Source organism: Oncorhynchus tshawytscha, linkage group LG07 (genome assembly GCF_018296145.1).
Source record: "Oncorhynchus tshawytscha isolate Ot180627B linkage group LG07, Otsh_v2.0, whole genome shotgun sequence".
Taxonomy (NCBI): domain Eukaryota; kingdom Metazoa; phylum Chordata; class Actinopteri; order Salmoniformes; family Salmonidae; genus Oncorhynchus; species Oncorhynchus tshawytscha.
This window is the reverse complement of record NC_056435.1, coordinates 9,942,094-10,013,492: the sequence shown is the minus strand read 5'-3', so window position 1 is coordinate 10,013,492 and position 71,399 is coordinate 9,942,094. Positions and strand designations below refer to the sequence as shown.

The 71,399-nt window shown below is 42.4% G+C and overlaps 4 protein-coding genes across 7 annotated transcripts; 3 read left to right on the top strand and 1 right to left on the bottom strand.

Moving 5' to 3' along the window:
• Positions 1-12,079: 12,079 nt before the first annotated feature.
• Positions 12,080-38,451, top strand: LOC112253787 (double-stranded RNA-specific editase 1-like). Its single transcript, XM_042324080.1, has 10 exons — positions 12,080-12,367; positions 25,526-25,600; positions 27,614-28,587; positions 29,697-29,811; positions 30,146-30,314; positions 30,482-30,636; positions 30,735-30,903; positions 31,775-31,956; positions 34,982-35,160; positions 36,583-38,451. Exons 1-10 carry the CDS (start codon positions 12,259-12,261, stop codon positions 36,757-36,759), a joined length of 2,304 nt encoding a protein of 767 aa, XP_042180014.1. The 5' UTR covers positions 12,080-12,258; the 3' UTR covers positions 36,760-38,451.
• Positions 38,452-48,019: 9,568 nt separating this feature from the next.
• Positions 48,020-56,085, top strand: cep70 (centrosomal protein 70). 3 transcript variants are annotated; one of them, XM_024425776.2, is made up of 16 exons: positions 48,027-48,120; positions 48,331-48,350; positions 48,836-48,935; positions 49,428-49,551; positions 52,319-52,499; positions 52,764-52,939; positions 53,074-53,133; positions 53,258-53,360; positions 53,506-53,672; positions 53,811-53,901; positions 54,007-54,177; positions 54,416-54,565; positions 54,726-54,894; positions 55,545-55,659; positions 55,767-55,846; positions 55,937-56,085. In XM_024425776.2, the coding sequence occupies exons 2-16, from the start codon at positions 48,342-48,344 to the stop codon at positions 55,996-55,998; spliced, it is 1,758 nt and encodes a 585-aa protein (XP_024281544.1). In that variant the 5' UTR covers positions 48,027-48,120; positions 48,331-48,341; the 3' UTR covers positions 55,999-56,085. The 3 variants fall into 3 exon arrangements, with proteins under 3 accessions (XP_024281545.1, XP_024281544.1, XP_024281543.1); XM_024425777.2 differs by lacking the exon at positions 48,331-48,350 and having other exon boundaries at positions 48,020-48,120; XM_024425775.2 differs by lacking the exons at positions 48,027-48,120; positions 48,331-48,350 and adding an exon at positions 48,375-48,697.
• Positions 56,086-56,415: 330 nt separating this feature from the next.
• On the bottom strand, positions 56,416-65,305 carry LOC112253889 (septin-10). Of its 2 annotated transcripts, XM_024425961.2 has the most exons (11): positions 65,150-65,297; positions 64,604-64,654; positions 63,483-63,597; positions 63,058-63,253; positions 62,596-62,782; positions 61,692-61,853; positions 59,131-59,227; positions 58,847-59,015; positions 58,556-58,688; positions 58,134-58,318; positions 56,416-57,587 (listed from the first exon to the last, which is right to left on the bottom strand). In XM_024425961.2, the coding sequence occupies exons 1-11, from the start codon at positions 65,174-65,176 to the stop codon at positions 57,572-57,574; spliced, it is 1,338 nt and encodes a 445-aa protein (XP_024281729.1). In that variant the 5' UTR covers positions 65,177-65,297; the 3' UTR covers positions 56,416-57,571. The 2 variants fall into 2 exon arrangements, with proteins under 2 accessions (XP_024281729.1, XP_024281730.1); XM_024425962.2 differs by lacking the exon at positions 64,604-64,654 and having other exon boundaries at positions 65,150-65,305.
• A 1,325-nt stretch (positions 65,306-66,630) lies between these two features.
• On the top strand, positions 66,631-70,125 carry LOC112253888 (ankyrin repeat domain-containing protein SOWAHC-like). The gene has a single exon (XM_024425959.2). It carries the CDS (start codon positions 67,057-67,059, stop codon positions 68,788-68,790), a length of 1,734 nt encoding a protein of 577 aa, XP_024281727.1. The 5' UTR covers positions 66,631-67,056; the 3' UTR covers positions 68,791-70,125.
• Positions 70,126-71,399: the final 1,274 nt, after the last annotated feature.

Here is a 71,399-nt window from a genome sequence, read left to right as displayed (position 1 = left end):
TAGACATACAAAAGCTAGAGTACCCACCCTAGTCACACCCTGACCTAACCGAAATATATAGAAAAACAAAGATATCTAAGGTCAGGGCGTGAAAGCGAAAAGTGCAAATCAATCCCAGAACAACAGCAAAGGACCTTTGTGAAGATGCTGGAGGAAACAGGTACAAAAGTATCTATATCCACAGTAAAACAAGTCCTATATCGACATAACCTGAAAGGTCGCTCAGCAAGGAAGAAGCCACTGTTCCAAAACAGCCATAAAAAAAGCCAGACAACGGTTTGCAACTGCACATGGGGACAAAGGTCATACTTTTTGGAGAAATGTCCTCTGGTCTGATTAAACAAAAATAGAAATGTTTGGCCATAATGACCATCGTTATGTTTGGAGGAAAAAGGGGGAGGCTTGCAAGCCAAAGAACACCATCCCAACCGTGAAGCACGGGGGTGACAGCATCATGTTGTGGGGGTGCTTTGCTGCAGGAGGGACTGGTGCACTTCACAAAATAGATGGCATCATGAGGGGGGACAATTATGTGGATATATTGAAGCAACATCTCAAGACATCAGTCAGGAAGTTGAAGCTTGGTTGCAAATGGATCTTCCAAATGGACAATGACCCCCAAGCATACTTCCAAAGTTGTGGCAAAATGGCTTAAGGACAACAAAGGCAAGGTATTGGAGTGGCCATCACAAAGCCCTGGCCTCAATCCTATAGAAAATGTGTGGGCAGAACATAAAAAGCGTGTGAGATCAAGGAGGCCTATAAACCTGACTCAGTTACACCAGCTCTGTCAGGATGATCCTATCTGACCTAAGACAGGGCTTTTTTACTAGGATTAAATGTCAGGAATTGTGAAAAACTGAGTTTAAATGTATTTTAAACAGGTGTATGTCAACTTCCGACTTCAACTGTATATAGCCATGTATCTCCATCAGTATGCAATCATCATTTAAAAGGGATGTTACCAGCGGTGAATAGATGAATAGTGATTTTACTCTTTTAATCAGTATCATAAACCAGATTGATAAAGGTGCAATCTGTGATTGAGGCATACATTTTTGGACTATTCTATTCTTCACTATATTTTTGAAGAATAGATTTTTGAAGAATATAACAAATTCCTCATGAGCCTAGTTCAATTGTCTTACCCAATCAGAACCCAAAATAAAAGCTTGTTTTACTCCTTTGTTTGTAAACAATGTAGTTGAAATACAAACACTGTATTTTAAAAAACATATATTTTACCTTTATTTAACTAGGCAAGTCCGTTAAGAACAAATTCTTATTTACAATGACGGCCTACACCAGCCAAACACGGACAACGCTGGGCCAATTGTGCTCCGCCCTATCGGACTCCCAATCACGGCCGGTTGTGATGCAGCCTGGATTCGAACCAGGGTGTCTGTAGTGACACCTCTACCTCTGAGATGCAGTGCAGACCACTGCGCCAGTGTATAGCCTTAAAACATGGTTTAAACTATCATTTTGATCACAGATGGGCAGTCCCTGCATCCAAAGCTCAAATTTTTACCAGTCCCATCCCTCAGAGGTTTTGGGTGACCGCTTAACTGCAGATTGCCCCTTAAAGAGATTCTAGTATACTTTTTAGCCAGTATTTCTGAAAGTAGCACTCACAATCCAAAAATGGTCCCCGGAAGTTGCGTACTACATCATATATTTACAGATATGTTCACCACATCATTGCTCTCTCTCTCTCTGCTGTGTCCATTGAGCCCTGCAACCTCATTGGATAATGCTGGGCAGACCTCTTGCCAGCTGTCACTTAAATGTGATGGGCTGAATGAAGCTCATTGGCTAGAACTCAAATTGCTAGGGGGCTGGCCAACATGGGGGAAATGTAGGGAAAATGGCACGGCACAGCTTCAAGAAAACAGTCGCTTTCAAACTAGGGATTTTGTGGCTAATGTAGGTACGACAGTAATTCTGCTCATAGATTATGCATGTATAAACTACACATTGAAATATTCAGCCCAAAGCGAGAGGTTTAAAGGATGCTTTCTTAGTCGCTAAAGTACCGGAGCATTTCTTTAATGTTTCAACTCTGCTTGTAACTTAACATAACATTACATAGGCTACAGTCTCACACAAGTTTCACACACCAATATTTAACAGTGAAAAGATTGCTCATTACAATAATGTCAATGTAACGAAATAGAAATGGCCTTAGACGCTAAATCCCACGTGTTTGAAAGAGCCACCCCAGACCCCTCAACATCAGGACTGTTTTTCGAAAGCAAAGCACTCTGACAGTGAGTCAACATCACTGGTCGCATGCTCCATGCTCCGTCTCACTATTGCACGGCAGGAATTTGTTTTGATTCCCATACATGAGTTGTGTTGATGTGATGATGGGCTTGCCCTGCTCATTCAAGAGGCATACAACTGGAAGAGTTTGGACAAGTGCCCTGGAGCGGGAGAGAGCCGTACAGAACAAGGGGTCGGAATAGACGAGGAAGTGAACTCCCCTCAGGAAGAAGGGGGAAGATCCATAGGTTCTTCGTCTCACAATACACACAATACAATATGTAAGTGCGTTGTTCACAGCAACCTTCTACCTACCAAAATGTTATTCCTCCTCTCATTCACTCTCATTCTGTGGTCTGGTTGTGGACAATGATGGCTCTATCATCCCTTAACGAGGTCCACGCTCAGAAAGAGACTGTGTGTTCTCTCTCCGGCCTCTAGGTCATCAGACTGCTCGTTATGGCACATACCTGTCTCCATCGTCACGCGCACCTGCACGTCATCAGACTCACCTGGACTCTATCACTTCCCTGATTGCCTTCCCTATATATGTCACTCGCTCAGGTTCCTTCCCCAGGCGCCATTGTTTCTGTGTCATGTCTGTGCGTTGTTTGTGGTTATTTATTAAAACACGCACTCTCTGAACTTGCTTTCTGACTCTCACCACACTCGTTACACTGTGTGCTCCTCTCAAACATTAGACTGTGGGAATGTTTGTTTTCTCTGCATGGTTCAGTGAGGAGATATCCAGTCTTTCTTTTTTTTTTAAGAAAGACTGGAATATTTGCATGTGGCTCCCACAAAATGTGCTTTTATTATTATTTTTGTCATATTTCCGTGGCAATTAGATGCACTATGGACTCTGTAAATTGTACCAATACTCTGTCTTAACACACTGAGTTTTCAAACCATTGTCACACAGTCTCTCTCTCTGCATAGGGAAATTACCCTAAACATCAGGCACCATAAAACATCAAATAGAATCACTGGTGTACCAAATTACCCTCAGCACATGTGGTTCTGCCTGAGTAACCTGCCCCATAGCCCTCTGGGAGTTGTCCCAAATGGCACCCTATTCCCTTTGTAGTGCACTACTTTTGACCAGAGCCACTGGCGCAGCCCCTTTTTATCCTCAAAAAAAGTCCTTCATAAACCTTTTTCAGTTCCATATGCGCCAGGAGGCTAAGTATTTGTTTCTTGGGCGTCAAGAATGTGACTGATCAAAGTGCCTCAGGCCTTGAAATAGAAATCATCGATTGAAAGTAAGGGGATATGGGTGAACAAATTCTGTGGTAAAGGCTCCGACGGTGCCAGTGGATTGAGTGGAGTTTATTCAGGGGTTCAAAAGCACATATCAGACCGAGTTTTAGTTTAGAAAGCGATCTCTCCGCAGAAGTGACAGAATGGTAAAAACAGCTAGATTGCCGTAGCAACATCAGGGAAACTGGGAAGAAGGGAGTGGTGATTCAAATACAGCAGTTCTGTAACGTCTTTAATTGAGCCTCGCGCCTTCCCCTTATTTTCCGGCCTCAACACGTTACGGAAAGAGATGACTCATCCCAGAGCTTCCTATATAGTTAATCAGGATACGGGACAGGAAATGAATTGGCAGATGCAGACAGATCGTCTTTAGTGGATACCAGTTCTTAAGGGCTCAAGCAAATCAAAACATATTGGTTGCTGATTAGTATGCTGTTGTATCTAAAAAAAGATACAATCTGCAATGTTTGAATTTCTAACTTTAATTACTGAACAAGTAATTTCATTAAATCATGGCAGCTTTGCGACACCATGTATAGCTTCGCGAAATGTTAGGCTTAACATGAGAAAAAGAATCACCAAATTGGCCTGCCAATAAATATTGATCCAATAGTTAAAGTACGCACTCACTGCTGTATGCACTCACTGCTGTATGCATTCACTACAGTATGCACTCACTGCTGTATGCACTCACTGCTGTATGCACTCACTGCTGTACGCACTCACTGCTGTACGCACTCACTACTGTATGCACTCACTGCTGTATGCACTCACTGCTGTATGCACTCACTGCTGTATGCACTCACTGCTGTACGCACTCACTACAGTATGCACTCACTGCTGTATGCACTCACTACAGTATGCACTCACTGCTGTATGCACTCACTACTGTATGCACTCACTGCTGTATGCACTCACTGCTGTATGCACTCACTACTGTATGCACTCACTGCTGTATGCACTCACTGCTGTATGCACTCACTGCTGTATGCACTCACTGCTGTATGCACTCACTACTGTATGCACTCACTGCTGTATGCACTCACTACAGTATGCACTCACTGCTGTACGCACTCACTACAGTATGCACTCACTGCTGTATGCACTCACTGCTGTACGCACTCACTGCTGTACGCACTCACTGCTGTACGCACTCACTGCTGTACGCACTCACTGCTGTACGCACTCACTGCTGTACGCACTCACTGCTGTACGCACTCACTGCTGTAAGTCTCTCTGGATAAGAGCGTCTGCTAATTGACAAAAATGTAAATGTAAAATGCCTAAAGCAAGACTATAGGCTACATGCCCTGGTACCACAGAAAGACCATCATCGATGCAAGTCTGGCGCATTCCACAAGTCTGGCGCATTCCACAAGTCTGACGCATTCCACATTTTTTTATTTATGGAGGTTGTGGGGGTCTAACCTTGCGCGGGGAGGAGGGGTCAAGAAAACTGTGTTACACCAAAACTAGTGCACTAGGTAGGGAGTAGAATGGGTGCCGTTTGGGACGTAACCCCAGAGCCTCGGAGCGGGTTGGATGTTGAATGGGCTGATTACTCCCCTCTCCCCTGTCCCTAGTCCCTAGCATTATGAGAGAAATGATGCAGCTGACACCAGTAACGGATTAAGCTGTCAAAGTATTGATGAGACCTGCATGCAGATAGGAGGGTGAAGCAGGGGAAAGAGCAGGGCAGTTTGCTATAGAGGGCCTTTTCTTTATCACCACTTTGCTATCTGTGCAATGCATGAGACCGCTTCCCATGGCTTTATCATGAAGAAATATTTTGAGGAATGACCTGGAATGATCTACGATGAATCGAGGCAAACAGGAGATTCAGAGCTGTTTTAAGTAAAGCAGTTAGCACATTTTGATGTTGACAAAGGCCAGGAGAACACGAGAGTGCGTACTGCTTGAACATCTGAACCATGGCACAAACCGTTGTGCTGTAAGTGAAGCTGCCGTTTTGGAATGGGGCGTGCAGTCGGTCTATGTAGGAACGGAGGGCCGCGCTAGCGTTATTCTGGAGCTGTGAATGCCTGCAGCTGTCTGTAGAGGAAGTTGTGACGTGTCGAAGGAAGTGAGTCTCTGTGATGTCCAGCAGGCAGCATCTGTGCCCTTGAATTAAATTCAGCTGTTTTGAATAAGATGCACACACACTTAGAACACCCGTGAGGGTACCATGTCACCATAACAATACCCATGGAATGTTCAATTGTTCTTGTTGGCCGGCCCAGGCTCCCTGCACCTACAATTGTTACTTTGACTTTGAGTTCTGTGGGCTGCCAGAGTAGGCTGTAACTCTGTTGATATTGGATAAGGGGAGAGTGTAATTCTGTCCAGTACTTAGTTAATTTCTGGCCTGTAGTTTCAGGTTGGGTTTAGAGGCAGCTCCAATGTCAAGTCAGACCGACCCCGTGGCACACTGACAAACCAAGCAGTGAGCGGAGTCCATACGCTCACCCTCCTGGTGTGTCCACTTCGGATCGTCATCACAGCCCTTCATGTGAACTCTGTCTGTTACAGTGCATTCTCAACAGGATAGAGCACTTACTGAATTAGCCTACTGTGGTGTGGGGCTATTCAGTGCTGTGTTGTCAGAGGTTGGGCTCTAATAGAAAGCGCTCGCTTACAAAAAATGTGAGCAGTTCAAGAGTTCCATCTAGTGGTTGTTTGATGCTACTACATGATCTGTTGATGTGTCCACTGTTACCACAGCCGGAGGACTGCAAAGGCTTGGCAGTTTGAACTGTACAGGAGGTTTACATACTGTTTTAATTGCTTTTTCAGATCACTGGATCCACCAAGTACACCCAGAGCGCTCAGCAGGTATAAACCAGGTGGGTGACCCGTTTTGTCATTTGATTCCATGTTCAGGCCCAGGGCCGGCCTGCTCTTGAGGCAGGATTAGGCGGATGCCTATGGCAGGATAGTCTGAGTTAAACTGACCAGGATGCACCTCCATCAACACATAATTCTGCCCCCAAAACAATGACAAATTCTCTCAACCAGTGTCACTTGGGCTTTTTAGGTGAGCGCTGATGCCGCCCTGTGATAAGCAGTGTCCGCTTTGTCAAAGTCAAGGACGCAACATATTTATCTTGTCCATTCCCAGCGTGCCTCTCCAGAGTGCTGTCGGGGAGATGCATCGCTGCTCCTAACAACGTTCTATCAACAACAACAAAAAATGGAACATAAATCATGTGGAAAATAAAGCAAAGAGTATGTGGCCTTTCCTGTAGCCAACAGGCTGGAGATGAAATGGACGACAATGTGATGAGACGGAAACGACTACATCGTGTAGGTTTCTCAGATCAAATCGCCTAACCTAAATGGCGCCCAGTCAAATACAAAATGCGTGGACATGTTGACCAACAGTATATCCTAAAAACAGGACAGGTCAAAGTGAAATGGACAATATGGAATGGACAAGCAGGCTACTCACAACCGCTGTCCAGGAGTTTGGACCCCATGGGCTTAATTGTCATGATCAGTGGTTTCAAGTTTTGTATCCGTACCTTTTTTACAAGCTGATCACAGTGAAATGTTGAAAATCCTGCTACATTTCCCGCTGTGTAAACACATTGCCAATAGGTTCATGTAGCTTTAATAGCCAAATTGATCAGGTCACAGGAATCAGGACTAATAAAGCCAAGGCAACGGCCTGTTTTACAAACGGTGGGCCTACCACATGGATGGGCATTCAGAAAATGCCACTGTGGCCAACATGGTAGACTACACGCCGTCTTTTAGATGTCTTTTTTTGGTGTTTTACAAAAGGTTAGGCCTCCCACATAGATGGGCATTCCTAAAATTCCATTTCAGGCGACACTGTAGGCTATACCTCAGTAAGCACGGACTGACACTGATGTCTTTTTTTGGTCCTGTCCGGATGTCTTTTTTTGGTGCAGTCCAGACCGGCCTTGATTTGCACGTCCAAGGACGTTGGTTTTTGGTCCAGTCCGGATCAAATCTGAACCCAATCAATCTATTTTTGGTTCAGATTTTGTCCGGTCTGGACCAGCCTTGATTTGGCTCAAACACATGTATATAAATTACGTCTTTTCAACTTCATTCAGAACTGAAAATTAACCTGATTTCAATGCCCGGAAAATACGTATTTTCACCTTTAATTCAGAACCTAAAGTGAACCTGACTTCCAACCTCTAGAAAAATACATATTTTAGACGTCTTTTCAAAGTAATCATTTTGCTTCCTAGGACTATTCTAGTAGGGGCTGCAGTTTTTTTTGCCATGCTAGGGTGGCAAAACGGCCAGGACCGGCCGTGCTCAGGCCACATATCTGTTGTCATTTTCTCTATGGATTAACACAATAGCCATAAAAAAAAAAAAAAAAATATGTTCTTTGCCTAGTTAAGTAAAAAATGTTGCCGAGGATGGCCATCTTATTACGTGTTTGTTAACCCTTTAGACTTATGGGAATTGGATGGGAATGGATGGGAATACATTGACATGTTTCTTACAGAAGAAATATGAAATGCATAAGCATAAGCATGCACGCAATAGAAAGGGAACCGTTTGGGAGATTACGGGGAAATGATTAGAGCAAAGTTGAGGACCCACATGAGACCGAGTCCGAACGTTACACTGTCGATTTGATGTGCGTTTTACATTTGCTGTACTTTTTTCCGCATTTGTTGATAACAAAGTCCGAAAATACTCTGGATACATTCAGTAACACGATGAGAATATCCCTGGAAAATGTGGGGTAGGTGCAACATAAGACAAATAAATGACAAGGGTTTGAGTGAGAGGACTAAGGGTTTTAGTTAGAGGTGGCCACACGCTTCTCCAAAGTGTGCCCGTGTAATTTCAATGCACTTTTATGACTCAAAGAATAGTCTTTGTGTGCTTTTTTGAGGTCTCCTAGCTGTGCCGTGGAGGAACTAGAGCAAGCACACTTGTACAGTAGATGTTTTGTTAGGAACACAACCCTGCACCCCCCCCCCATCACACATTTACTGTTGTTGTTTACGCAATCGAGAAAACGGCCCATTACAAATCGCAATCTGGGTCAGTTGGGCATCATTTGTGTAACGGTTTTCCTCCTCTTCTGAGGAGGAGTAGGAAGGATCGGACCAATATGCGGCGTGGTAAGTGTTCGTCATTTTATTAAACTGAACACTACAATACAAAGTAAACAAAAAGAACAACCGAAACAGTCCCGTCTGGAAACTAATACAAAGACAGAAAACAACTACCCACCAACCATAGTGAGAAAACAGGCTGCCTAAGTATGGTTCTTAATCAGAGACAATGATAAACAGCTGCCTCTGATTGGGAACCACACCAGGCCAAACACAGAAATACAAAAACATAGAACAACACAGAATGCCCAGCCCAACTCACGCCCTGACCAAAAATAGGGACATAAAAAAGGAACTCAGATCAGGACGTGACAATTTGAAAGCTTGTTCCATTGCCAACATGACTAGCTAAGTTATAAAATATAATCTTACGGTGTTAGGCTTTCACAAAGAAATTCAGAGAAACAAATTGTATTTTTGGTGAGCATAGAAAGGAGTCATTCAGGTGTGTGTTCTTCACGATAGACAGACACAGGGTCATTCTGTTCAGGAGAACCCAGGCTATGACACCATGTCATCTGGTAAACTGTACATCAATCATACTGATCATGAACGTTGACACTGTATATAACATGAGTTTTATGATATGGAAATGGGAATTGCACATTTGGACGGGTATTTGGCTCGCATGTATGGCATCAAAGCAGTATTTATTATAATCCTCAACATCTCATCTTTTAAATGACATTGTGTCCTCTTAACCCTCCGGCTGTGTTCCGGTCGAATTGGACCGATTTTACAAGTTTTCTCCCTGAAAAATGTAGTTAATTGAATCTGATTGTCATATGGTTCCATGACGTTGTCCACACAGGGCATCTGAACACACAAAACACATTTTGATTTCATAACATTTTGGGCGTTTTATTTGAACTTTTGTACATCTGTGGTGTTCCCGGTCAAAAATGACCGGTCATTACAAATGAATGGGTGAGACTACAATTAGTGTATACAATTTAGTTCAGGCACATGCCCACTCATCAGATGGACACACTTTCTCTCCCAGACCCCTACATGCATGTGTGCATGTGTGTTTGAGCACACACACACACACCTCACTCCCCTTCTTGGCTTCCATGGCAACCCCCACAGAACCTTTACCTAATAGAATCTTTCCCCCAGGGGAACCACACCTGTTGGCATTCTCACAAACAATCGCAACATGTTTCAATAATATATATATAACTTTTCTCGCAGCTCTGTTATATAAAAGCTTTTTTGAGGCCTTGTTCACAATTGATTCTGTGGCAGCACAATGACTAGATGATATGCTTCTACACCTGCATTGCTTGCTGTTTGGGGTTTTAGGCTGGGTTTCTGTACAGCACTTTGAGATATCAGCTGATGTACGAAGGGCTATATAAATACATTTGATTTGATTTGATTTGATATACTGTATGTGAGGTTCTTGATCATATCTTTGATCATGATCCTGATGAGGAGGAGAGAGTCCATGTTAAACTTTGACACAAAGTATTCTGTGATAAATAGCACAATGTGTTTCATCTGAGTATTTGTTAAAGTCAAAATAATCCATACAATATGCTTTTTTAAAACTCAAAAACGAGTTGTATGAGCTCAGGTCAATGAGGCCTACAGGCCATAAATAGCAAATAGAAGTTCAAAACTTGTAATGTTCACAAGAACCTAAGTTGATAAAAAGATCTAACACAACATTAGGAGATAATATATGTATTATTATGGATTTATAATCAGCTATAATGGGCCGGTCATTTTGGACCGACCCCTTTAATTAACATGAAACGAACACAACAGGAGTGTTAATATACAGCATTTCCCTCAGTCAGACAACAAAACATTAGCAAAAGTTGCCCAATTAGCGGACGGGATGGGGGCAACTTCTTGTTGCGTGCAGTGCTCAAGTTCAGAACGCCTGTCGGTCAAAACCCATACAGCGCTGTGATGCGTAGAGCCTGAGCTCTGACGTCATTTATAGCATGTTACTTTACAACCACTGTGTTCCAATTTAGGCGCTTATTAGTGCCCAAATCTGCCATTTTCAAGCCGTATACAGGTAACTTACGTGAGTTGCATCTGAAGTTGGATGTGTTCATGGTCACTTCAATGTAAAACAAGGCCCTTTCTGATTCGAAACTGCGTGCAACTTTTCATGACGCGGCCAAGAAATGGGTCTTTTGTGATGTTGTTCAGATGGGCTTGGTTCATTTGAGGTGATAAACCACTCCAAGACATGCCACAGGGGGGCAGTGTAGGCCAGAGAACCTGTATCTCATCTGGCGTTGTTATTGCATACTATTAGTATGAAGATGCGAAGAATTTATTTATTTATTTGCAGGCCGTCAAATAAAAGGCACTCCTTCGATATAAAGTTATTTTTGTCGAAAATTAAAACGTGTCAGTTTGCCACTTTCATGAGGTTAGAGTAATAACATGTTCAACTACTTAAGACATTGGCTATAATCTAGGTTGTGCCTTTAGATTTCGAGAAAAGGAACAGCTAAGGTAGAATCTTTTGACTTCTGAATGAGAACTTCCTGGTCTATTTGGTCTGTTTCGCAAGCGTTCCCGGAAGTCTTGCGATGTTGTGCCTCTAAGTTTAGAAACTCTGTGATACTATCTGTCACGTTTTGGTTCCAAAATATCTGGGTTGCGTTCACTGTTCACTGGGGGGAGACAGAGGTCCAGTAGTAAGGTATACCGTCTGGTATGTGTTTTCACGAGACCCACGATGCACTACTTGTATGTGTTTTCTTACTGTATGTATAATTAATATGCAATTACAGCTAATCTCCTCCTCTTTATGAGGGTGAGGCGTTTCATAATAACCCTGGCCAGATTTAGCTGATGCCTGAATGATGGTAGACATGGACACTAAGTGGTGTGGCGCTTCTACAATACGGAGTGCTTAAGTCCCCCAGCCAGGAAGCCACTGGTGCATGTCAGGACAATAATTACCCCCAGGATTAGAGAGGTCTGGATGGGGGACTGGTGGAATGGAGTCTTGGGCTGCTGACACAGGGAAACGTACACTGAGAGCCAGCTATGTGTCCATAGAGTGTGCCTGTGGAAATTAAGTTTCCACCTGCCCTGAATACCTGAATGTGACATGGGGGTAACTGTGTCACCGTGACAGCAATGGGACAATATAGGTCCTTTGAATCAGTATGAATCGATGTTTCTATTTCTTAGATGGCATTTGTTGGCCATCTGAAGGTGAGCGTCATTGGATGGGGCCAGGTGTGTGTGTGTGTGTGTGTGTGTGTGTGTGTGTGTGTGTGTGTGTGTGTGTGTGTGTGTGTGTGTGTGTGTGTGTGTGTGTATGTGACTGTGACATGTGTCTCCTCAGATCACGAGGGTCCGTAAGGAGAGGGCGAGATTGGCTACCACTGGAGTGACGTTTGTTCGTTTTATGTCATTCATATAAAAGTACCGGCTGGCAAAGCTCATGACATCTGAGGGTGTGAACGACAGACAGGCGGAGGGAGGGTCTGCGCCTGGTGCCTGTACAGTACTTAGCAGAGTGAGAGAGGGAGGGGAAGTGCAGTGCCTCCTAGACTCTCCAGGCTAAAGAGAGCCTAGGGGCAACAGGGCAGCCTAGGGGGCAAAAGGACTGCCTCGGGGCAACAAGGCAGCCCTGTTAGGCATGGCTCTGTTTCTGGATGGCTCCCAGGCCATGGGGGCCGCGGGGGCCTATTACTGCTTGATCCGGAGGAGGTTCAAGAGGAGACGCAAGAAACGCTCCGAGCGCAAAGGTACTCCGCTCCAGGATGGCTCGGAGGGTTAGGCTTTGTGTGTGTGTGTGGAGGGGAGTGCTCTTGTGGGCTTGTGTGTGTATCTGTAGGTCTGTGTTTTTTTTGTCACTGTACTTAACATTGATGGATTGGTTGATTGACTAATGCAAGGATTGCTCTGGTGTGCTTGTGTATTTGGTTACAGAGTTGTGACCAAAATACTGCGTATGTTGTCTCTGAGAATGATGCAGGCAGTTTTCAGATATTGGATATATGTCATTGAGTTTGGGATAACAATATGAGAATTCATGCATAGAAATGCACACTGCTGTGTGCTTCAAAAGCATGTTCAAAGTTTTTTGAGGCAAACCTGTATTTGTAGTAGAATCGTGTTACTTTATTTTCCACCGAACATGTGTTTGTGATGTTGTACGTGTTTGAAGGATCAAGAACTGTGTTAATATCACATGTAATCTTCCACGAGTTTTCACCCTTTAAACAGAGCTATAGTTATCATACATTTAACTCTGAAGCGTACTGTCAGTGCCACTCAGACTTCACACACACTATATACCGTACGCATGATGTGTTCTGTCATTTTCTATGACAGGATACAGGCTCAGTTCCGCGCCCGTTGCTTTGGGTGATGGCAATAGGCAGATATATTAACTTTCAAATTAACTTTCTGCAACGATGGGGGAACCGGTAGTCTATTGCAAGGCGAGCAGATAGGAGTTTCAATTCTGAGAGGTGTCCATGCGAAAAGCATAAACCCTCCTTCCACTCCTGGGCTTTAATCTCTGGAGCGTGGATACAGCATGGTGATAGGCTGTTTGGTCTCTTTGCATACTGTAACGTGTCCCCGTCATACACAGTCTTTGAGATCCAAAGTTCTACTAGAGAAAGGGGAATCTGAAAGGAGATTAGGAATGTGATGGTTAAGTTAAAAAAAAAAAGATCTGATATGTTGATTTATTTAAAAAATAACAAAAAAAATCTAATAATATACCTGAAGTGGATGGAATATGTACACTTGTTTCTTCAGTTTTTCCCCCCTATATAGAGTCTGGAAGGTATAGAGAGAAATAGCAATTGCGTCTCTCCGACATGCATCATTGGTCAAAGCCTATGGGCAAATGAATGTTTGTTTTTTTGAGGATTTAAGGTCTATGGTAAACACAGGCTGAGATCGCATATGTTTTGTTCTATGAGATAATCTTCATCAGCGAAAGTCACTTTTTGTGAATCTTTAAGCATTTATGTTTTTTTTTAAAGCAGGCGAAGAACACAAAGGCTTCATAATTTATAAAGGCCACGTTAACTGACTGATATTATCTCATAGAACAAAACATATAAGATCTCCTAAGCCTGTGTTAACCCTCAGACCTTGTTTTTGGCGTTTATCCCGAAACCCCACTCTTTCTCCATTCATTTTCCCCATAGGAATGGCTGAACGAACCTGAGGTAACTCATTTCTGTTTTTTTTAGGAAAGGGAGAGAGGTATACCTTACCTAGTCAGTTGTACAACTGAATGCCTTCAACTGAAATGTGTCTTCCTCATCTCTGAATCAGAGAGGTGCGGGGGGGGGGCTTCCTTAATCGACATCCACGTCTTCGGCGCCCGGGGAACAGTGGGTCAACTGCCTTGCTCAGGGCTGCATGCTGGCGAGCGCTGTAGACAATGTCTAACTTTATAAGAAACAAGATGAATCTAGTTTTCCCCAGTCTTCCAATGATTTCTTGAAGTGCTTGGGTCGGAATCCTCAGAACGACGTAATCTGTTGATGCATTATGAGGAAGGACGCCAGTAGGGATTATTACATTGTTGCAATAATAGTCTGTCAAGAGGTAAACAATGAGCTGCCACCTTGGCATATTAATCATATGGATTAATTAAAGGGAAGTTCAGCAGAACCTTTTAATTATTAGACACGTTTAATATTCTGGCATAAAACAGCCTCCCGTGACTGAATGAGTAAATCAAATCTATTGTAGTGGAACATTTAGTAAGTATATTTGGGACTGGAGATATTGTAGTCTCTCCGAGCATTATCTGTAATGTGCTGTGCTGCCTGCTGAAGTCATTTTTGTAATATTCTCGCTCCGTTGGGTTTAGACATGATTGTCAATGGCTGCTAATATTTCAATGGCTAAATAACTCTGAAGTTTACTCAGTCCCAACCCTCACATAATATTTGAATGCGGATTCCCTGCCTTCGGGAAACACTCAGAAGTCAACACAGCAATTACTTGTCTCAATCTGTCCTGAGTATAAAATACATGAATTTAGCTGTAATCCAAGGTAAATAGTTCAAAAGTATTGCAAATATTTTTTCCCACTGTTTACACCCTACACACTGGGAAGTTATACGTACCATAATTTCCGCTATACCTTCATGCTAACTGGTGTGCTGCGAGGTGAGGTGAAGTGTGAGTTTAATCTACTGGGGGAGGAAAGTGAACTCCAGACAAGGTAAACGGATGGATTTGCACTGTGAGGCGTACACGGCTGCTCTGCGAGACGTACCCGGCGGCCCGATGACGCTGAGGGATGTGTCTGTCTAGCCTGCCTGAGCCGTACGCCATGACTCTCTGTCAGACCTAACAGTATCCTCTTCTCTGATAGGAGGTGGGTTGATAGTGATACTTGATAAGTGGCTCTGCTGTATCCAGATATTTCTGGTCTCCAGTGAGCCCTAAGAGAGCTGCGTTCCGTTCTAGGTTGTTCTAGGTATATGATTTAATGAACATATGTTGTATTTTGGCTTTGGTACCACCGCCACTATAATCAGTGGTGTAGCGGTGCCTGGAGGAAGTGGTTATAGCCCAATGTTGAACACAAAACAAAAAAATCTATCGGCCCACCCAGCGAAGGAAAGTGTGAAAAATTGTGTGAGAAACGGTGACATACACTAAATGACCTAAATGGATAAATCCCATATTGGTCTCTAACAGTAAGGCCAACCCAAGCTGTACCGTGCAAATAGGCTAATAGTAGGTCTACTATTGAAATAGATAAACGAGGCTGTTAAGTCAGAAATTGCACAGGTTTCACACTTTTTAAATAGAAAAACAACACAATCGGATGTTCAAAGTCCACACCAATGCTTAAACCACATCAGGAGGACCTTTGAGGTCTATGAAATGTTTTTTTTTTTTTGGTGCAGTTACCCTTTAATTGAAGTGTGCAGGCACCTAGCACTGTTTGGTTAGCGAAAACACTGTTGCACATGAGATAGAGTTTGCAAAAACAATTGGCCACTGCATTAATGCAAATAATCATGATATCATTCTGCCAGGTAGGCATAGTCTACTTTGCAGTTGACATTTAATTGAGCAGGATTTTAGGAAACCATTTTCATCTACCAGAAGACGGTTAGCGTCACTGTTTTTCCTGTTCCTTAATTGTTTGAAACCTGGACGTTTTACTTCATGTTATTTTATAAAGACGTCTTACCTTACGTGAAAGTAGCCTATAGCCAAAATCCCACCGTCGAAATGTGGAAGCAATTATTTTTTATAAAGACTTCCTCATTTGCATTCTCCTGTTCTATTCGTTTTCTTTACACTTCCTTTCATTGTCTAGCAGGCATTAACCTAGACATATTAGCGACCCATGATCGTTGTTGCATCTTTAGATCTACCTTCTATCTACATTTCTAATTGATATTTCCATCTCTGTCCATGAAACCACTTGCGTGTGCATTTTAGAATGTGTTTTCTGCAAATTGCGTTTAGGAACATTTCTGCGTAAGCCTACTGCCGTGTGCACATTGCTGCGCTGAAAATGTGAAGAAATAATAGTTTGTCAACATTTTAAGCTAAACCTTCTGATCTGCTAAACCTTCTGATCTGCTCCATCAGCCTTGTTAATTGATACGGCGTATACCTCCGCTACACTACTATGACACGCATCATGGGGATTAAGAAGTGAGCATACACAATGCCCACTGAAAAACAAATGTGTATACCTGCGTTTACCCTCCACTACACCGCTAACTATAATGTTACATCAAGCTGACCCTCTCAAACAGGGGCCACCTCTGCCTCCCCATCCCCCTCCTCACCCCTCTCCTGGCTAGTCGACTGTCTGTCAACGTTACCTCAAGACCTGGTTAAATCAGGAGCCGTGAGGTATGAAATTCAACATCTTCCCCTTCCCCTCTCTCTCCATTCCCTCCCTTCTCTCCCAGAGATAGAGGAGCACCTGGCCCGGCCTTGACGGCAGCGGCAGCGGGGGAAGACAGCGATAGTCATCTGTTGTGAGCTACGGGGGTAGTGGTGCGGAGAGAATGGCTGGGGATGGGAAGAGAGAGGCAGAGCTAGGAACCTGGAATCTCTCATCTGTCGTATACCTACCTGCTGAGCACCTAAAAAAATGGTGTGCCTCCTCAATGTACGGTGTGGGAGAGAGTACAAAATCACCTGCCAGAGTCTATGAAGGTAGCTGACTACATGTGACACAGTTGGACCGTTACATGAAGGGCATTTGCAAAGTAGCAATTTTCAGCACTGGAGGCCAGGGACCAAAGGGCAACCTGTGATGACGTTAAATGGATTTGATCCGACTGGCTGTCAGCCAGCTGGATAGGAAGGAAGAGGGGCTGCTTGGGTGGGTGGGTTCAGGACTCGGGGCGGCTAGAAGAATTTAACAGGAATATTGGCTTCCAGTCTAACGTGGTACTCCCAGAAAGATCAAATAATATACACTTGTGATAATGATTGTGTGTTCTGCCTTTATCCTCATCATACCTGCAGACCAGAGGCTGGGAGAGATAAGCCTTATACCTGGTTTACCCTTGAGCATGACAGTGACAGGCCCCTCTGCACTGCCTAGCCCCGCAGAGGGAACTCTGAGAGGTGATAGAATAGTGTATGTTTGTGCCTGCGTGAGTTAGAGAGAGAGAGATGACCGAATACTGTGTATGAATGCCAGGCTGTCATCAGCGTAGATCTGGAGACTTCGCTTCCGTTGGAGAAGACCCACAGGGGGGCTGACCCCTGACCCTAGCCCGTTTAAGTGACACTGATTAGTGTGTGGAATATGTACAGCGTCCCTGTCGCCCACTGCGCCATCATAAAGATTGCATTGGTTCCTTTGGGGAAAATGGTAAAGGGACTGCAGCCACATAATGTCCTTGAAGACCAGGGGAGATTTTATTAGCTGTGCAGCAATGGCAGCTCTGACCTATATTACCCAGGGCTAGCATTTACAATAAAATGGACTCGACTCACCCTTACTAAGAACGTTGGGGGGGAAAAATCTAAAATGCATTCCAGGTGACTACCTCATGAAGCTGGTTGAGAGAATGCCAAGAGTGTGCAAAGCTGTTATGAAGGCAAAGGTTGGCTACTTTGAAGACTCTTGAATAACATTTTTTTGGTTACTACATGATTCCATATGTGTTATTTCATAGTTTTGACATCTTCACTATTATTCTACCATGTAGAAAATAGTCAAAATAAAGAAAAACCCTTGAATGAGTTGGTGTGTCCTAACTTTTGTCTGGTACTGTATATCAGACAGATTGATATATACTGTAATGCTTTTTGATTTATTGCAATTCAGTAACAGCCCATTTCAAGGTTTTGATAGGTGTACTTTCTTCATTTGAGATTTTCATGTGATTTCGCCCTAAATGTCACATTTCCATCGACTACTGCAACAGTTCAGTGATTTTTTCCATTGGGACTTTCAGGCTAATAGCCACACCATTTGTAACTGACAAACTGAAAAAGGTCAACCAATAAGGTTTGGTTGAATTTGCTTGGTAAAATTTCTTCAAATGGCCTTGGTGTTCAAGGCAGTATTATGTTCCAATATGATTTACCCGGTTGCATTTTAAGGTCAATAAATTGTGGGATTTTAATGTCATTGTTAAATCTTCATTTAGCTCCCTCAGTTTGTACACTATTACTGATGAAGAAAATAAAAGGAAAAGCTATGAACTAGCTTACTGCTCAGTTCCCTCTCGATCTGGTAGTTTATTGTGATTCGTTTTATAACCAATGAGGTACTATGTACAGTAGGTACTCTGATGATTTGGGTGGAGGTTTGGTCTTCTTGTTTGAGACATCTTATGTTTGGATTGTCTCTAACAACCAGTTAGGAAGGCAAATAAGAAGTAGTGAGGTACAGACAGCTCCCGAGTGACGCAGCATTCCAAGGCACTGCATCTCAGTGCTAGAGGCGTCACTACAGACCCTGGTTCAATTCCAGGCTGCACGATTGGCCCAGTGTCGTTAGGGTTTGGCCGAGGTAGGCCGTCATTGTAAATAAGAATTTGTTCATAACTGTCTTGCCTAGTTAAATAAAGGTTAAAAAAAAAAGAAAAACAGAGTGCTCCCTCTGTCTGTTCCTTTCAGCTCTCACTTGCCTCTGTCTCCCTTCCACCATCTCATCTCATCACCTCTCCACGGCACATTGATAAGTCACGCCTGTGGCTTAACGGGGCCTGGACGAGGGTCCTGTCCAGCGTGCCTAAAAAATGATATTTCACGGCGAGAAAATGGAGGGTGTGAGAGAAATATACGCCGCCTCTGCTGCTTCCAATGTTCAAGGAGGCTTTTTGTGCTGGAAGGCACCAACACCTTATTTCTCCCAAGTCCGCCCAAACCCAGTGGATCGATCCATCTGCGTTAGGCTACTGAGGGGTGGCTCTGATAGTTGGTTTCAGAATACCCCTCCAGCTATAGAGCTATTCCACTTCAAGAACCAGAACTTTCCCCAACTTCCGTTGATCAATGTCTCCTCATGGATTGTCTGGTTAGTGCTGAAACCTCTGGCTGGTGTCTCCCGTCATCATCATGAGTTCAGCATTGTTTTCCTCTCTGATGGGATTTGAATCGGTGGTTTATTGAGGGTATTACCAGCTCTTGACAAGGGTTGGTGATGGTCGACTGCTGATTGAGAGCACGGTACCAGGTGGTGAAATACATATTGTGGTGAACTTCACCGTAAATGCACATCATAACATTACATTTCATATTTCCACATTTTCTCTCCCCAAAAATTCTAATGGTTATTTTTGATCACCAGAAAGTGTGGAATGGGTTTATCCTATCATATCAGGGGACAACACCTCAGATTTGATGGGAAATCATTTTTATATTTCCATAATAGTAATATTCTGATTTTCTCTTATTTTCATAGGTGTCATCAGCAAAGCAATGACAGAAGGTATGTAGGGTGCTCATGTTGTCTAGTTTTATGCTACTTTAATCAGCTTTTAATACAGTCCTGCCATTTCACAGCATGCGCGTGTGCTCACGTGCAAGCCTGCTTGTGTGTACTGTACAGTATACTATGAGTACATGACAAGATTTGCAAGATATGTTCCGCCTGTGTAACTGTGTGCGGTGGTGTGTGAATGAATCTATGTATGTCTGAGACAGGAGTGCGCGTTCTTTGAAGGCGAACGACATCGGGAGACATTGTTAACTAGTTGTTGGTCTCTGGGGTCCAGGTTGTGTGAGATACTGTCTGTTTCTCCATAGGATGTGAATGACAGGCTTCAGACAGATCTATGTGTCAGACATACAGCTCCAGACTCTCCTGGATTTCCTATTAAACACATGTCTACACCACACAGGCAGCATACGCTGCTATAGATACGGTACTGCAGAACCACATATTTTTGATGGTGGACCAGCAATGTAAATATGGCTGTGGCAATCCTTTATGGCTTTCACACGTTGGTCCTTAGGATGAAATAGGGTGCTCGCATTGATTTGCTAAGATCGCGGATGATATTCATAGTCCTAAGATTCCCAACATTGATAACTTGGGGAGAGTGACTGTGATTAACAACAAGCTCAAACGTGTTGATGCTGCATATCCTTGTAAACTCATGCTAGTTAAAGTTCTCATGAGAAAACTTCAATCATGTTTTTAAAGGTGAAACCTTTTAACATGAATGGCTAACAGAGGCTACACAGGCTGTGGATACAATCCAGTGTTGATATCTGTGAGCTTTGACAGTGAACAGAATGCCACTCCAAATCCTTGACGTCTATCTCCCTACTTCCCTTTTCTTCAAACGTGTGTACACAAACTCACTCACAGATAACTACTTTTGTTGACATTTTCTCATTCCGCCCCAGCTAATTTCTGTCGCCCATTATCTTGGTGAGCGAATAACAACCTAAAGCTTCGGTCTCCGTCAATCCAGCACACAAAGCAAGCAGCCGGCATTTCCAGCAAAGGCGCCAGGGCTCGGCGGCCTGATAACATTGTCAGTGCTAATGTTCGGGAGGAAGGAGTTGAGTGGCGGCGGGGGTACAAGGCCACTTCTTGTCACGCGGAGAGACGAGATTACACTGTTCAGGCTGAGAGAGAGGCTGGTTTGGTTAACACAAAAGCCGGCTCTGATCTTCGTACAACCAAAGCAGCTTAACAACAAGGCTTTCTTGGTTCTACTTGGTTCACTTATGTGATTTACTTACTATGATGTGCACCATTCACTGTTGTGTGTGTATATATCTTGTGTGTCCTCCTCCAAAGACTGTCTAAAACCAGGCTTGTAGAAAAACCCCTGGGAAAGCTGACTGCCATGAAGAATATTAGTAGGCATATGGTTAACAAAAGCACTCTGTATGTAGCACTGTGCAATACCATATGTGTCAAAGAAAGGAAGGTGAAGACCCTCTTCTCAGCCCTGTCCACCAGCTCCTAGCACTAAGAGCAGCATTCATATCCTGCTGATTTCCTTTCCTGGAATGTGCATTGACCACCCTGCTCATTCTGGTTGTTGTTGTTCCTCTACATGGAATATTAGCTCAGCTGTGGCGCCTAGTAGACTACAGCTATGTATGTGGCCTAGGGGAAATATAGCAACAGGCACATTACCACACCATGTGCTTACTGCTATGGTTCTGGCCAATTCAGTGGCCTGCTGTGCTGAGAGCTGTGCATCACTAGCGCTGTCCATGGTGCTGACAAAGAGCTCCTCAACAAAAAAAAGAAGCTCCCTTTTTTAGGACCCTATCTTTCAAAGATAATTCGTAAAAATCCAAATAACTTCACAGATCTTCATTGATTTTGACCCCCCTCCCTGTTCAGGGACACATTATTCAATTTCAGTTAATCACATGTCTGTGGAACTTGTTCAGTTGTTGAATCTTGTAATGTTCATATAAATATTTATACATATTTGTATGACAGTGAGAGGACTTTTTTGCTGAGTTTATATTCCTAATGAAACCTGTACTGGAGGCTATGGCAGCTACGGCCGCTACCCTTTCTTTAATACCCATCTGGCTCCCTGCGCCTGGCCATTATGACTCTGACACATGTTGAGCCAACAGCCACGCAGTTGCCTCTAGCACCATGTTAGTGGAATAGGACGTGGTGCAGCTGGGTGGCTGTAAGGGGTCTGGATAGATGATGCCATTATAGCAAGGTTGGATATCACTAGCTACAGACACCATGGTTCAGTGAGAGCTCATTTTGGCGCCGACACATGCTTCATCACTCAGCTAAACTGATCTGTTCATGCAGGGCCAAGGCAATATGAACCATCATAGACCTGGTACTTCATTTAGTATTTGTCCACTTGAAAGTGAGAGCAAACCAAACAAAGATGACATTTAGACAAAGTAATGAGTAAGACTGTAACTTAACCCAGACCTCCATTAATCTTCAGTGATGCAAATATGACACTTCCTGTCCCTTGACCTCTGACCCCTGTCATGGAAATGCCAGCGATTTATCCACAAGGCCACTCTCCAGGAAGTGACCGTTCAGTCACCGCCCCCACCCCACAGCCAGGAAAGCAAGATCCCTAATCCGTAGCCAAGAGTGTTGCAGTAAAAACCAGCCCGTCGACGTTCGTTTCAGCCCAGAAAGCAGCGTTGATAATTATCTGGTAATTATTTAATTATTTAATTTCCTGCATGGTGGATGACATGTAGAGTGACAGTTTGAGGATTAAGCTAACGTGAATAACAGCAGCGTTGCGTCCCTTATCGTCCTGGAATGCGAGCGCTGCTGTCTCACGGTGAGAGCTACAGTTTACGACTGGGGGGGGTGCAAGGGAGGTGATGGCTCTCTGACAGGCAGTCAGGAAGGGGGAGGCAAAAGGGGTATAGGAAGAAATGTGAGCGATGTCATTTAATAGCTTCGACTCAATAAGGTGGCAGTTGCAGAAGCGCTGTCTAAATGAATGGTTTCTATGATCTACTATTATCTCCTCTGCTTTCATGTTGACTACAACAACAAACTTGCCGTTTGCTCCCAAATAGTATTGTCTTTTCTCATTGTCATTGGATGAGAAAAGTTGTTAAAAACTTTTCCGTTTGACATTTTATGTATTCTATATCTAGTGGTGTCAGCACCCTCTCCTTCTTGAAAGTGTCATTACGGAAGTGATATGGATTTTTGTATTCCTCAATCACTCTGCCTGTAGTGGCTGGCCTGATTGGATAGATTCAGCAGGCTGCTTTTCTGTGGGAATGCTTATCAAATGCATCCGCTTCAAAGCAAACGGCACCAAAGAAATGCTGCTGCGGCAATCACAGATCATCTCCATTCAACTCCCTCCATTTTCTCTCGTCTGTGGGAGGACTTTGCAATTGGTTGCTTTTGAGAGAGAGGACACCAATTATACTGTCCCGGTCTATGTGAAGTATTTATATCAAAATATTATTGTTTCAATTTGAAACCCTCAGTCATTTACCCCCCCCTCCCCCTATTTACCATAGTCCTTCAAGGGTCTCTCCCTCTCTTCTGAAAAATAACTGTGCGGAAAACACTGAGAGTTTCTGTAACACGCCAATGCAATTGGTTTATCCCCTCAGTGTTCTTATGAAGTTACTGCATCTCATTCTGTCGACTACTCTTCCCTCTACAGAGGTGCTATGTTGTTATCGCCACACCACAGACCATTGGGGGGGGGGCAGAATACAAATCTAACACCCTATTTAATCCCACAGGGAGGAATAGAGAGAACAGACTACTATCTTTCCACATTTCTTGGCTTTGGTCAAGATAGATTGTGGAGATGAGTATTGGGAAAACGACAGTATGCCCGATACAAATACAGCTCGTATTGACTGATGTATAAACTGTAGATTCAATCACTAGTTAATTATATGGTTTCCTCTGGCAAATGAATATATGCAACAGCTTCCTTAGTGCTCTGTGACTGTAGGGTTGATTGGCTGGAGAAATGTCCTGTGCAAAATGGAACAGTGGAGAAAGATTAGCTTGAGGCTGTTTTTCTGTTTTACAATTATTATATTGATTTACTCTCTGTCCTTTCTGCTCCCTCTCTCCCTCTCTCCCTGACTTTTCGCTCTGTCTGTTTGTGGGTTGATATAGTATCGGAGCTTAACACCATGAAAGGTAGTTTCCTCCCGGTGGCAAGGGTATATCGCTCAGCCCGTTGCTTCCTACAGTTGCTGTCACCGTCATGCTCATTTGTTCTGGTTACACTTAACTTTACGCTCGGTAGGTTATTTTCAGACATCCGACACTCCATTTCCATCAGTGTGTTGCAATCTTATATGCTGCAGCATTGATACTGTATGTTTAACATGGACGTTTTTTTTTTGTTCATGGCTGTCTGGGGAAATATAATTGAGGTATTATATTTCTGTAGACTTCCTGTGTATTCTCAAATGAACCACATAGGCTACTGTACTGTAGAGTGCGTGAACTGCAGCATTTTCCAGAAGTGCTAGTTCAGGGGTTCCCAAACTTTTTTTGACCCACGACCCCATTTTCATATCAAAATGTTGTTGCGACCCCACCAAGTTATGTAGTCAACGACTAATGTTGACTTAAAAAAAAGAAAAAAGAAATTGGGCTATGGTTTATTACAAATCTGCCAGACAGTACTCTTGACAGTGTTTCAATCTGAAGGAAGTATAGTTTCAAGCGACTGAAATGCATCAGGGAGGTATTGAAAAGTTCAGAAGGTCGTCATGCCATACTTTTGTATGCTCTTCTGTGTAGGAAAGAATGCACCGTTCTCCCCCTTGTCTGATTTGGTGTCTGGTCTTGTCCATTCTGAGTCCTTGTACGGCTTGTAGAGGGAAACAGAAGACACATACTTGTTCTGAGAGTCTTATCTTTCAGTGACGGGGGTCATACTATTTCCAAGCTTAAACGGTTTCAAAGATAGAACCACATTTGTAGGAAGAAAACAGAAAATGCTCTGTTTATTACAACCACGTCTACAACCACACCAAGCGTGATTTAATTGATTTGATTTCAGTATGGGAAACGCTGAGCTAGTTGAAACCGAGGGATAATGGGACAGATATTAAAGTCACAAAAGACTGCCCAGACCTATATGGTCTGTCGGCATGGACAGGATTAGTCCAGATGCTGAATATGTACAGTACCAGTCAAAAGTTTGGACACACCAACTCATTCCAGGATTTTTCTTTATTTTTACTATTTTCTACATAGTATAATTGTATACATATCAAAACTATGAAATAACACGTATGGAATTATGTAGTAACCAAAAATGTGTTAAACTCTTTGCTTTGCTTTATCTTGGCCAGGTTGCAGTTGTAAATGAGAACTTGTTCTCAACTGGCCTACCTGGTTAAATAAAGGTGAAATAAATAAAAAACATATTTTTTAAAACATCCAAATATATTTGAGATTTGAGATTCTTCAATGTAGCCACCACCCTTTGCCTTGATGACAGCTTTACACACTCTTGGCATTCTCTCAACCAGCTTCATGAGGAATGCTTTTACAACAGTCTTGAAGGAGTATGCTGAGCACTTGTTGGCTGCTTTTCCTTCGCTCTGCGGTCCAACTCATCCCAAACCATCTCAATTGGGTTGAGCTGACATAGCTTGAGTGGATCTGAAGTGAAGAATGGGAGAAACTCCAATATACAGGTGTGCCAAGCTTGTAGCATCATACCCAAGAAGACTCAAGGCTATGATCACTGCCAAAGCTGCTTCAACAAAGTACTGAGTAAAGGGTCTGAATACTTATGTTAATGTGATATTTAAGTTTTTATTTTTAATAAATTAGCTTTTTTTTGGAGAAAAACCTGTTTTTGCTATGTCATTATGGGATATTGTGTGTAGATTGATAAGGGAAAAAACAAATTCAATCCATTTCAGAAGTCCGGAATGTAACAAAATGTGGAAGAAAAAGTCAATTGGTCTGAATACTTTCCGAATGCTCTGTCTGTCGGTCTGTCCTACAGGTCGAGCTGGTGTGAAGCAGCCCCGTAACCAGCCAAGGTTCTTCACCATGGAGGGAGATGAAGAAGAGCGCATGAGTGAGTCGTCGTCGTCGTCGTCCCCCACCCCCACACTAGCTGTTATGCTTGTGAAGTGCTTTTAGACACTTATAATGTAATATCCCTAGTAGTGCAAAACTATTTACTTGGTTATATGCTTTCAAATTGAATACTGTTAGCAATAACACAACATTATTGGGAATGGAATCCAGAATTGTAGGCCTATAATGTATTAAATCTCCTCTCCCTGATTTGTTTGTGTCGGATTGACCTTGAGAAAGTGTCATCAGACTGTGTTTCCTGGCTCAGGAGGGTAGGATCAGAGTTTAATCTCCCATTCAGGGGGAGATGAGGGGATATCTCCTGCGTTATTTCAGACCATTTTAAGAGACGGATTCTAAGCTTGACCCCCTGCTCCTCTTCTCAAAGCTTCTAAAACCCCACAGAGTACCCTCCTCTAGGTTCTGAGAGCAGTTATAGTTCAGCCTTAAACTGTCTGCAACAAACCTGGGAGGGTTATTGAGGAAAGGATTCTCTTTCTATAGTCAAAATACAGGGTTTGGCAACAACAACAACAAAAAATGTCAAGCTCAAGGTACAGAGAGAGAGAGGGGCTATATGTATCTATGCCCACAGTATGGAGCAGATGTTGAATTCATTCAGCGCATTGCTTTGGCTGGCAGTGCTTTGCCCCAGGACCGTCACATAGATCCCATTACACACTTGACAGTTATGATGTTAGGACATGTTATGTGTTTGGACAGCCCTAATCCTCCCGCTTCCCTGTTACACCAAACCCAACCCAGACGGGAGCTCACTTGGATTACTGTGTCGGTCAGGGACTTCCTCGCTGCACAGCACACAGGGAGGGTTGTTGGCAGGCCGACGGGCATACATTGCCAAGGTTACTCAAGGGCTTTCTGGTGTGTGTGTGTGTGTGTGTGTGTGTGTGTGTGTGTGTGTGTGGGTCAGAACTGAGCATGGTTGGCGACGGACAGTGTTGTCATGGCATGGTCAATCACAACGCTCTGTTGTTCAATAATCTCTCTTTCCCAACAGGGTTGTAATCACAACTCCACTCCTGTTACGCTGGGCGCTAGCAGCATTGTGTTTTTTACACTGTTTATATTTTCTCCTGCATGCTTGTTATTTTCTTTACCGCTATATACTCTGTACACTTTTGTTTTAGAAAATGATGCTATACAGCTTGGTCCAGAGCTAAATTATAATGAAAATAAAATGGTTATTTGAATACGCTTTTGACTGCGGTGGAGCATGAAAATCCCAGAAAACACTTGTTTGTTTGTCTCCATTTTGGGGAGGTGGCGATATCCTTATGTTGTCCCTCTTCTTTCCAAGCCTCTTGTCGCTCCCTTCTTCTCTCCTCCTGCATTTTGTACAAGGATGTATTTTATCCCTGAGCGCCGAAAGGAGTAACCTATCGAGCTTTTGCTGGAGGATGTTATAAATGAAAATTTACACCAAGTTCCATCAGCTTTATAATCAGGACGTGGCGATATGTGTTCCCTCAACCACAGCTAGACCTAATTTATTGATACCATGATTAATACAAGCCTTACAGTTAAATTGGTCATGCAGTCCTTCACAGGACATTTCTAGAAGTTTTGAGAGCCAGTTCTTTAATAACACAGATGAGTAGATAATCAGGAGCCAGATGACAACACTGAAATGTTTAGACATTTTGGTGGGGTTACTTTTGTAATTACACTGCCTAGGTCTTTGGTAGTGCTTATTCTGAAAAATACACGAATAAATCAAATCTACAGATTTTCCTCAGAAGTCAGTCCTTTCATCAAGTGTTATTCAGCTCCCCCTTTGATTGTATTGAAGGTTTTGTGGCGATACTAATATTACTGTGTATTTAACATAGTGTTTTCTATAAGGACTATGTATAACTCTTTGCAAATCTAACATACAAAGGAACACACATCACTTGTCCAGTTACAAAGAGAGATAAAGGAATCTATAAATTTTACATTTACAAGATCCTGCAACGAAGGCGTTGTAAGTTACTCTTTCTGGGCACCGCAGGTTCCAGCAGCACCGACGTTAAGGAAAACCGCAACCTGGACAACGTGGGCTCCTCCACCAAGGAGGGGTTGGGGGGTGAGGGGGCAGCTCACCTCCCTAATGGGGGCAGTGCAGGGTGTGGAGGGGGCAGAAAGCGTCCCTTAGAAGAGGGTAATAACGGGCATCACAATAACAAGTACAGGCCCAAGAAGCGTAAGAAAATGCCCGGGCCCATTCTGCCCAAAAATGCCCTGATGCAGCTGAATGAAATCAAGCCTGGACTGCAGTACAAGCTGCTGTCTCAGACCGGTCCGGTCCACGCGCCCGTGTTCGTCATGACTGTCGAGGTCAATGGGCAGCTGTTCGAGGGCTCCGGCCCCACCAAGAAGAAGGCTAAGCTCAACTCAGCTGAGAAGGCTCTGCGGTCGTTCGTTCAGTTCCCCAACGCCTCCGAGGCACACATGGCAATGGGTCGGACGCTAACGGTCAACACAGACTTTACCTCCGACCAGGCTGACTTCCCGGACATGTTGTTTAATGGGTTTGAGACCCCGGCCCCTCCGGAGGAGTCCTTCTACCTGGGTTCTAACGGTACCAATGGCTCCTTCAGCTCCCTGGGACTAGTAGCATACCCCCTGCTAGGGAACTCAGGTGCTACCGCCCTGAGTCAGTCCTCGTTAGGCCTACCACCCACCTCCTCCGTCCCGGCCTTCGTCTCCCCCGCTATTGCCAAGAACCCTGTCATGATCCTCAACGAACTACGACCCGGGCTGAAGTACGACTTTGTGTCAGAGAGTGGAGAGAGCCACGCCAAGAACTTTGCCATGTCCGTGGTGGTGGACACGCAGACGTTCCAAGGCTCAGGCCGCAATAAGAAGCTGGCCAAGGCCCGGGCGGCACAGGCTGCTCTCTCTGCCCTCTTTAACATGCAACTGGACCAGACACCGTCCAGACAGCCCATACCCAGAGAGGGCCTGCAACTACACCTGCCACAGGTAAGAACTACTACTGCCCACAACACGTTCACTCAGTGACTGTTGGATGACATGCTTGTTTCATATGGTTATTTGAAAAGCTTTACTTTGAATATAAGGCACAGAATAGCACATAGTAAACTCATAATGCAGGACAAACCCCCTCTCCCCATCGAAAATCTTGTGGAGCAGTAGAACAATTGTAGTAGTATGCAGAGACTCGTCTTTACTCTATCTGGGTGGTTTAGCCCCATGAAATAAGAGAGCAATGGTCAGATATGTCAGTTTGGTTCATCCTTCATTGCAGGCAGTATTCAGTGTTCACTTCCCATTAACTATTCTCAGTTTAATTGACTTAATGGTTTAACCAGCTCATTATAAGCCTCTGACAGGGCTTAATTGAAAAGGAGACGAGGCTTTGAGACAGTGGTGCATTACAGCCTTGTACGTTCCACGTTGCATTGTGTACACTCAAATCTATTTACATGTCACTTAATCCCGTGCCCCTAATCCCTCCTGCCTGAGATAACGACTGACGAGGCAAGGTCAATTAAACTGTAATCTTAATTAACATCAGCTCCCGAATGCTATTCAAACATACCTATTGATCAGACAAGCTGCCTGCTCCGTTGGCCTGTTTTTAGAACAGATCAGTCAATGAAGCGGACGGATGATTTGCAATGCAGCGTTTAAGCTCCCCGGTGTCTTGTCTGTCACTCATCCCTATCTAAACCCTTTTACCTGCAGTAGGTATGGCTGATCCCTGAAGAAGTAGGCACCTCGAATCTATTATACTGCACGAGCCTGTATTCCAGTTCTGTTACCCGAGCTTCAGTTTGAGAAAGCAGTGTCTCTTAGGGGTACCCTGGATTGTCATTGCCTCTGTGATTTCTAATGTACACCTTCACGTGGAGGTTTTGGTTAGATTTTCAATTGATCATCGATCAGAGCTAATATGATGAAGCTGGAAAAAGTGATCATCATAACGTTTATACTTCCCCAGGAACTTTCCCCTCTCCTCCCTCCCCTTCTCTGTATATTGCCTTCTATTCTGTCTGGGTTTAGTCTCTGGTTTAAGGCCTGGGTTTTTCTTCTGATGTATCTCATGCTCTGCTTGGTGGTTATTTCAGGTTCTAGCTGATGCTGTGTCCGGTCTGGTAGTTGACAAGTTCAGTGAGCTGACGGATAACTTCACATCCCCTCACGCACGACGGAAAGTCCTAGCAGGCGTTGTCATGACAACAGGTACTGTTAGAATAACTTTATTTTACCCCCCCCAAAAGGAACTTTTAATTTAACTTGATTGTTAATCTCTGATTCTCTGTCAAATCGAGAGAGCCCCACTGATGCTGCATGGATCACAACTGGGGGTTTCATTGGAGACTAATCACAAAAGATGTTTGTGTATTTTACATTGTGGAATAGGTATCACTTCACGTTTCCTAGTTGATTTGATCACTTCATCATGAAACATTTATATATCATGTAAAAAATAGGATATACTGTATTCAGTAGACTATGTCGTTTATGTACCATTGTAAACCATTTTTTTGTCTCACAATCCACACATCCCACCCAGGCACCGATGTCAAGGAGGCGCAAGTGATCTGTGTTACCACGGGGACCAAGTGTATAAACGGCGAGTACATGAGTGACCGCGGCCTGGCTTTGAACGACTGCCATGCTGAGATCATTGCTCGTCGTTCCCTCCTTAGGTACCTGTACGCACAGCTGGAACACTTCCTCAGGTAAGTCACTGTAACCACGGAGACTGGGTTAGTAGAAACTGACTGATCAACAACACTCAAAAAGTGACATTTTTCCAGAAGATACAAATGCCAATGTAGAGAGACGGGTTAACCTTTTCTTACCACACACCTGTCTGTCTGTCCATCTGTCTGTCTGTCTGCCATAGTAACAACAGAGAGGAGCAGCAGAAGTCGATGTTCACGAGGTGCGAGAACAAGCGGGGCTTCCGTCTGAAGGACAACGTGCAGTTCCACCTGTACATCAGCACGTCGCCCTGCGGAGACGCGCGCATCTTCTCACCCCACGAGGCTGCCTTCGAGGGTGAGACATCTCCCTAGGCGGCTCTTCTTCGTCTTCATTTTAAAAATGCTTCTTCTTCGCCATTTTTAAGGCTTATTTCCTTTCCATGTCATCCACAGATCAGGGAGACAGGCACCCTAACAGGAAAGCTCGTGGTCAGCTGAGGACCAAGATAGAGTCTGGGGAGGGGACCATCCCTGTGAAAGTCAGTAACACTATCCAGACCTGGGACGGGGTACTGCAGGGAGAGCGGCTGCTCACCATGTCCTGCAGTGACAAGATCGCCAGGTCTGTATCTGTCTTGGAAACCACTCCTTGTTACTATGTTTACAGTTTAGCAGCCAGTCAAACTATCACCATACAGAAGGAGTCCAGTCATTTTCATGGAATGACGATTTAAATGTGATATTCATAAAAACACCAACAATGTAAATCTACCATTTATGCCATTATTGTGAACTTCGTCCGACTTTTCAAGAGTCAGCGATAGCCGCAGCTTGAGCATGTCTTGAGCATGTCACACGGACAGAATAAGCCCAGAGAACAAGCCTCGAAGAAACAATCTAAATCAACAATATTGTTCATGATTACACACCTGCAGTTTGAGCAGCTGTTACAGTTCCTAAGGCACTCCCAGCAGGGATGCCATTTCCGTGGAGATTAATCAAAGGGCTAATCACGGCTCTACCATAATCACACCTGTAGCACTGCTCTGTTGGCAAAGTGATTGGGACTTGAGAGAGGGTAGCTAGCCTGAGGAATGCACCAATCAGAATCATTTGAATAGCATCTGACTCCAGGCAATAAAACACCCTTCATCACTAAAAGTGGAGCTTAGTGTTTGAAAAATAGGAAATGTCCAACTGAGAGGCTATTACATATTATTTTCTTCAACCCAGGATGCATTATTAGGGAGAGAAAAACAGGGCACAAGAAGACATTTTCAAATTCAACCTCTGCGTTCAGATTGATTTGAAATGTTCAGGGTAAAATCCAAAATGTTGAGATTTTTTAATTTTTTAAACGTGGACTTGGGTCTTATCCGTATCGTGCACTCAGAAATGTCTGTGCTTCGAGGTGGTGAGACTCAAAAAGGTCATGTGACTCAAAAGCAGCGCCTCCCTTTGAACACCACCTCTCACTGCCGCCCTTCTCTCAGGTGGAACGTAGTAGGGATCCAGGGCTCTCTGATGTGTTACTTCACAGAGCCCATCTACTTCTCCAGCATTATCCTGGGAAGCTTGTACCACGCAGACCACCTCTCCAGAGCCATGTACCAGAGGATCGCTGACATTGAGGACCTGCCTCAGACGTTCAACCTCAACCGGCCACTTCTGAGCGGTAAGGGGTCTGTCTGGCTGTGATCCTACCCGTCCTACATCCTGCCCCTACTTAGTTTACGTCAGACAACATCCCCTGGATTGTCCTGACCACATACAGTACCAGTCAAACGTTTTGGACACACCTACTCAGTCAAGGGTTTTTCTTTATGTGTACTATTTTCTACATTGTAGAATAATAGTGAATACATCAAAACTATGAAATAACACATATGGGATCATATAGCTCTCACACTGCCTGGAGGTGTGTTGGGTCATTGTCCTGTTGAAAAACAAATGATAGTCCCACTAAGCGCAAACCAGATGGGATGGCGTATCGCTGCAGAATGCTGTGGTAGCCCTGCTGGTTAAGTCTGCCTTGAATTCTAAATAAATAATTGACAGTGTCACCAGAAAAGCACCCCCACACCATCACATCTCCTCCATGGTTCATGGTGGGAACTATACAGTGCCTTGCGAAAGTATTCGGCCCCCTTGAACTTTGCGACCTTTTGCCACATTTCAGGCTTCAAACATAAAGATATAAAACTGTATTTTTTTGTGAAGAATCAACAACAAGTGGGACACAATCATGAAGTGGAACGACATTTATTGGATATTTCAAACTTTTTTAACAAATTAAAAACTGAAAAATTGGGCGTGCAAAATTATTCAGCCCCTTTACTTTCAGTGCAGCAAACTCTCTCCAGAAGTTCAGTGAGGATGTCTGAATGATCCAATGTTGACCTAAATGACTAATGATGATAAATACAATCCACCTGTGTGTAATCAAGTCTCCGTATAAATGCACCTGCACTGTGATAGTCTCAGAGGTCCGTTAAAAGCGCAGAGAGCATCATGAAGAACAAGGAACACACCAGGCAGGTCCGAGATACTGCTGTGAAGAAGTTTAAAGCCGGATTTGGATACAAAAAGATTTCCCAAGCTTTAAACATCCCAAGGAGCACTGTGCAAGCGATAATATTGAAATGGAAGGAGTATCAGACCACTGCAAATCTACCAAGACCTGGCCGTCCCTCTAAACTTTCAGCTCATACAAGGAGAAGACTGATCAGAGATGCAGCCAAGAGGCCCATGATCACTCTGGATGAACTGCAGAGATCTACAGCTGAGGTGGGAGACTCTGTCCATAGGACAACAATCAGTCGTATATTGCACAAATCTAGCCTTTATGGAAGAGTGGCAAGAAGAAAGCCATTTCTTAAAGATATCCATAAAAAGTGTTGTTTAAAGTTTGCCACAAGCCACCTGGGAGACACACCAAACATGTGGAAGAAGGTGCTCTGGTCAGATGAAACCAAAATTGAACTTTTTGGCAACAATGCAAAACGTTATGTTTGGCGTAAAAGCAACACAGCTCATCACCCTGAACACACCATCCCCACTGTCAAACATGGTGGTGGCAGCATCATGGTTTGGGCCTGCTTTTCTTCAGCAGGGACAGGGAAGATGGTTAAAATTGATGGGAAGATGAATGGAGCCAAATACAGGACCATTCTGGAAGAAAACCTGATGGAGTCTGCAAAAGACCTGAGACTGGGATGGAGATTTGTCTTCCAACAAGACAATGATCCAAAACATAAAGCAAAATCTACAATGGAATGGTTCAAAAATAAACATATCCAGGTGTTAGAATGGCCAAGTGAAAGTCCAGACCTGAATCCAATCGAGAATCTGTGGAAAGAACTGAAAACTGCTGTTCACAAATGCTCTCCATCCAACCTCACTGAGCTCGAGCTGTTTTGCGAGGAGGAATGGGAAAAAATTTCAGTCTCTCGATGTGCAAAACTGATAGAGACATACCCCAAGCGACTTACAGCTGTAATCGCAGCAAAAGGTGGCGCTACAAAGTATTAACTTAAGGGGGCTGAATAATTTTGCACGCCCAATTTTTCAGTTTTTGATTTGTTAAAAAAGTTTGAAATATCCAATAAATGTCGTTCCACTTCATGATTGTGTCCCACTTGTTGTTGATTCTTCACAAAAAAATACAGTTTTATATCTTTATGTTTGAAGCCTGAAATGTGGCAAAAGGTCGCAAAGTTCAAGGGGGCCGAATACTTTCGCAAGGCACTGTACATGCAGAGATCATCCACTCAACTACTCTGTGTCTCACAAAGACATGGCAGTTGGAAACAAAAATCTCAAATTTGGACTCATCAGACTAAAGGACAGATTTCCACCTTTCTACTGTCCATTGCTTGTGTTTCTTGGCCCAAGCAAGTCTCTTCTCCTTTAGTAGTGGTTTCTTTGCAGCAATTTGACCATGAAGGCCTTGATTCACACAGTCTCCTCTGAACAGCTGATGTTGAGATGTGTCTGTTACTTGAACTCTGTGAAGCATTTATGTGGGCTGCAATTTCTGAGGCTGGTAACTCTAATGAACGTATCCTCTGCAGCAGAGGTAACTCTGGGTCTTCCTTTCCTGTGGCGGTCCTCATGAGAGCCAGTTTCATCATAGCGCTTGATGGTTTTTGCAACTGCACTTGAAGAAACTTTCAAAGTTCTTGAAATTTTCCGCATTGACTGACCTTCATGTCTTAAAGTAATGATGGACTATCGTTTCTCTTTGCTTATTTAAGCTGTTCTTTACATAATATGGACTTGGTCTTTTACCAAATAAGGTTATCTTCTGTATACCACCCCTACCTTGTCACAACACAACTGATTGGCTCAAACACATTAAGAAGGAAAGAAATTCTACAAAATAACTGTGAACAAGTCACACCTGTTAATTGAAATGCATTCCAGGTGACTACCTCATGAAGCTGGTTGAGAGACTGTCAAGAGTGTACAAAGCTGTCATCAAGGCAAAGGGTGGCTACTTTGAAGAAGCGCAAATATAAAATTGCTACATGATTCCATGTGTGTTATTTCATAGTTTTGATGTCTTCACTATTATTCTACAGTGTAGAAAATAGTCAAATTTAAGAAAAACCCTTGAATGGGTAGGTGTTTCAAAACGTGTGACTGGTGCTGTACATCTCACAAAGGAATCTTTTTATGTCACTTTCTCTTCCCTGCAGGAATAAGCAACGCAGAAGCACGGCAACCGGGTAAAGCTCCTAACTTCAGTGTGAACTGGGCTGTGGGAGACCAGGGGTTAGAGATTATCAACGCCATGACAGGCAAGGACGACTTGGGACGGCCCTCGAGGCTCTGCAAGCACGCCCTCTACAGCCGCTGGGTGCGCCTATACTGCAAGGTAGGATACTTATTAATCCGCACAACACCTTTATATGCAGTCGTGGCCAGAAGTTTTGAGAATGACACAAATATTAATTTTCACAAAGTTTGCTGCTTCAGTGTCTTTAGATATTTTTGTCAGATGTTACTATGGAATACTGAATATAATTACAAGCATTTCATAAGTGTCAAAGGCTTTTATTAACAATTACATGAAGTTGATGCAAAGAATCAATATTTGCAGTGTTGACCCTTCTTTTTCAAGACCTCTGCAATCTGCCCTGGCATGCTGTCAATTAACTTCTGTGCCACATCCTGACTGATGACAGCCCATTCTTGCATAATCAATGCTTGGAGTTTGTCAGAATTTGACACAGGACTGATGGTAACGCTCACCTTGTCTTCTCCGGACAAGCTTTTTTCCGGATGCCCCAAACAATCAGAAAGGGTTTTCATCTGAGAAAATGACTTTACCCCAGTCCCCAGCAGTCCAATCCCTGTACCTTTGCAGAATATCAGTCTATCCCTGATGTTTTTCCTGGAGAGAAGTGGCTTCTTTGCTGCCCTTCTTGACACGAGGCCATCCTCCAAAAGTCTTCGCCTCACTATGCGTGCAGATGCACTCACACCTGCCTGCTGCCATTCCTGAGCAAGCTCTGTACAGGTGGTGCCCCAATCCCGCAGCTGAATCAACTTTAGGAGACAGTCCTGGCGCTTGCTGGACTTTCTTGGGCACCCTGAAGCTTTCTTCACAACAATTAAACCGCTCTCCTTTAATTTCTTAATGATCCGATAAATGGTTGATTTAGGTGCAATCTTACTGGCAGCAATATCCTTGCCTGTGAAGCCCTTTTTGTGCAAAGCAATGATGACGGCACGTGTTTCCTTTTAGGTAACCATGGTTGACAGAGGAAGAACAATGATTCCAAGCACCACCCTCCTTTTGAAGCTTCCAGTCTGTTATTCAAACTCAATCAGCATGACAGAGTGATCTCCAGCCTTGTTCTCGTCAACCCTCACACCTGTGTTAACGAGAGAAACACTGACATGATGTCAGCTGGTCCTTTTGTGGCAGGGCTAGAGTGCAGTGGAAATGTTTTTTGGGGATTCAGTTAATTTGCATGGCAAAGAGGGACTTAGCAATTCATTGCAATTCATCTGATCCCTCTTCATAACATTCTGGAGTATATGCAAATTGCCATCATACAAACTGAGGCAGCAGACTTTGTGAAAATTAATATATGTGTCATTCTCAAAACTTTTGGCCACGACTATACTCTTAGGTGGCTGTTGCTATGCGTGGCTGGGTAGTTGAGACTTATTATGTTCCAAGAACTCAATTTAAAAGGTTTGACATCGTGTTTGTTCACTTGATTGTTGAATCACTTCTTACCGTGTTTTATTCTTGTCCAATTAAAACTTCTCTCTTCCTGCCTTTTAGCTTTCACAGACTCTGAGAATCAAAGGTGCCAAACCCAGCTTGTACCATGACGCCAAACAGGCAGCGTTGGAGTACCATGCTGCCAAGCAGACTCTGACCAAGGAATTCCACAAGGCAGGACTGGGAGCCTGGGTCAAGAAGCCTATCGAACAGGACCAGTTCTCACTCCAGTCCTGAGTGGATTTTTAAAAATAGAAATAGAATGACTATGTTGTTCTAAAATGTGTATGGTTGTTGTCACAGGAGGAAAAGGGAGGCTCAGATGAAGATACTTCTCCTACCAGCTGTTTAGACTTGATTTGTTCTGTGTTTTGGATGATGCTCACCCAACCCTCGCTCCCTCTCCTGATCACTCCACTTTTGACCGTGAGACATTGAATTTGCTTGAATTTTGTCTGATTTGTTTTTCTCAATGACTCACTGTAAAGGCTTGTTTTCCGCGTCAACCAAATGACTGTTGTTGATGTTTTGTTAGTTTAGTGATGTTTATTCCACAACACTAGTAACCTAACACGTGACATACGACAGCTGTACAACTGGAAACCTGGGATTTTTTAAACAGATTTTGTTGATACATTTTTATAAATCAGTACATGCAAAAATCAACTGAAATCAGTTGGCTATCTACAGACAAACCTTGTCTACACTCACTGTATGTTTATGCCAAATATATAGAAGGCTTTCAAGCTCACCTCCCAGTAGGGGTCATAACAATGACTATTTTGCTGTCTTCTTCCTAAGTATTAGTGTTGTGCCCGTTCCCTCTTGTCTTGAAGGCGGATGTCCTCTCTTACACTTTTCATGTGCAGTCTTTTCTTTGTTTCTGCTGTGAGATATAAAGCATTGCACTGTCTGAGGACGATATGTTTGTTTGTTCTTGAATAGTGATAGATACGTGTGTTTTTTGATTTTCCGAAAATTTGTTCGAGAATGCTTTCTATACTGATAATGACATGTTTGTATCTAAGTCTATCTGAGGTAGGCCTAATTAACTTCTGAAAAAATATTTGATTCATGTTTCCCTTTACAGTGATTGCCATAAATTATACTAAGGTACAATTTGGCCTTTTGAAATGTACATTTCTATGGAAAGATATTCTTGCAGGATGGCTCACACTCTTGTGGTTGCCAGACAGATACAGTGGACTTTATGTATTGCTTTTTATTTGAACACACAGACAACATTTTTGCTATCATCATGTGCCATTTGTTGAGAGCTTGATAAAAAAAAACGAGCGAAATTATTTGAGCTTATATTTAGCCATGAGTGTTGATTGAGGTGACTTGAGCTAATGTTCCTTGTCTGTCATCATAAGCCTTCTTACCTCACCAAAGATGATTTCTATTAGCTTTTTGTTTCTTTAATGTGTAATGTTTGTTTGTACAAAGTTTCTGGTCACTTCATTTTGATTACTGTGTTTTATACTGCTCAATGTCATCTCTTTGGACTATTTATTTTTAAATGAATTGAAATGGATCCCTGTGTTAATGTAGCAATTTAAAAGTATGAAACTGTAGATCATTTTTGACCTGTTCTGTGTCATTTTTAACAATTAACAGGTTACCAAAAAAAAATATATATATATACCCAAAATGTATTTCTAACAGGCTCGGAAATGTTAATGTACAGTACTTTATCCTAGTGTACTCATTGGAATCGGGCTACTCTCGTGAATAAGCCCATTTTGTCATTTCCCCCCTTCTGTATTGTCACACTTCTCATCCGCATTTGGCATGTTTTCTTATTTGTTTATTTTAAAAAGAGTTGTAAGAATCCACAAGAATCAAGGCAATTGCAGTTTTTTGAAAGGGGACCAAGCACAGCTTGTGATGTTTAAAAAAAAAAAAAAAAAACTTGAACTTGCAGAAGTAGTGAATGGCTGGTTTAACCATTGTGAAGAACTTTTGATCACACCGCCCCAACCTTTGGGTGTTATGAGGGGGTCTGCTCTACCTATGTTTGCTTTCTCTGACCAAGTTGTGAGCGTTGACTGTGAACTTTGACCGGGTCTTTTGCCGTCCTGTAATGGTTCATGCACTGTTTGATTGATGTGCCCAGTCCACTGTAGTCTCTAGAATAAGGGCCCTAATGCATGAGCTCTCACTATAAAGCATGAGGAAAAATCAAATAAAACAAACCAGATAAACAAAAATCATACATGTAGAAAATGAGAAAAGACCTATAAATGAGAAATATAATAAATGGTAACATAGGTAGATGTTGTATATAGTTGTCTTTATTTCAAACACTATTTGCTGCCAAGTTCACTGCATTAAGTAATTTCTTATTTTATACACAAAGCAATTATATTGACATGCTTTTCAAAAAATGTGACAGAAATGTATGAAAAGAAAAAAGTGGAAAAAAGAAAAAATAGCGTAATAGCAATGATGCTAACACAATGCTAGGGAGCTGCTCTGTTTGCATTAAAGTAACTGTCCAGAGAAAATCTAAATTTTAAAAGCTTATATTCTGTTTGCTCATACCCAAATAATGTTGTTGATTCGTCCTTTTCTTGTAGTTGTGGACAAATAATACACTCAGTTAAACCCCATCTCAAAAAGGACAAAGCCTATATAACAACTCTCTAGCCAGTCACTTCTATTTCAAATTTTGTAGTTTGTAAGAGTTGGCCTGCTGGCTGTTTAGAAGCCGTAAACTAGCATGCTAACTTTAGCTATCGAGATTAACTTAGCTAGCTGGCTAGCCAACAAGAAAGCAAACAAAAGTAGATCCTCATCTCGCCGTTCCCTTCTATTTTAAATCCTGTGGTTTGTAACTAAAAGTTGGATGTCAAGAGGAAACCTAGTTTGCCGTGATTGACTGATACAGTGGGGCAAAAAAAGTATTTAGTCAGCCACCAATTGTGCATGTTCTCCCACTTAAAAAGTTGAGAGAGGCCTGTAATTTTCATCATAGGTACACTTCAACTATGACAGACAAAATGAGAAAACAAATCCAGAAAATCACATTGTAGGATTTGTAATGAATTTATTTACAAGTTATGGTGGAAAATAAGTATTTGGTCAATAACAAAAGTTTATCTCAATACTTTGTTATATACCCTTTGTTGGCAATGACAGAGGTCAAACGTTTTCTGTAAGTCTTCACAAGGTTTTCACACACTGTTGCTGGTATTTTGGCCCATTCCTCCATGCAGATCTCCTCTAGAGCAGTGATGTTTTGGGGCTGTTGCTGGGCAACACGGACTTTCAACTCCCTCCAAAGATTTTCTATGGGGTTGAGATCTGGAGACTGGCTAGGCCACTCCAGGACCTTAAAATGCTTCTTACGAAGCCACTCCTTCGTTGCCCGGGCGGTGTGTTTGGGATCATTGTCATGCTGAAAGACCCAGCCACATTTAATCTTCAATGCCCTTGCTGATGGATGGAGGTTTTCACTCAAAATCTCACGATACATGGCCCCATTCATTATTTCCTTTACACGGATCAGTCGTCCTGGTCCCTTTGCAGAAAAACCCCCATGCTTCACAGTAGGTATGGTGTTCTTTGGATGCAACTCAGCAATCTTTGTCCTACAAACACGACGAGTTGAGTTTTTACCAAAAAGTTATATTTTGGTTTCATCTGACCATATGACATTCTCCCGATCTTCTTCTGGATCATCCAAATGCTCTCTAGCAAACATCAGACGGGCCTGGGCATGTACTGGCTTAAGCAGGGGGACACGTCTGGCACTGCAGGATTTGAGTCCACGGCGGCGTAGTGTGTTACTGATGGTAGGCTTTGTTATTTTGGTCCCAGCTCTCTGCAGGTCATTCACTAGGTCCCCCCGTGTGGTTCTGGGATTTTTGCTCACCGTTCTTGTGATCATTTTGACCCCACGGGGTGAGATCTTGCGTGGAGCCCCAGATCGAGGGAGATTATCAGTGGTCTTGTATGTCTTCCATTTCCTAATAATTGCTCCCACAGTTGATTTCTTCAAACCAAGCTGCTTACCTATTGCAGATTCAGTCTTCCCAGCCTGGTGCAGATCTACAATTTTGTTTCTGGTGTCCTTTGACAGCTCTTTGGTCTTGGCCATAGTGGAGTTTGGAGTGTGACTGTTTGAGGTTGTGGACAGGTGTCTTTTATACTGATAACAAGTTCAAACATGTGCCATTAATACAGGTAACGAGTGGAGGACAGAGGAGCCTCTTAAAGAAGAAGTTACAGGTCTGTGAGAGCCAGAAATCTTGCTTGTTTGTAGGTGACCAAATACTTATTTTCCACCATAATTTGCAAATAAATTCATTAAAAATCCTACAATGTGATTTTCTGGATTTTCTTTTCTCATTTTGTCTGTCATAGTTGAAGTGTACCTATGATGAAAATTACAGGCCTCTCTCATCTTTTTAAGTGGGAGAACTTGCACAATTGGTGGCTGACTAAATACTTTTTTGCCCCACTGTATATGTAGCAGCAACTTACAGTAGTGCCTAGAAACCACAAACATTAATACAGGAATAGTGACAAAGCAATGGACAGAAACAACACACGCTTGTAAAATTATCAGTCTGCATTTATTGCTGTTATAGTAAAATTCCCTAGTAGCTCCATCATGTTTCCAAATCTTGAACATCCATACTAGCTATTTACTAGGCTGCCCCATGTGGAGTTGGTAGCTAATTTTTATATCCAATATCCAAGTGTATGCCCCCCCCCCTGCAACAACTTTGGTCCTGTAGCTACCACGCTGTACAGTGTACAAGCACAGATGCTGTGTTTGAGCGAAGTGTTGCATCTCGCTCATCTCAATATCTCCAGTGCTGCTCGTGGCAACGTCATTTCACTGAGTCTACTTTTAATTTTGGGTAAATATTTCATAGAAATCTGGAACGCAGGACAGAGACTAAATGTTATCTGGACAATCCCTAACACTTTCTCCACGTGAGGTGGTGCAGGGATATTACTTTGTGTCATATCAGCCTCTTGCACCTGTGCTACATGAGAGTCAGATAATCTCTGCATGGATTACTTGTCCTTTCTGCCTCAACAGGGAGCAAAACAAACAGAAAATAGAGTGAGAGAGACCTTCTCAACAATCAGGCTCTTTCCATGCCAATTCCAAAAATTGTTTAATGGCAAATATGTTTTTTTTTTTCCCATTACAGGTAATGAATGAATGAAAATTGACAAATGAAAGAATGATGCTGGGAAGTGGCTGTGTGTCAAGGGGAAGTGGGATTAGTGGAGAGTGCTCCTCATGCTTTCCCCACTTTCATGATTTATCTGCAAATTATGTTTCAGGAAGTTAAGTCTCTAAAAGGGGAAAATAAAACAGTTCTCCCTCCATGACCTTGACAGATGTGGCTGCTGGGAGATTTGTTGTAGCTCTCTCCTGCCTATTTCAGTTCATAGTATTGTAGAGACCGTTCTCCAAAGTCCAAAACGATACATCAAGTTATATTATTGTAAAAGACAATGCTCTTAAGTTAACACATGTAAATATACAGTATTATTTGGTAGTAGAATACAGTCCAAATAGAAACTACTTTCTTGGCTTTCCAATAATATTGTGTCTATTAAATTGCATGACATTTATAATACAACATGGACATAAACTTACGTTCATATAGCTTCAATTTGTTTCTGTAATACCTTGTGCACAATTTTATAACCCCCCTTTAAAAAAAAAAAAACTTCCCACCCCCTGACTTGGATACAGCAGTGGTCCATCCTTTTGGACATATTTTCATTTGTCACAGCTCATTTGCCCTGACAATGACAATCAACCTCCATTACCCACCTAATGGAGCGGTGGACCCAACGTACATCCAGCACTAGTCCTTAACAGATGGTAAGGATACCGACAGAACTCTACATCAGCAGTGTTTATCCTCCCTTCCTAGCCCCAGCCCCATGCACTGCAAAATAAGACTAAACTGGAGTTCCGAACAACATTCAGTTCCTATAGTAACATTCCTAAAAGCAGAAGGACATCCTCACCAGCTGTATACCACCCAGCCCATAACCATGCTGCTGTGTTGGCCTAATGTTAGTTTTGAGAGCATCTCATTCTCAACCCCAAATAGGGGTGATATAATGCTGACTTCCATACAGTACATTGGTCCAATTGGTCAGCAAAAGAGAAAGCCACAACAGAATGAACCAGTGTGCCATGCAAATAGCCTTAGAATCGATATCAGACGGCACATTACACGTTGCTTAGTTGTTTATTTCATAGAATAAGTCTCCTGAGACTCGAAGAACCGCAGAACAGAAGCTAATGCCAGGCTTTCTGCTGAGGCTGCAGAAGGAAACACATTTCTGCCATCAGGCCACATGAAACAGATGCTACTAAACTGTTTCATTTAAAATACAAGGACAGCATTAAAAGCTCTTTACATTAATTCATTTACACAAACTGAAGAAAGGCGACTTGCGTTAGAAAACAATAAACTACAATAAAAAACCTGCAACATTTAAAAAATAGATTATACAATCCCCAAGAATGTTTTTTTTTTTTACAAAGAAGGATGCCAAATTCTACGTTGCAGAGCTGACCTTGGCATGAGGTGATGTGAATGTCAGCTCTTGGCATTTGCAATCAGGAGGCAATTGTTTGGCGACATTACGTGGCATTTAACTAAATTTCAGATAACAACATGAGGTTAATTAACTAGTTCTTTGCAAAATATCTTACACTTAGAAGTGTAAAAGTAAATATTTAATGAAACATTGTTTTCCTCGAAATTGAAAGACATTTATTTATATGGGCCAATGTCTTCTTATATGGCTGTTGGTAATGGTGGCTATCCAATATCCAGTATCCACTTCGCTCAGAGGGATAATTCTATAGGGACCACCCATCTACCATGAATCATTCATCTAAGGCTGCGTTTACACAGGCAGCCCAATTCGGATCTAATTCAGATTTGTTTTGACTAATTTGTCTTTTGATCAATCAGATCAGCTCGGTTCTATTCCAGCAATATCAGAATTGGGCTGCCTGTGTAAACACAGCCTTACGTCAACAGGATTCACACAAGTTCAAGGCTTAAATTTCCATTCAAATGTTCTGCTTGGTGGACTTGATGTACAGTATGTGGGGACAATGAGTAGCCATGGAGGCTCTTCAGACAGTTCTATTCCAACATGGTATAGGGAAGGGATAATCTTTCCTTATTATTTTTTTTGTACCTTTATTTAACTAGGCAAGTCAGTTAAGAACAAATTCTTATTTACAATGACAGCCTAGGAACAGTGGGTTAACTGTCTTGTTCAGGGGCAGAACGACATATTTTTCATTTGAAATTTTACCTTGTCAGCTTGGGGATTCGATCTTGCAACCTTTCAGTTACTAGTCCAATGCTCTAACCACTAAGCTGAATAGGTATGAACTCCAGTCTACCTTCCACAGGGAGGCAGGTGATGCCTAGAATGAATAAGGCCTACAGAAATGTTCTAGCTGAATTTGAAAGCCTAACAGCTTTCACACATACTCTAGGGATAACATATGGGATTTCTTAGACGGTTCAGCTATATTCAATAGTCTCAAGTTGTTGTTTACTGTATCTGACCACTGTTTTTTTCAACACCACATTGGCCAATAAGGGAGACATCAGGTAATGTACAATATTCAACATTTTCTGCCTGGTCAAAAGCCTGAAAAGAAGCAGACAGAGTCATTAAAAAACAGACCCTCTATTTAGTCACGAGCATACTGTATGGGTGATAGTGTGGCGGCTAGGATTAGCATTTTGACCTTCTTGAGACAATTACAGGTTTGCCCTTTCTCCAGTGTGGCTGTCCAGTAACGGGAGAAAGACATCAAATGCCACCAGCTTGCACCAGCTCGTGTGTAAGAGGTTGACAGATATCCTTTTAGTCTGTTTCTTACTGACAATATTATCTTAGGGCAGAGTGATTTTCAAATGTCCATACTGTGTTTTAATCTATGAAATGAAGGGTAATATTCATACCTAGAAGTCTGTGGAGGCTGCTGAGGGGAGGACAGCTCATAATAATGGCTGGAAAAGAGCGAATGGAATGGCATCAAACCATGTGTTTGAGCAAAAATATAAATGCAACATGCAAGTGTTGGTCCCATGTTTCATGAGCTGAAATAAAAGATCCCAGAAATGTTCCATAAGCACAAAAAGCTTATTTCTCTCAAATTGTGTGCACACATTCGTTTGCTCTAGGAAGAGTCTTGGTGGTTCCAAACTTCTTCCATTTAAGAATGATTGAGGCCACTGTGTTCTTGGGAACCTTCAATGCTGCAGATATTTTTTGGTACCATTCCCCAGATCTGTGCCTCGACACAATCCTATTTCGGAGCTCTACGGTCAATTCCTTCGACCTCATTGCTTGTTTTTTGCTCTGACATACACTGCCAAGTGTGGGACCATATATAGGCAGTTGTGTACGTTTCCAAATCATGTCCAATCAATTGAATTTACTACAGATGGACTCCAATGAAGTTGTAGAAACATCTCAAGGAGGATCAATGGAAACAGGATGCACCTGAGCTCAATTTCGAGTTTCATAGCAAAGGTTCTGAATACTTATGTAAATAAGGTATTTCAGTTTTTTTTAAAGTATAAATATGCTAACATTTCTAAAAACCTGTTTTCGCTTTGTCGTTATGGGGTATTGTGTGTAGATTGATGAGGGAAGAAATGTTTTTAATCCATTTTAGAATAAGGCTGTAATGTAACAAAATGTGGAAAGGGGGAAGGGGTCTGGATACTTTCCTAATGCACTGTAATTTAATGTTAAATTCTCTACCATAAGCCTCCAAAGTCGTTTTAGAGAATTTGGCAGTATGTCCAACCGGCCTCACAACCGCAGACCACGTGTATGTGTTACACCCCTGAAAAAGGGGAGAAATAATCACGAGAGTGATACGGTATTGTTTCCTCAATGAGGACTTTTAGTGCAATGAGGAAAGACCGCGATTTCCCCGGGAACTTGGGTGGAGACCAGAGCAATCGATCTTAGGCTCATTGATTAAGAGCATTTAGTAGATCACAGATTAACATTTTTACCCTTCCATTTGGCACCACAAAACAAAGTAATCAATATGACGTTTACACATTCCTCTCACAATTCGTACCCTTTGTACACTTGACGGATTTAAACTTTTCAACACAATTATATGAATGTTATCAATCTCTATCAACTAATACTGAATGCATGATCTTTTTAACTTTAGATGCTTTAAGATCCTCACATACTATGAACTTACTAATACTTTTTAATGTATAACAGGCTATGAGTATTTCCTTTAACCTGTCACATATGGCGTTGTGTGAGTGAGTGGTTTGCTGATGTCAATGTTGTGAACAGAGTGCCCCATGGCGGTGGTGGGGTTATGGTATGGGCAACGAACACAATTCCATTTTATCGATGGTAATTTGAAGGCAGAGATACCATGACAAGGTTCTGAGGCCCATTGTCTTGCCATTCACCCGCCGCCATCACCTCATGTTTCAGCATGATAATACACTGCCTCATTTCTCAAGGATCTGTACAGAATTCCTGAAAGCTGAAAATGTCACAGTTCTTTCACGGCCTACATACTCACCAGACATGTCACCGATTGAGCAGGTTTGGGATGCTCTCGATCGAAGTGTACGACAGCGCGTTCCAGTTCCTGCCAATGTCCACCAATTCGCACAGCCATTGAAGAGGAGTGGGACAACATTCCATAGGCCACAATCAACAGCTTGATCAACTCAATTCCGAAGGAGATGTGTCATGCTGCATGAGGAAAATAGTGGTTACACCAGATACTGACTGGTTTTCTGATCCACGCCCCTACCTTTTTTTTAAAGGTTTCTGTGACCAACAGATGCATATCTGTATTACCAGTCATGTGAAATACATAGATTAGGGCCTAATGAATTTATTTACATTGACTAATTTCCTTATATGAACTGCAACTCAGTAAAATCTTTGAAATTGTTGCATGTTGTGTTTATATTGTTGTTCCGTATATTTGATACCATTCCAATAATACCACTCCAGCCATTACCACAAACCCTTCCTGTCCAATTAAGGTGCCACCAACCTCCTGTACAGACATTTATGATACACTGGTGTCATTTTGAGATAAAGTTATTTTGAGATTTATAGCAGATAACTATATTCAACTGAAGCAAGTTTGACATATTATGACACATGATTCCCAAACTAAACTCAACAAAAAAAGAAATGTCCCTTTTTCCGGACCCAGTCTTTCAAAGATCATTTGTAAAAATCCAAATAACTTCACAGATCTTCATCGCTAAGGGTTTTTAACACTGTTTCCCAATGAACATGCACCTGTGGAAAGGTCGTCAAGACACTAACAGCTTACAGACGGTAGGCAATTAAGGTCACAGTTTTGAAAACTTAGGACACTAAAGAGGCCTTTCTACTGACTCTGAATAACACCAAAAGAAAGATGCCCAGGGTCCCTGCTCATCTGCGTGAACGTGCATTAGGCATGCTGCAAGGAGGCATGAGGACTGCAGATGTGGCCAGGGCAATAAATTGCAATGTCCGTACTGTGAGACGCCTAAGACAGAGCTACAGGGAGACAAGACGGACAGCTGATTGAGGTGGTGGGTCCGTCATGGTCTGGGGCGGTGTCACAGCATCATCGGACTGAGCTTGTTGTCATTGCAGGCAATCTTAACACTGTGCGTTACAGGGAAGACATCCTCCTCCCTCATGTGGTACCCATCTTGCAGGCTCATCCTGACATGACCCTCCAGCATGACAATGCCACCAGCCATACTGCTCGTTCTGTGCGTGATTTCCTGCAAGACAGGAATGTCAGTGTTCTGCCATGGCCAGTGAAGAGCCCAGATCTCAATTCCATTGAGCACGTCTGGGACCTGTTGGATCGGAGGGTGAGGGCTAGGGCCATTCCCCCCAGAAATGTCCAGGAACTTGCAGGTGCCTTGGTGGAAGAGTGGGGTAACATCTCACAGCAAGAACTAGCAAATCTGGTGCAGTCCATGAGGAGGAGATGCACTGCAGTACTTAATGAAGCTGGTGGCCACACCAGATACTGACTGCTACTTTTGATTTTGAAACCCCCCCCCCTTGTTCATGGATTCCATTGAGCAAGTCTGGGACCTGTTGGATCCTTATTCCATTTATGTTAGTCACATGTCTGTGGAACTTGTTCCGTTTTTTTCTCAGTTGTTGAATCTTGTTATGTTCATATAAATATTTACACATGTTAAGTTTGCTGAAAATAAACGCAGTTTTAAGTGAGAGGACGTTTATTTTTTTGCTGCGTTTATTATGTTATATTCGACATCAGTAATTACCTGCGCAGCGTGACTGCAATCAAACGATATGGAACATATGTTTAAGGTTGCTATGTTACGTTAGTGGAACGCAGAAACCAAAAATGCCCATGTCTGAGACAAACCTGGATTCACCAATCAAAATCCTACATTTACTGTCCCTTACATTTTGCTTTATCTTATTGGTTGAAACGGACCACAATAAATCCCACTTTACTTCCGCGCTGTTTGTTGAAATTTGAAACTGACATTTTTGGAGAAACCAATCATCACAACAAGCACATACATGGTGAATATGTTACGTCCAAACGTTATTGTCGGAAAGAAGTATTCAGAATGTTTTATGAATTATGTGTTTTGTTTTGCGAAACATGCAATACTTGGCTAACTAGCTAGCAACGTAGATTGCTAGCTAGCGAACAGTAGATAGCAGTGACGTTGAACACATAGACTAGCTATCTCAGCTAGCTAGTAAACTAACCCATTTTCACCCCTGCAGGTGGAGAAGAGATGGAACAGGTATTACAACTATGTTTGTGTGTTGTCATGGTGGGCTCAAAGGGGGACCAAGTAATTTGATAACCCCATATAACGTTAGGTGTTGACTGGGGGAGGGTACAGTAGGAGGCTGACACACTGTCACACACCGAGAGCCTCCTGTCAAATAGAAGATGGAGCAAGAGGAACGCTTAGAATGTAATTATCTCATCGGGAACATACATGGTGGTGTGTATAGCCTAAAGTGTATAACATACTGAGGAGAGTCAGCGTTAGCCAGAGAGGAGATGGATAGGAAGAACACAAAAGCTGTGTTTCATTCAAGAGACAAGACGTATGTGTTTCTGTGGACCTACAGCCAGTTTCAGGTAGAGCGGAACTCATATTATGCGTTGTATCCATTTCACAAAAAAAAAATGGGTATAAACTGCATCATACTCCTTTGTGTGTTGTATTGTAATGGACCGTGTCATGTGGTGGTTTTGCTGTGTGTTTGGACCTATCAGCAGGAGCAGACAGAATGGGATGCTGTGAACAGACTCCTCCAGCACCATGGGTTCAAGCCGGTACACTTTGCAGATCCCGTCGAGAATAAGAACCTTGCAGGTAATGGTTTAGTATGTTTTTGTATCATCTTCTTGCTGTAACATTCTGAACTGTCATATCTTAGCTAAATGTCTTAACTCACTTCTCGAATCATGTTGAACAAGTCGATAAGGAGGAGTGTTAATGCTTTAGACCGCTCAACATGCTACTGTCTGTCTTGTGTTTCTGTGTGTGCAAATGATTTCATAATTATTGGCTCTAGGTGTGCATTGTCTCATCTAAGTTAGTACTCAAACTCACCCCTCTGTGTGATGAGCCTTTCCCCAACTAGAAATCATTTGGTGCACGCATTGCTCCTGTTCTGCTTATTGGCTCTTCTATTTCCAGTAGGCTGCCAGCCAGGGTCTGAATGTTTCTGGCTAGTTTTCTCAATGTTATTTAGTGAGGCACTGGTCATGGTACCCAAACAATATAGGTCTATAAGTAAAAAAAACTAGAAGGAAAATGGACAATAAGATATTCTACTTTAATGTTTTGTCATCTTGCTCATAGACTTGGTTCTTTTGGAGAAGAAGTCGGCCTGTGACATCAGGACAATGCTGCGGACGATGCTTACAGACTCGGACAGGAGACAGACCTTGATTCAGGAGCTCATCCAGTCCAACAACCAACTTAAGTAAATAGTTATATACAGTTGAAGTTGGAAGTTTACCTACACCTTAGCCAAATACATTTAAACTCATTTTTTTCTGAGTTTAAATTCCTGACATTTAATCCTAGTAAAAATTCCCTGTCTTAGGCAGTTAGGATCACCACTTTATTTTAAGAATGTGACATGTCAGAATAATAGTAGAGTGATTTATTTCACCACATTCCCAGTGGGTCAGAAGTTTATAGACACTCAATTAGTATTTGGTAGCATTGCCTTTGAATTGTTTAACTTGGGTCAAACGTTTTGGGTAGCCTTCCACAAGCTTCCCACAATAAGTTGGGTGAATTTTTGCCCATTCCTCCTAACAGAGCTGGTGTAACTGAGTCAGGTTTGTAGGCCTCCTTGCTCACACACACTTTTTCAGTTCTGCCCACAGCTTTTCTATAGGATTGAGGTCAGGGCTTTGTGATGGCCACTCCAATACCTTGACTTTGTTGTCCTTCAGCCATTTTGCCACAACTTTGGAAATATGCTTGGGGTCATTGTCCATTTGGAAGACCGATTTGCGACCAAGTTTTAACTTCCTGACTGATGTCTTGAGATGTTGCTTCAATATATCAACATAATTTTCTTCCCTCATGAAGCCATCTATTTTGTGAAGTGCACCAGTCCCTCCTGCAGCAAAGCACCCCCACAACATGATGCTGCCACCCCGTGCTTCACGGTTGGGATGGTGTTCTTTGGCTTGCAAGCATCCACCTTTTTCCTCCAAACATAACAGTTCTATTTTTGTTTCATCAGACCAGAGGACATTTCTTCAAAAAGTACAATCTTTGTACCCATGTGCAGTTGCAAACCATAGTCTGGTTTATTATGGCGGTTTTGGAGCAGTGGCTTCTTCCTTGCTCAGCAGCCTTTCAGGTTATGTTGATATGACTGGGGATATAGATACTTTTGTACCCGTTTCCTCCAGCATCTTTACAAGGTCCTTTGCTGGTGTTCTGGAATTGATTTGCACTTTTCACACCAAAGTACATTCATTTCTAGGAGACAGAACGCGTCTCCTTCCTGAGCGGTATGATGGCTGCGTGGTCCCATGGTGTTTATACTTGAGTACTATTGTTTGTACAGATGAATGTGGTACCTTCAGGCATTTGGAAATTGCTCCCAAGGATGAATCCGGCTTGTGGAGGTCTACAATTTTTTTCTGAGGTCTTTGCTGATTTCTTTTTGCTTGACATCATGGGAAAATCAAGAGGCACTGAGTTTGAAGGTAGGCCTTGCAATACATCCACACCTCCAATTGACTCAAATTATGTCAATTAGCCTATCAGAAGCTTCTAAAGCTTTGACATCATTTTCTGGAATTTTCCAAGCTGTTTAAAGGCACAGTCAACTTAGTGTATGTAAACTTCTGACCCACTGGAACTGTGATACAGTGAATTAGTGAAATTATCTGTCTGTAAAGAATTGTTGGAAAAATTGTTTGTCATGCACAAAGTAGATGTCCTAACCAACTTGCCAAAACTATAGGTTGATTAACAAGACATTTGTGGAGTGATTGAAAAACAAGTTTTAATGACACCATCCTAAGTGTATGTAAACTTCCAACTTCAACCGTAGTTATAGAATACATATAAAATAGTTATATTTTTTTTAATCATTTGAGACACTCATGGACATGCAGAACATTGCTTTGCCAGTATGTAGGAAATCTTACTTCTTGAAGCCTAATATTTTTGAACCCCCAATTATTTGATCCTGTTTCTCACCTCTTTAAACATTCCTCCATCACCTTGTATGATTATTAGAATAATTTCCACGTCAGAAGGAATTGTTTTTGGCAGGTCTGTGGTTCATCCATCTACCTAATAATGTAGATCCATGATCATTTTTCAGCCAGGTGTTGTCACACAATAGTCTTAGTGGACATGAGTAGTAAGCCTAATACAGAGAGGGGTAAGAGGTAGACATGAGTCTGGCGTCCACCAGCTGCTCAGCCAGCAAGTGTTAACCATTGGGGCGTGACAGAGGGAGATCACCTAGCCTAAACATCAATCTATCACCATGTTAAGCCTGTCTGTCAGAGACCCTCTCTTTCGCCTGGAATTTAATCTGATATGGTATTTTTTCCCAAAACATCAGTTCGGATTCCAGGCTACCTCACTTTAGCTTCTCTCCTGGAAAGATAATTGATGGTTTTTGACTGTTTTTCTAGGACAGGTTATTGATATATCTGATGAATCAATATATGATCGAAGGTTGGATTTTATATTTCATATTGCCCAGTTGATCACTTGAATAATTATGTATATCCTCTTAACCATAATTTCCTGCGAAAGATCTTCTGTTTGATATGTACTTACCCCAATTAGTTCAATATGGCCCTCTTCAATTTATATTATCCAATTAAACAGGTGGGCGGCAGGTAGCTTAGCGGTTAAGCGCGTTGGGCCATTAACCGAAAAGTCGCTGGTTCAAATCCAGAGCTAACTAGGTGAAAAATCTGTCTGTGCCTTTGAGCAAGGCACTTCACCCTAATTGGTCCTGTAAGTCGCTCTGGATAACAGTGTCTACTAAATGACTAATGTAAATGTAGGATTACATAGAATTGAATGATCTTATGGACTATTATCTAGCATTTAGTAAGGGTTAATTGTGTCCCAAAGGAATAGTAGCAATGCTTCAGTGTGACATTTCTGTCTTTGTGTTGCTTTACAATTATCTGTATTGTATCATAATCCATTAGACCTGCCAGCTTTAAGTAAAGTGTTGCCGGTGTTTGTTCCAGAGAGGAGGCTCAGCAGCACGTTAGCCGCGCTGCCCGTCAGTCCCAGAGGGTGACCGAGTTGGAGGGAGTTCTGGACGGGGTGAAGAGCAAGCTGCAGGACCTGGAAGATGGTTACATTGGCAAGGCCGCGCAGCAGCACAGCAAAGTGCACCAACTTCAGCAGGACAAGAGAGATGCACAGGTAGGTGGTGCCCTGGAAATAGCAGGGGCTGGTTTACCGGCAGATTAAGTCTAGTCCCCGACTAAAAAAACGCTTTCAATGAAGATTCTCTATTCACCATGCTTTTTAGTCCAGGTCGAGGCTTAATCTGTGTCTGGGGAACTGGCCACAAGAGTTGGGCACTGTTTTTTTCCCCCCCAACAGCACATGGTACCCCCTGATTATACTGTAACTGTCTTGTTTGTCTTTTCCTGTTGTTTTGTTTGCCTGCTCTGCCGCTGGTAGAAACGCTGCCAGGGCCTGGAGCAGAAGCTGTCTGAGGAGAAAGATGTGGCTTCCCAGCTGCAGAGGAAGCTCTACTTCACTGTGACAGAGGAAGAAAAGCGGGTTGCTAGGCAGAACCAGGTGTTTCAGCAGATCCACAAGAGATCAGCTCGGCCCAACTCACCAGTGGACCAGCAGTAAGATGAACCGCTGCTGTCGTTAAGACCATAGATTAGGATTCATAATACAGCATTTTACCCTTGGTTAACTAAATGATTATAGATTTATGGCTGGAAGTTATAGGATTTCAAATACCTTTCTTTTCTATCAGGGTGTTGGATGTAATTGACATCTATGAGGCCCAAATGGAACAGCTCCGCGATGATATCAAGTAAATATTGTATAGAATCTTATTTTCAATGTTTTGCTTCGTTTTTATGACAACACCCTTTCTCACTGTAAGACTAAAGAAAAGTAGACAGATGTCACTAACCAACCTTTACTTCTTCCCTCAGGTCCCTCAAAGGAGAGTCTGGGGGATCACAAACATCTGACCAATCGCAGAGCAGCATGAGAAGCAACACCGGGGTCTCCCCCAATCACAAAGCTCTCCTGCAGGTGACTTCCTGTACTTTTCTAACACGATGAACACCAGAACTCTTCATGGTTCTGGATGACTTGTCTTGAACAGTGTAACGACTGTTCCTCTTCCCCACAGTCCATGATCATGATCTTAGTTCCGAATCTTACTTCTCCCCAATAGTCCTATCAGGAACAGTTAAAGGACACCAAAGCGCAGAGGGTGGAGCTTAGGAAAGAAATTCAGCAGTTGAAGCAAAACTTGGAATCTAGGCCCACAGTGAAAGAGCTGAAGTCATACAAAGAACAACTGAGACGCATGGACAGACTTATTCAGCAGAATAACATGAGGTGGGAAAACATTACGCAACTGTTGTCATTCTTGGATGCTACCAGCACCACAGCTTAACCTCACAGTTAACCCCTTCCTTACCTTAACTGCTGCCTGTCCTATTGGTAGTCATATCATCTCCTTTACCTCCACCACAGGTCTGCTCAGGAGTTTAAAGAAGAGGAAAGTGCTGCTCTGAGTAACCAGGAGGTGGCGAAGGCAAGGGCCTTGGCTGCCAGACACGAGAAGGTACTCGTTTATCTCCACTTGTCTAAAGCGGGAGCGAGTATCAACCCGCTTTACTTTGTTTTTGATTCAGACTTTGCTGGACTATTTGCCTTGCCTGACTTTCAGGTTCTGAATGACATCAGAGCGGTTTTGACTACTTCCGGGGCTCCACTGAGGCTCCATAGAGCGAGGCCATCAACCAGTCATCAGTTGTCCAACAGGGCCTCAGAGATGGTCGAGTTTGACGAACTCCTCTCATCTCTGGAGATGTGGGCTGACCAACTGTCTTCACTGAAGGTGAGAGCTGACTGACTGTCTATAAAGCACATCTACCATGTATGCAGCCAGGTCCAATGGTCCAATGTCAACTTGCCCTGTCACTGAAAGCCAGAGAGTTTAGGAGCTCTTCATATCTTCAACATCTCAGTTTTCTATGATATGTATGGCTAGAATAGGCTACTTTAACTGCGTACTGTTTACCATTCTCTAGTCTGGAGACCCATGTCTTTACTTGTCTCTCTCTCTGTGTGCTTAGGACCTGCACTGTGCCTTGAGTAAGTTGATGCTGAGACTGTTACCATGGCAGCCAGCAGGCGCTAATAGTCTTATGGAAAGTGTTCGAGTGGAGGACCTTATGCTATTGGTGGACACTCTGCTAGAGGAGACCAACTCTGGGGAGGATATGGTTGGTAGTCCTGGCTTACAGTAGTGGTTGGAGTAACCATGGAAATTACATCTCAACTTTAGATAAGGCAAAACATTGTACCTCGGATCATTTCTCATGTACAATGTTTGTAATACAGCAATATTCTCAGAACTCTTCATGTGAAACTAACTCTAACCAGGTGTTGAGGAGCCCCACTAAGAACACTCTCCAGTCCATGGTGTCCCACTTCCAGAAGCTGTTTGATATAACCTCCCTCAGCGGGGTGTATCCACGCATGAACGAGGTCTACACCAGGCTTGGGGAGATGACCAACGCTATGAGGAACCTGAGGGACATCCTGGCCCTGGGTAGGACTGTCTACAACTCATTTGAGCTATTCTACAGCACCCTTGGGGAAAGGGGGATACCTAGTCAGTTCTACAACTGAATGCCTTTGTCCATTTATTTCCCAACCCCTCTGAATCAGAGGTGCGGGGTGCTGCCTTAATTGACATCCACGTCTTCGGCGCCCAATAGCTCATACTGTACTGGTCAATTCATGTTCTCCAGAACATAGACTGAACAACAATATAAATGTAATATGCAACAAGGTTTTACTGAGTTACAGTTCATATAAGGAAATCGTTCAATTGAAATAAATCCATTAGGCCTTAATCTATGAATTTCACATAACTGGGAATACAGATATGCATCTGTTGGTCACAGATACCTTAAATGCACATGGCCTTTTATTGTCCCCAGCACAAGGTGCACCTGTGTAATGATCCACTTTTTGATATGCCACACCTGTCAGATGGATGGATTATCTTGGCAAAGGATAAATGCTCACAAACAGAGATGTAAACAAATGTGAGAGAAGCTTTTTGAGAGTATGGAACATTTCTGGGATCTTATTTCAGCTCATGAAACCAACACTTGACATGTTGCGTTTATATTTTTGTTCAGTGTACTTGGTTGAGGGATGTTATTCCTTTCCCACTTCTAAATTTAATTTCAGATGATAGAGCGCCCCCTAGTGAGGTGGTAAACCAGGTAGCCAGTCTAGTCAACTCCCCAGAGGCCACGGTTGGCCACGAGCTCCACGTCCTCCTGGGAACCAGTGATATTGACAGGTACCAGCAGCAAATCTCCAGAATTTATTTTGTTTTATTCTGTGTAACGTTGTCTTAATGTTATAAAATTTGCCTACTGCCTGGGGTTAAATATGTGCACTTGTCAGTATTATTTTGAAGGTAAAGGAACATGAGGAGTTCTTCCCTGCATTCTACTTTTTGGTTCAGGAGCTGCTCCAGACTCTCGGTAAGGAGACGTTGCCATCCAATAATGCATTTTGTTTGAAATCGTTTACTGATCATGTGGTTAGTACATCTATTTTGGTTGATCTTTCAGATGTTGACTGTCTGGATGACATCATGCCCGTTCTGAGGTCACTAAAGTCAAGAGCAGAGTAACACCGGTGCTTTGTAATTATGTTTGTGTATTTGCTGGAGTGATTTTATGGAGTTGTACTTTAAAAAATAAAACATTTTTAAATTGTCCTTTTCTCCCCAATTTCGTGGTATCCAATTGTTAGTTTTTACTATCTTGTCTCATCGCTACAACTCCCGTACGGGCTCGGGAGAGACGAAGGTCGAATGTGTCGGAGGAAACACCGTGCACCTGGCGACCTGGTTAGTGTGCACTGCGCCCAGCCCGCCACAGGAGTCACTAGTGAGCGATGAGACAAGGATATCCCTACTGGCCAAACCTGCCGTAACCCGGATGGCCTGGACTTGTACTTTTGATATGTAAATAAACAAGATTAATTAATACCTCTTCCAACATCTCTTCAATTAATTTGTACAGTTAAATAACGACATGTTACGACAAACATAATATCATGTTTTATTTTTGGTGATATAAACCCTTCACACCTAAGAACAAACGTCAGTTCATATTTGAGAGTTAAGAAAAAAAGCTGTGTACAAAAAACGCTTAAATTACACAAGTTATTTTCAAAGCTATCCTTTCTGAGAGGGAAAATATGTCTGGCAATTATAACGTCAATCATTCCACACACGACATACTATTTCTAAGCAATAAGGACCAAAGAAGTGTGGTATATGGCCAATATACCATGGCAAAGGAATGTTCATGTGTACGACGCAACGTGGAGTGCCTGGACACAGCCCTTAGCCGTGGTATATTGGCAATATATCCCGAGGTGCCTTGTGTCAAAACCATTTGATGTAGTGTTCAATTCAGAAAGGTCATTGAGCAGCTGCTTCATTCTTTAGCATTTGAAATGAAATACAAGGTATGTGGCAGTAAGGCACAAGTTTTTTGAAAGAAGTAATTTCAATAATACCTCAGTGATTGGAATGTAACACATGCGTGGATATAACGTAGCTCTGGTCGATGGTGCGTGTTCCGCTAATGTAACATGTGAGGAACGTCCTGGACCAGAGTTCGGTATTACTACGCATGGAATCCATCCAGAAACCCATGAGTCTACAATAATAATGCATAGAATAAATATCAAGCTATATAATACACACTAGTGGTGAACAGCATATTTTAAAAGACATGCAAATATATATATTCTACTATCTGCAGAATTAAAGTTGAACAAGTTCAAGTCAAATTGACACATTATCTGATAATCCCATTTAAAAGTGAACACTCAAGACAACCCGGTAACACAACTAATTCCGAGATTGGACAATTAAATACATATTGAATGTCAATGTACTGTTGACCATCAAACAAATTGTATTTCTGTTTGGTGTGAAGTACAGTATTTTCAATGATAACCCTAACCAGACCTTGATCATTTGGCGCCCTCTAGCTGTAGAAGTGAAAAGTAAAGTAATACAAAAGGGTTACAAGTATTAAAGAGAATTATCAATAGTCTGGCTGGAATTTAACTAACATTTGTGATTTGACTAATAAGCCAAAACAATGACGACTATCGGTGAATGTACTCCATTTTGTATTTATTTCTCCTCTGTCTGATGGGAGGGGGTCTTTGTCCATTTTATTTCTTCACATGAACCCAGAGCTAAAGACCCAACGAAAAAGAGGAAATATAGTCAATAATTTAGAGATCTGTGTCACTACATCATAACACACATCTATACTCATTAACTAAGCTTTCCTATCAACTGTCAAATCAATAGTTTCCTCTTATCAAAAAAACAAACTGATGTTCTTTATACCCTGCTTCCCTCCCTATCGTCTCACTGACTTCACAGGTTTCTGAAGCAACTGTTGTGGTTTTGGTTAGTAGCCTCGTCACAAGTTAACTTAACATCCTTAGCTTCCATCTCTAGGCTCCTGTCAATCAGAAATACAATCACACTGATGAACTAAAATGACTGTATAATGCCTGCAGTCCACACACAGTATACAATTCTGGTGAACATTCATTTTTGTTAGTCTCTGCACATGCATCATGAAATTGAGAGGGGAAATAGGTTAGGATTGAATTAGGATAGATAAATGTGTAAGAGAGCTTTGAGCTGTCCAAAACATTTCAGCAATAAACATCTTAGAAGGGAATTAAGCGGCCGCCCTGAAACTTATTTTACAATAACATGCGTCTTACTTTTTACGGTCTTTGTCCTTCTTGAGGTTGGCGTTAGTGTTGAAGGACTGGCCTTGGAGCAGCTCGGCAGCTGTTTTCTTCTTGCTGAAGGTGTTGATCTCGTCCTCCAGAGACCTTCTCTTCTCATCCAGCTTGCTCTTCTCCTCAGAGTGCAGTCTCTTCAGCTGCTCAAACTTACCTTGCAACTGAGGGAAAACATCAAAACGTCAAGTGTTTTTAATACCTCGAATTTCTAGTGCTTTTCTAAAAACCCAAAAAGACGCTTCTCACGTGGATCTCTTCAACCAAAAATACATTCATTTAATATGAAAGGTCATTGAAGATGGGTTTTCTGTGATGAACGTCTACACCTATATGTCTCTTGCTGACCTGTATAGCATGCTGTCACAGTAGGACACGGTGTGTGTGTGTGTGTCCAGTACCTCTCTCTCAGCTTCCTTCAGCTCAGTCTCCTTCTCCTTGACTCTCTGGACAAACATCTGCCTCATCTCCTCCTCTCTCCGCTGCAAATCTCCCAGGAACTCGTGACGCTTGGCTTCATAGGTCTCCTGCAGGCTGTAGACGCACGCGGTTTAAAACTAAATGTACAGCCTCCTCTCGCTGTATAATGTTAACATGTTTTTCCACAGACCTTTTAATCTGTGCACCTCATCTGGTTATCACAGGCCCGGAATTATGATAACCGTGCGTGGCACGCCCTGCTCTCTCCGTACCTGACTGGCTTGCTCTCCGGGTTTGTGTCCGTGAATCCCATCTCCTCCAGTTTGCAGCGGCGGTAGAGCTCGTAGTGGCGCGTGTGGGTCTGCTCCCTCAGGTCCTCCATGTTCACACAGATCAGCATCTCCCTCAGCTTCACAAAGTCACAGTGGTTCTCGTTCTCCACTGAAACAAGACAGACAGGCCTTTACCTCCTGGCATTTGTACTGCAGAGCCATAGACACTTCAAAGAAAGCAAGCTGTAAGCCTGAAGCCTACACGGTAAAACAGGTTTGCCTACCTTGCACCACACCCCAGGGATACTGCCGAGCTTTGACCATTTTATTTCCAATCTTCACCTCCTCTGAGCTCCCCACAACAGCAAAAGGCAGGATACCCTGACATTAGCAAATAGATCATAGAAGACACGGAGTACATTTACATGCACACTAAGTCAATATTAAAGTGATTTTGGTAGTAGGTTAAGTATGGAATTAGTCATGTAAACACCTTACTCTGCTTATCTTAAAATCGAGAGTACGGTCAAAAATCAAAGAAAGCAAACGCTAGGGTTGGACGGTATACCCGTATTGCTACATGGACTGTTTTTCTTCTTCTATAACGTTATTTCAATGTTTGGTTTGTTAAAATGTGATATGCGACTCGTCTCCCTCCCTCACCAATATGTCGATGCTGTTTTCCACTTTGCTTCTTAATATAAATATAAATCAAATAAATGTGTATTTGTCACATTCACCAGTGTTCTATAATGACACTATTAGTTTGTGTATATTACTGTCTGCAAACAGAGAGCTTTCCTTTTCTTAGCAAATGTTTTCATTGTTAGCCGCTGGCTAGCTAATAAATGTACTGTGTCAGAGCAAACATAGCCAGCTAATACACCCTGATATCAGTGCTGTTGTAGGCCTAAATCAGCAGGCGTATTTATTTATTTAATTTAATTTCTGAAACATGCCGTGAAGCCGCTCAACAACTACATCATACCGGTCATCCAACAGATTCCCATTCAGAGCGACACACAGAAGCATCCAGGGTCAATGCCCTGCTCAAGGGCACGTTGACAGATCTCCCACCAGGCCAAAAACCGTGAACCCGAACCCTCCAAGATCCCCCCCCCACAGTTCTCCAATAGCTGTCCCTCAACCATCCGAGACCCCTCCTACAGTCCCCCAAGTAGAAAACTAAAAAATACAATCAATTCCATTCCCCACCCCCAAGAACCCCCCCAATGCACCAACAACCAAGATAATGAACTAAAGAGAAAAAAAGACAGAAGACACCAAACATTTTAAAACACAAAAACAACATCAAGGACAACTAAAATCATAACAGCAATGTCTACTTTATATGTTTGTGGGCATTTCTGGCACTATTACTTGTATGTGTGTGTTCTTGTATGTGTTTATTTGAATGAGAGTGTGTATATGCATGTGCCCCAGGCAAACCGGCATTAGCTGTAAAAGCACTGCCCCCTCAGCGTCATTCAAACTTACTTTTTATTGTGTTTTATTTAGACTTTTTACATTTATCTCCTGCGCAACAACTCCAGTCCCACTTGTCTGCAATTCCACATCCCAACCCTCAGCCCATCCCATCTATCTCTGCTGGCCACCCTCTTCGTGTTTCTATACAACACATATATTTCAACTACGCTGTGATGTTTAACGGACAATTTCAATCTATCTAATCGAATAGAATCCAGATTGCGAGTTGAAGATATGTACTTTTACTAAGAGTATTAGGATATTAGTAATTGACTGACCCGGTCTCTCCAGATCTCCTAACAGTACTATTTCTAGGGTCAATTTTAGATCAATACTATGCATTTTCAGCCATTCCTGAACCTGAGACCTGAAACAGGCTACCTGAGGGTAATACCAAAACAAATGGTTTATTGATTCTGTATCCTCACAACAAAATCTGCAGAGCTTCGATGATTTTATGCCCCAAATAGTCAACATTTCGTTGGTGGCAAGAATTCTATATAATAATTTTAGTTGAAAGCACGAAGTCTTGAATCCTGCGTTGTTTTATATATCAACTCATACACCCTGTACCATGGAATCGGTACATCAAAAATCTCTTCCCAACTATTTTGCAATTTGTATGGCACAGTTGTCAACATCCTGGTCCTCAAATTAAACTGGTATACTTTCCTATTTATGCTATTTTTATTCCTCCGCCAGTTTTGATCCTTTATATTGGGCAGACAGACCAGTTCCCTACCTCCTCCCGCTGCCACCTGCCTCCTCCATTTTTTGGGGTAATGCTGTAATCAATTGGTTGTACACTTGGATTGAGCAGACCTTCCCGTACAATTCTGATAACTCCATGAAGGACATAAATCGGCATGTTGTTTGTGCAACAGTATCTTCTAAATCAGAGAGGAATAGGCGAGGTACGAATATGTTATCTGCGCATGTACTAGCACCAGCCGAGCGAGCCTCCCTCTTTAGCGTGAAGTGAGGTCGGGAAAAATGGAAGTAGGAATATTTGAAGTAGTTCTCATACAAAATTTAGAAGTCCAAACTTTTTTTTTTTTAAAGAACATGTCGCTGTCATAGAACATTTATTTTTTATTGCATATTTTCTATATTGACCAAAGTCCCATCAGGTAGCCTGATTTCTGATGTATCCATGTAAACGGGATTATTAGGGAAATCGTTCTTCACCCAAAGCATGTAAATGTTTTCATCACACTATCCACAATAATCGTGTTACTGTGTGCATGTATCCATGCTCACTGAGGTGCACTGTCTAGCACAGTCAAATTCACCACTGTGAGGTATGGAATTGGGCAGAGAGCCTGAAAGGATGCCAAGGGAATGTTAGACAACTCACATTCATGGCAGTGTTGATCTTGGAGACTGTCTCGTCGTCGGTAGGGAACTGGTAGATCTGGACACCGTTACTGACCAACTCGCTCATGATCTTGATCTTAAACTTGTGGAGCTCGCTCTTGGAGATGGTGTCTGCTTTGGCGATGACAGGAATGATGTTGACCTACAAATAAAAAATACACAAGTTGTCTTGTAAATAATACATTTTCTTTCCGAATTGACATCAATTCCCTCAAGAATCAAACAGGACATATCGTTCATTTTACAAGTAGAAACAAATTCCATTTTGTGAAAGAACAGTACTGTAAAACATGCAGCTATTGGGCTCCCGAGTGGCGCAGAGGTCTAAGGCACTGCATCTCAGTGCTAGAGGCGTCACCACAGACCCTGGTTTGATTCCAGGCTGTATCACAACCGGCCGTGATTGGGAGTCCCATAGGGCGGCGCACAATTGGCCCAGCGTCGTTAGTGTTTGGCCGGGGTAGGCTGTCATTGTAAATAAGAATTTGTTCTTATCTGACTTGTATGTTTTTTTAAAAACCTTTATTTAACTAGACAACTAAAGCACAATCAGGACAGACTTCTGTGATTGCCCAGTGGCTGAACTAAGTCAACATTCTGCTTTGTTCAGTCCTGTCACAGTAACACAGTAATAATTACTCATCATGCAACTCCCAGTTTTTAACCAACCACCATGACACTTCCTAAACTGCCCAAATACTCCATAACACTAAATAAAATGAAAAACACCCCCTTAATTAATTCTACATTTAAACACAACAACAATTATGAAAAAAAAATTGTTAATATTCATAGACTAATGCTGTAGAACTGTGCCAGGGACAAAAATCAAAGGAGAAAAAAAAATGCAAGAGTGACAGCTTCTTTTAGTTTTAGTCAGGCACCTTGCTGTCCAGTTTCTTCATGGTGACCAGGTCCAGGGACTTGAGAGAGTGTCCTGAAGGGGCGATGAAGTAGAGACAGGCATGGATACGGGAGTCGTGGTAGTTGTGGAGGGACCGCTTGATCTTCAACTCCTCCTGTAGATACGACTCGAACTGGGTGTCAATGTAGTCCACAACATGCTGGTAGCTGCCGAAGGAAACATTCAGAGGACAGATACTCCATCAGAAGTTGCGTAGCGTATGTGGTAAAACAAGTGATTCGTGGTGGATTGAAAGACAAAATAACGTGCTTTGTATTGTCATTCAGCATCAGGGTCATATTCGGTAGGCTACGGTAGCAAAACGTTTACGAAACGGAACACTAAAACACAGGGTTTAAGTTATCGGACAAGTTCAGGTAGGCTGTTAGGTTTGGTGCCGAATGAATATGACCCAGGTATATCATGACTGCACTTCTCTCACCTCTCCTGCTTGTTCATCTGGTCCCCAAAGCCCACTGTGTTGACGATGGTCAGCTTGAGTCGCACGTTGCTCTCCTGCAGGTCATAGGTCTGCGCTCGCAGCTTCACCTTGGGCTCGAAGTGAGACGACTCAAAGTTCTCAAAGTTAGTGTTGAACAGTGTGTCCATTAGGGTGGATTTGCCAATACCCGTTTCGCCTGGATAGTGGGGGGAAAAACTGTTTGCTAATCTTAGTGACAACATTGCTTTGTAAAATTAGGGTCAAACTTGAGGAAAACGAAAAATACATTTTAGACAGTTGAGGATTCTGGGCACAAGTCCAGAATAAATTAATTGAAAGGAAATGGGCCAACATTTTTTTCCATCTAAAAAGGGGCTACTGGTCTGGTGGCTGAACTTTTAATGTAACATCACAACGTTACTCACCAATACAGAGGATATTGAAGCAGAAACCTTGACATGTTGATTTGTTGACCAGCTGGTGAGGTAGGCTGTCGAAGCCAACATGGCCAGACAAGGACAGAGGCCGGGCATTTTTGTCCTGTTATAGGGAGACATAGCCTAACATTAGGCCAACTCAGTATATGACAATATCTGACAACAGCTTGGACTGGTTAACCTAGGTAAATAATCTTATATTCCTATGTTTTCATTGTGTGTACAGTCGTGGCCAAAAGCTTTGAAAATGACACAAATATAAATTTTCAAAGTCTGCTGCCTCAGTTTGTATGATGGCAATATGCATATACTCCAGAATGTTATGAAGAGTGATCAGATGAATTGCAATTAATTGCAAAGTCCCTCTTGAATGAACTGAATCTCAAAAAAAAACATTTCCACTGCATTTCAGCCCTGCCAAAAAAGGACCAGCTGACATCAAGTCAGTGATTCTCTCATTAACACAGGTGTGAGTGTAGACAAGGACAAGGCTGGAGATCAAATAACAGACTGGAAGCTTCAAAAGGAGGGTGGTGCTTGGAATAATTGTTCTTCCTCTGTCTACAATGGTTACCTGCAAGGAAACACGTGCTGTCATCATTGCTTTGCACAAAAAGGGCTTCACGGGCAAGGATATTGTTGCCAGTAAGATTGCACCTAAATCAACCATTTATCTGACCATCAAGAACTTCAAGGAGAGCGGTTCAATTGTTGTGAAGAAGGCTTCCGGACGCCCTAGAAAGTCCAGCAAGCGCCAGGACTGTCTCCTAAAGTTGATTCAGCTGTGGGATCGGGGAACCACCAGTACAGAGCTTGCTCAGGAATGGCAGCAGGCAGGTGTAGGTGCATCTGCACGCACAGTGAGGCAAATACTTTTGGAGGATGGTCTGGTGTCACACTTATGAACTGCTTGTAGTTATACTTCAGTATTCCATAGTAACATCGGACAAAAATATCTAAAGACACTGAGGCAGCAGACTTTCATTAATATTTGTGTCATTCTCAAAACTTTTGGCCAAGACTGTACACTACTTACCCATACAAGGCTACATGTTCATTTGTCTACAGTACACACAAACATCTATCTATTTATATGAATGACACTCTACCTGACCTGTCCATTTCTTTACTGACACAGATTGTGGATAGACCTGGAAAGGCTGGAGATAGCAGAACAGTTTCAGCAGCATACATTTGGCTAGATTTTGTAGCTAGCACACAAAGTTACATTTCACTGGCTGCCACATCGGCAAACTGACCCATGCGTTTGCAAACTAGCTTGACAGATTATGGCAATTTTTTTTTGTTCTATGTGCATTTCATATATTAATTATTGCTCAAAGGGCGTAAACAAGCTCCAGCAGTAAAACCCTGCTTCTTAGAAACTCTGGTTGGAGCTACGTTGTTAGCCACATAGCTACCTGGATAGTGAAAAAGTTACTTAATCAGTTCCAGGTCGTCGTATTGCAATCCTGCTGTGCAGACGGTCAGAACTCACAACGCCCAGACAAGTGTTTACCTTTCAGGATTACGCAGCGCAACAGCAATAAAGTCGACCTGGAACGTAATCATGCTGACTAGCAAGCTAAACGTGTCGTAAGTTTTACAACTGTAGATATACATTATTTAGCGATTAAATTAAACACAACAATTACCCCCTGAGCAACATCCGACGTAGTCATCTCGGAATAAAGCAGCTAAATAGCTACAAATACTAACAGACTGTAAAGAAAATAGGCTCAACTAAAAAAGTTTAAAAATCGACTATCTACGTAGCCATGAAAGGAATGTAGGCTTGCACACTTTTTTCATGGTTGGGAAGACACGAGTGACCGTTATGTTTGTGTTTAACAAAATAAACTATATATATATTAAGTACTACATCTTCTGATTTTGTGTTATGTATTCATCAAATTCTGAGTACAGAGTAATTATTTTGAACTGCAGGATTGTTAGTTACTATATATCGACCCCCATAGAATGAATGGTGTAAACCACTTTTCCGGAAATTCGTTGGACATACATGGTGTGAAACTAAGTAGACATTTTGGTTCCTTGCGCGACTTTGACTGACCGACCACTAATATAGATTCCAAAATGGCGTTTCAAGGGTCACAGTTTCCCAATGTTGTGGTTGCTATGAGGCGTGGACAGAGATACTTTTGGGGAGATGGGAAACGACATTGGAATCTTATTAACGCTCATTGTGTACGTTGCCCATGCATCGTCTATGGGCCACGCCGGCCCACGCGGTACATTTCTGGTACGAAGGAGTGACTGGGCGTTAGCTCAAAAACACAACATTAGCATGAATTTAGTGAACAATAAGTACAGCATAAGTATTTTCCGAGATTTGAGATAATTAACTTGTTCTCTGAAATCGTGAAATTAAGGAAAAAGGCAGGTTTCTCGACTCATACCCTGATTTTGATAAGGGATTATGAGAAGATTAGTTTTGCAACCACTCGAAGCAGCATTTACAAGTGAACGCGATCGTTTGACATTCTGCTTGTTTGGGGCGTTATGCCACGTTCAAGACAACTGGGAAAGAACGAGCTCCGACTGTGAAAATCGATTTGAACAGCCATCCAACTAGGAATTCCAACTCTTCCTAGAGCTCGGACTTTCCGAACTTAAAATACAGACTTCATTATTTGATCTCGTATTTTTCCGAGTTTCCGGGTGTTTTGAACGCTGCATTTATACCACAGATAGACATTGAGCCAGATATTAAACCGGATGTATAAATGTGAAGCATCCGGTTGGCGTTTCCTCTCACTACCAAATATGTTAATGCGAGGAAGCCCAGTGACCGGCATGGTGAGAAGATGGAGTGAGATAGATTTTGGCCAACATTCTGCTAATTTTCTAATCGATGAAACATTTGATCTCCATACAGTTTTATGTTTCCAAAACTATAATCTATTACAAACAGAGTGTACTGCGTTTTGCAGACTTTACCCTTTGCCAAAGTAAAACAAAAATGCGTTGTTTAGGAGTGCGAATTGCCTTATTGCACACGCGCACTTCATAGTATGCGTTCCCTAACGAAAATATGCAAATAAATACTAGAACGTGCCATTGAGATCTCACTAGCTAGTGCATGGCTCTTTCCATCTCCTTGCTTGTTCTACCACCCTGATTAATTTCCTCCCATTGGAAACGACAGCCTCTGGTCTATCTTGGGTTAGTTATAAAAATCTTTGGTTTACGTTCATTCATTACCCAGGGGTAACTATCTCCTCCTTTCTCTAATGTCTCTGTAGTGGATCACTGTGACCATAGAAATAAAACGGATAGACAGGTCTGCTTGCAAAAGTGGGTCCTTCCTTACTCGACTCTGGGTGGGGTGACAGTTCTATTAATTTCTATTCTGTATCAAAGAAGCACAAGGTCTGAGGATGATGTGATGAGACAACACCAACCAGGGCAGGTGAAAATCGTATTTGTACGGGCTGATTAAACTCTAGCTAATTTATAAACATAAAAAGGAAGAGCTTTTTTTTTTAGATCTGTAAGTGGTTTACCGTAGCCTTTTAATTAATTACTTTTTTAATCAGTAATGGCGACTGAGTGCACCCAAGAAGCGGTTGTTGAATTTCTAACCGAGCGAGGAGGGAGAGTGAAAAACCAGATATTCATTGACTATTTCAAAGCTGTTTTCCCAGAAGACCCTGACCAGAAAGCAATTGTTCGGGAGAAATTCAAGGGATACGTGGACAATGTCGCATTTGTAAAGTTGGAGAATGGAGTGAAATGTGTATGTTTAAAAAAGAAGTATCGAGTTTCATTGAAGTGTACAGTGGAAAAAGACAGCGAGTGCAATGGTAACGGGACAGGCACTTTATTGGAACAAGAGGACAGCGGTGCAGCTATATCAAAATCATATAAGAACTTGATAGAAGATTGTGCACCACAACTGCATCTGTCAGTATCATCTGCTGGGCATGTGCACTCTTGTGAAATCACTGCAAACGAAGAGGCACAAGACATTTCACTTGGCTCAGGTTACGGAACTGACAATGCCACGAGAGCGAGACCGCCTGACATTTCTGGAATTATTTTGGAAGGTAAAATTGTAGAAAGAGCTGCGTCAACAAGGTCTGTAGTTCAAAATAATAGTTTATCAGACAATATGGGAAATGCGTTAGGCATTGGTGGTAATGCAGAGCAGAAATTGACCAAGGGGGACATTCATTGCAACCGCACGACATTGCAACCGCATGACATACCGCAAATTGCAGTGATTGAGGCGTCACCTTTATCTACATCCGCGGATGGCTCTATGTTCCCCTTACCCATACGTCCATTTCCAACTAATGCACAGGGCAGCCTGCTGTCCCGTCACCCTTCAACAGAGGACGGGGCAGACGAAAGCCAGTATTATGATTTTCAACAGAGCATATCTGGGAGTGACAGCTACACACCTAAAAGTAGCCGTAATAACTTTATTGGGCTCATGATGAACAGCTCCCTCCAGGTGCGACGCAGCATGGTGTTGAGGAACTCGGACTCCGCCTCTGTGGTTTCCTCTACTACAGACGAAGACGGTGCTTCAGTCACTCTGGACCCGTTGGAACACGAATGGATGATGTGTGCACCCGACGGCCAATGGGAGAGTCTCCACCGCCTCCTTTCCTCTGAACCGAACCTTGTCATGAAGAAGGATTTTGTGACTGGGTTCACCTGCCTGCACTGGGCCGCAAAGCAGGGCAAACAAGAGCTGCTGGCGCTTCTCGTGAACTTTGCCAAACAACACACAGTGCCCATCAACATCAACGCCCGATCAAGTGCCGGCTACACGCCCCTACACCTAGCAGCAATGCACAACCAAGTTGAGGTGGTGAAGTTACTGGTAGGAGCCTATGACGCAGATGTAGAGGCCAGAGATTACAATGGGAAAAGGGCGTGTCAGTATCTTACAAACAGTGTGGCCGTTGATATCCGTGACATCATCGGGGCGGGTGTTGGCGGCGACTCGGACTCAGAGAACACAGACTATGGGGATGGGGGGCGTTGGAGGTTGTCTAAAGTTCTCCAGTCTAATCTGACGCCCCTCAAACTGCACACTCACAGCGAGGAGGACACAGGTGATGGAGTAGACCAGGCCAGACAGAAACCCTTGCTGAGGAAATCGTCCTTTAGCAAGATGAGGCCCAAACTCCAGAAGATCCGCTTCAGATCTTCACAGATAGTTCACAGCACTTCGTTCCCAGCACACTGTGAGACAGAGGAGCTTAACAGGTCCAGGAAAAGCTCATTTAAATCCAGACCCATGTCAAATCTGTTTGGCTGAGGAATAGCCCCTAAGTTCACTCGACAAAGAGCAAATAAACTACTACAGTGCAGAATGACTGACACAATGGGGTATAGTTTGATGTTACAAGTGTTTGTTTTTTTGTGGCATAGGCCAAGTCTGGTGTTACACATACTTAAGGGTTTTCCTCTAGGCATTATATGAATATACTGAACTAATAGAATATGGTATTACATGATCTATTGAGTAACTGGCCAGATTGTCACCCCTGGTTAGGCTAAAAATGTCTGTGATAACTCTCATCATTCCGAAGTAGCCAAGTAGGTCTTATTGTTCGTCTGCTTGAACCCTTAACGTACATGTAAAGCTGGTCTTATTGTTCGTCTGCTTGAACCCTTAACGTACATGTAAAGCTGTCTGTAACCCACTGGGCAAAGATGTCATTTTAACGTCTAGTTTTGATTTCCATTTGGTTGAGTTGAACTAATTTGAATTCAGTGTGAAATCAACAAAAAATGACACAATGTCATTGGATTTAGGTTAAAAGTTGGGTGATTTAAAAAGATACTATTAACTTACATTGATTACTTTTTTTCAAAGCCAATCAGTTTTCCACGTTGATTTGATGCCTTCATATTGACTTTTTTTTGTTGGTTGAAATGACTTGGGAACCAGGTTGACTCGACCTGTTTTTGCCTAGTGGGAAGTGTTTAAACATCAAGTTATTTCACCACATGGTAGAAACAATGTCATTGATTTCACAACGCTTGGGAACAATTCTATCTTATTACTGTCAGACTGTTATTCGTTTATTCTCCCTTTTATATTTACGTTGCTTAAAGCACTTTGATTTTAAACTGTTATTGATCCAGCTTTCCTGCGGTTGATGCCATTCAGTCCACCTGAAAGACTTTGAGATGGGAATTTACTTCCTCTTTGTGTTCAAGTGGACGATTGGAGGCCAACGAAAAGGCCTCTGGTCCTTTACGTCTGTAATCAGGGTTAGTAGAGGAGATTTGTGTGTCACAAGGTACGCGGCTGTAGAGTGCACGGTAGGCCGACTGTTTATAGTGATGAAAGATCAGGTTTCATAACTATTCACGTTTAAAAAGGTACATTTTTTTGACCTGATAGACAACTCAAAATAAGGAGCTAAGGTTACAGTCGGCTGGTATCAAGTTGTAGGTTACCCTCTGTTCTGTTTTATATCAACAAGCTCAGGCTTGCTGACCCAGGAGAGCCTAGCTCAGCTGAGAGTGAGCAAGAGAGACTAGTGTACATTTAGTGCCTTCAGAAAGTGTTCATACTCCTTGACTTATTCCACATTTTGTTGCGTTACAGCCTGAATTCAGAATTGATTAAATATATATGTGTTTCTCACCAATCTACACACAATACGCCATAATGACAATGTGAAAACATGTTTTTAGAAATGTTTGCAAATGTAATAAAAAAAAAAAAGCATAAATATCTCAATGACAAAAGTATTCACACACCTGAGTCAATACTTTGTAGAAGCACCTTTGGCTGCTATTACAGCTGGGAGTCTTTCTGGGTAAATCTCTAAGAGCTTTCCACACCTGGATTGTACAGCATTTGCCCATTTTTAAAAAAATTATTCAAGCTCTGTTCAAATTGGTTGTTGATCCTTGCTAGACAACCATTTTCAGGTCTTGTCATAGTTTTTCAAGTAGATTTAAGTCCAAACTGTAACTCGACCACTCCGGAAAATTCACTGTTATCTTGGTAAGCAACTCCAGTGTAGATTTGGCCTTGTGTTTGAGATTATTGTCCTGCTGAACTGTGAATTCATCTCCCAGTGTCTGGTGGAAAACAGACTGAACCAGGCTTTCCTCTAGGATTTTGCCTGTACTTACCTCTACTCCATGTATTTTTTTATCCTGAAAAAATCCCAGTCCTTAATGATTACAAGCATACCCATAACATGATGCAGCCACCACTATGTCTGAAAATATGGAGAATGGTACTCTGTAATATGTTATGTTCGAGGCAAATCCAATAACACTTTGTATTCAGGACAAAAGGTTAATTGCTTTGCAAATTTGTTTTGCAGTATTACTTTAGTGCCTTGTTACAAACAGGATGTATGTTTTGTAATATTTTTATTTGGTACAGGTTTCCTTTTCACTCTGTCAATTAGGATAGTATTGTGGAGTAACTACAATGTTGTTGATCAATGCTAAGTTTTCTCCTATCACAGCCATTAAACTCTTTCACTGTTTAAAAGTCACCATTGGCCTCATGGTGAAATCCCTGAGCGGTTTCTTTCCTCTCCGGCAACTGAGTTAAGAAGGACGCCTTTATCTTTGTAGCGACTGGGTGTATTGATACACCATCCAAAGTGTAATTAATAACTTCACCATGCTCAAAGGGATATTCAACATCTGCTTTTTTATTTTTACCCATCTACCAATAGGTGCCCTCATAGCCGTGGGGAGTAAGGGTGCTGAGGGTGCTGCAGCACCCCCTGAAAAATCATAATAATAAAAAATATATGAATAAAAAATATAAATCATCTTTTGGAAAATAACATTGTTTTTCACAAAAGTGATGCACTGGGCCTTTAATAGTCCTGTATTAGTGAACTGATTTAGCCTTCTGTTATAGCCTTTAGTTTTTGTGCTATT

Bases quoted from the DNA above. Each gene is read 5' to 3' on its own strand.
- LOC112253787 (XM_042324080.1), top strand. From the start codon at position 12,259: ATGGCTCTGTTTCTGGATGGCTCCCAGGCCATGGGGGCCGCGGGGGCC. The intron at 25,601-27,613 runs GTGAGTCGTCGT...TGGGCACCGCAG, and splicing joins AGATGAAGAAGAGCGCATGA to GTTCCAGCAGCACCGACGTT. The intron at 30,637-30,734 runs GTGAGACATCTC...TGTCATCCACAG, and splicing joins CCACGAGGCTGCCTTCGAGG to ATCAGGGAGACAGGCACCCT.
- cep70 (XM_024425775.2), top strand. From the start codon at position 48,617: ATGGATAGGAAGAACACAAAAGCTGTGTTTCATTCAAGAGACAAGACG. The intron at 52,940-53,073 runs GTAAGATGAACC...CTTTTCTATCAG, and splicing joins AACTCACCAGTGGACCAGCA to GGTGTTGGATGTAATTGACA. The intron at 53,361-53,505 runs GTGACTTCCTGT...TCTCCCCAATAG, and splicing joins ATCACAAAGCTCTCCTGCAG to TCCTATCAGGAACAGTTAAA.
- LOC112253889 (XM_024425961.2), bottom strand. From the start codon at position 65,176: ATGACTACGTCGGATGTTGCTCAGGGG. The intron at 61,854-62,595 runs GTGCCTGACTAA...TTTTATTTGTAG, and splicing joins TGAAGAAACTGGACAGCAAG to GTCAACATCATTCCTGTCAT. The intron at 59,016-59,130 runs GTAGGCAAACCT...GTCTTGTTTCAG, and splicing joins TCCCTGGGGTGTGGTGCAAG to TGGAGAACGAGAACCACTGT.
- LOC112253888 (XM_024425959.2), top strand. From the start codon at position 67,057: ATGGCGACTGAGTGCACCCAAGAAGCGGTTGTTGAATTTCTAACCGAG.